The sequence below is a fragment of the Ovis canadensis genome, chromosome X, assembly GCF_042477335.2.
Source record: "Ovis canadensis isolate MfBH-ARS-UI-01 breed Bighorn chromosome X, ARS-UI_OviCan_v2, whole genome shotgun sequence".
NCBI lineage: Eukaryota > Metazoa > Chordata > Mammalia > Artiodactyla > Bovidae > Ovis > Ovis canadensis.
The window spans coordinates 49,316,292-49,388,380 of NC_091727.1; the positions used below are offsets into that span (position 1 = coordinate 49,316,292).

Genomic DNA, 72,089 nt, shown 5'->3' on the forward strand with positions numbered 1-72,089 from the left:
CTGTAAGGACAGGTACTGTCTATCTTAGAACTCTGTCCCACATGCCTAACATAGTACTTGGAATATAGTGTTCATTCATTTTCTCATTCATTCATTCATGAAATATATTTATCAAGCCCTTATTATTTCTCAAGCCCTGCTCTAGAAGGTTGGGGAACAAAACAGACATAAAGCCTCCGCCCTCATGAAGCTTGTATTACAGAGGGACACACAGTGAGTGGCAGGTATTATATTTGGTGTTTATTGGATCTGTGATCCTGAGCCAGAATAGAAACTATATCACTTAGTTTATTCCTTTATTCAACAAATATCTTCTGAACAGGGACTTTTGTATCCTTTCATTTAATCCTCAAAACACTCCTATGAAAGAGATATCATCATGAATCCCATTTCTAGAACACAATAACTGAAGTCAGAATGATTTAGCAACACATCTTAGGTCAAATAACTAGTAAGGAGTCAAGTGCAGGCAATTTGGCCACAAGGCCTGCTAGCTTAATTGCCACAATGTAGCAGGCTACTTTTGACATGTCAGTTCTGGGCCTAAAATGATACGCAAGAACCCCTCAGAGTTGCTGACCCAGAAGGAGACCTTGAGAAAATATAGGCACACAGAAAACTTCCAGTCTAGACCAAGCTTGATATGGCTCTTTTTGCATTCTCCACCTCTCAGAGTGATGGGGTAGACCTCACAATTGGTTTCTATTGGGCAGATGGGGAAAACAGAGAGAGTCAGGGAAAGAGTCACCCAAAGGCATATTGACTGAGAAGAAAGACTCTGGTATTCTTTTATTTAAGGCCCATAGAATAGGACACTGAGGGCTAACTCCAGGAAAGGAGAAGGCAGTAGTAGTTACAGAACAACGACTTATTGTCACTTTAAAACCTCAACTCCTAGGGAAGACCTCCCTTCCATGCCTTTATATGAGCACTGATCTCCAATTCCTCCTTACCTTGGGCCAATATCTGGAAGATAAGAGCCAGAGGAAATGGTTCAGTGGTTCATCTTCTACTACTAACAAGGCAGATGCAAGGAAAAGACTCCAACACTGAAAGTGGGGGTAAGATGCAAGAATAGGTAAAAGGGGGCATAACCCTACCAGATAGGTCTTCCCTGAGGTCTGGGACAGAGCTTTGTCTGCATACCCACCTTCTGCTAAGTGATTCCCAATCCACAGTGTCAGGGAGACAAACAAAGGAAATAGGGGAGGAGTTGGCAGCCCCTGGGTGTGACCTGGGCAGGGCCTATCAATACAAGCCTGTGAGTGGGGTATGTTTGTGGGTAAAATGAAGACAACTTGGCATGGAGATAGAACAGGTCTGGGAAGGGAGGAGATTCAGAGGGTGGTGTGGCAGAGTAAGTGAAGAATCTCTGTCTAGTTTTATTGCCAGAACACAGAGTGATTGTCTATTTCTGAGAGACATGTTCATACTTGGGTGGGTTGGAAGGAGGCAGGACTTATCATTTTCATGGCCTATGCAAGCATATGTGTATGTGTAAAGTGCCAGGGGAAGAGGAGTTGTACCAGCGTATTTGTAAAGTCTGTCTGTATGGATTGCATGTAGGTTTGTGTGTGGTATTCAACAAACATTAGGTATAGACAGTATGTCTGAGAGAGAAAGCAAGGGAAATCCAGAAAGACATCTACATCTATTTCATTGACTATGCTAAAGACTTTGTAAGGATCACAACAAACTGTAACAATTCTTAAAGAGATAGGTATACCAGTTCACCTTACCTATCTCCTGAGAAACCTGTATGCAGATCAAGAAGCAACAGTTAGAACAAGACATGGAAAAATGGACTGGTTTAAAATTGGGAAATGACTATGTCATGGCTGTATATTTTCACCTTGCTTATTATATGCAGAGTACATCACGAAAACTGTTAGGCTGTATGAATCAGAAGCTGATATCAAGATTGCCAGGAGGAATATCAACAACCTCGTATATACAAATGATACCACTCTAGTGGCAAAAAGCAAAGAGGAACTAAAGAGTCTCTTGATGAACGTGAAAGAGGAGAGTAAAAGAAGCTGGCTTAAAACTCAACATTCAAAATACTAAGATCATGGCATCTGGTCCCATCGCTTCATGGCAAATAGAAAGGGAAGAAATGGAAACAATGACAGACTATTTTCTTGGATTCCAAAATCACTGCAGACAGTGACTGCAGCCATGAAATTAAAAGACACTTGCTCCTTGGAAGAAAAACTATGACAAACCTAGACAGTGTATTAAAAAGCAGATACACCACTTTGCTGACAAAGGTCCATAGCTATGGCTTTTCCAGTAATCATGTATGGATGTGAGAGTTGGACCGTAAAGAAGCCTGAGCACTGAAGAATTGATGCTTTTCAATTGTGATGCTGGAGAATACTCTTGAGAGTCCCCTGGGCTGCAAGAGGATCAAACCAGTCAATCCTAAAGGAAATCAACCATGAATATTCACTGGAAGGTCCCTAAAGCTGGGAAAGATTGAGAACAGGAAGAGTGTTTTACAGAAAGTTTTCAATTTGGTCTCAGATTGTAGTGAAGTGAAAGTCGATCAGCCATGTCCGACTCTTTGCGACTCCATGGACTATACAATTCATGGAATTCTCCAGGCCAGAATACTGGAGTGGGTAGCCTATCCCTTCTCCAGCAGATCTTCCTGACCCAGGAATCGAACCCAGGTCTCCCACATTGCAGGCAGATTCTTTACCAGCTGAGCTAACAGGAAAGCCCCTCAGGTTGAAAGATTTATTAACAAAGTAAGCCACTCATTATATGTAACTAAATAATGCCAATATTAGGGAATTATCTAGTTTTACTTTCAATATACTAACATTAAAAGAAAAGAGAAATAGAAACAGCAAAGGCTACCTCACCAAAATGGGTTTTGACTAACATCCAGACTTAAACAGTGCTAGGAAGTCCCTTGACACAGCACATCTGGAGTTCCAATTGGGAAAAAGCCCCAGGCAGGGCATCTGCTCTGTGGGTGCGACTTCAAAAATTGCAGTTTGTGTTCCTCTTATAATTATAATCCCAGGACATAAATTGATATGTCATCAGTCTGTGAGCAAGTTCCAGCTCTGGATTCACGTTAATGTTGTTTGTTTTGTCTTGTAAAACTTGGAATGTTGTTAAGCCCAGGGCATGGAGTACCAGACCCCTTTGAAGAGCTCAACAATCTCAAGATTTGTCTCCTATCTTATCTATGGTATCCCAAGTCTTGCACTCACAGCAGGCAGTTCAGGCACTAACAGTCAGGACCATGTCCAGGCAGGTTAGAAGTAAGATCAGAGACCTGCTCTGCTTTGATTCCTAAGCCTAAATCAGTTCAGTTCAGTTCAGTTGCTCAGTCGTGTCCGACTCTTTCTGACCCCATGAATCGCAGCACGACAGGCCTCCCTGTCCACCACCAACTCCCAGAGTTCACTCAGATTCACGTCCATTGAGTCCGTGTTGCCATCCAGCCATCTCATCCTGGGTCGTCCCCTTCTCCTCCTGCCCCCAATCCCTCCCAGCATCAGAGTCTTTTCCAATGAGTCAACTCTTCGCATGAGGTGGTGAAAGTACTGGAGTTTCAGCTTTAGCATCATTCCTTCCAAAGAAATCCCAGGGTTGATCTCCTTCAGAATGGACTGGTTGGATCTCCTTGCAGTCCAAGGGACTCTCAAGAGTCTTCTCCAACACGACAGTTCAAAAGCATCAACACTTCGGTGCTCAGCTTTCTTCACAGTCCCACTCTCACATCCCTACATGACTACTGGAAAAGCCATAGCCTTGACTAGACGGACCTTAGTCGGCAAAGTAATGTCTCTACTTTCGAATATGTTATCTAGGTTGGTCATAACATTTCTTCCAAGGAGTAAGTGTCTCTTAATTTCATGGCTACAGTCACCATCTGCAGTGATTTTTGAGCCCCCCAAAATAAAGTCTGACACTGTTTCCACTGTTTCCCCATTTATTTCCCATGAAGTGATGGGACCAGATGCCATGATCTTAGTTTTCTGAATGTTGAGCTTTAAGCCAACTTTTTCACTCTCCTCTTTCACTTTCATCAAGAGACTTTTTTAGTTCCTCTTCACTTTCTGCCATAAGGGTGGTGTCATCTACATATCTGAGGTTATTGTCTATTTAATTTATCTAACAAGGAGGAAGTGGCAACAGAGTATGAAATAGTTGGATGGCATCATCAACTCAATGGATATGTGTTTGAGCAAGCTGCGGGAGATAGTGAAGGACAGGGAAGCCTGGCATACTTCAGTCCATGAGGTCACGAAGAGTTGGACATGACTTAGCAACTGAAAAACAATGCAAGAGAAACATGGGTGAAGTGAGCAGTGCGTGCTGTGGATTGTAAAGGTACATTGAAAAGCAAGGTGTTGGAGAGTGCGTGGTGCACTGACTGTGTTAATAATACATGAATTGTGGAATGGTTTAGGTGCATAAGGCCCCTCAGTGACCTTAGCCAGGTTTTTTTGAACCTCAGCTTCTCGACTGAAAAATGTGGATAACCCACACCCTTGCACAGGGTTGTATGAAAAGTCAGTGAGTTAATCCATGGGACATGTCCAGCACATAATACATGCTCAAAAAATGGTTATTGTCATTATTCTGGTTGCAAAGTGAAGTGGCTAACATCTGGGTCAGAGCAGGGGCTCTTTAAATATTTGTCCAGTTGAGGAATGAGTGACTTTGGTTTGGTTTTGCTTGTTTGACACCAAGCACTCAGTTGATAACTAAATTGTGTCTTGAATTGGACTATTATTTTGTCTACGTTCAGAGCCCTGGAGCTGGAGCCCTGGATTTTCAAAGTCCATGATGGGTGAGATGAGGAAGTTAGGTGATTACTGAAGTCAATCAGCCAAGCCTTGACAACAAAATAGGGAAAGAGACAGTGCCAGGAGCTTCCCAGGCACTTAAGGAATTGATTCAAAGAGAGGTGAAGGCAGTGAGGTGTCAAGCGTCAAGGGAATATTGTGAAGAGTAAGAAAAATCTAAATTCTCCACGTCTGGCATGAGTTCTGTTATTCCAAGGCAGCTCTTGTGTTTGAGGGTCAGTTCCTTCCAGTACAAGGTAAAATTGGCTACCTAGGAAGCAGAGGGGCAAAACTGCTTTCAGAGTAGCTACTCATTGCCATGAACTTGACCATATGCCAAGCATAATTCTACAACCTAGGTCTCTATAGTCTGGCCCAAGGCAGGAGTTCATGAAGTGGTCATGGAAAACAGAAACCACATAGTGCCAGAGTCATAACAGTGTTGGGCTATAAATTAGGTTTCCTGACTCCTTATTTGTTTATATACCATCTGTTTTTTTTTTTTTTTTTTTTTTTTCCCTCACTGTTCTTCACACTGTTTCCCCAGGACCTAAAATAGTACCTGGCATGGAGGAGGTAAAACAAATGGTTATGCTAGATCATAGAAGTAAGAGTAGTACTTGTAGGTGTTATTTTTCACTTCTCCCTCTTTTTTGGACATATTTTACTATGATAAAATGTGTATAATATGACACTTGCCAATTTAACCATTTTGAACTGTACACTTCAGTGACATTATTATATTCAGTGTTGTATAACCATTCAGTTCAGTTCAGTTCAGTTCAGTCACTCAGTCGTGTATGACTCCTTGCAACCCCATGAATCGTAGCATGCCAGGCCTCCCTGTCCATCACCAACTCCTGGAGTTCACTCAAACCCATGCCATCGAGTCATCTCATCCTCTGTCATTCCTTTCTCCTCCTGCCTCCAATCCCTCCCAGCATCAGAGTCTTTTCCAAGTCAACTCTTCGCGTGAGGTGGCCAAAGTATTGGAGTTTCAGTCTCAGCGTCAGTCCTTCCAATGAACACCCAGGACTGATTTCCTTTAGAATGGACTGGTTGTTTCTCCTTGCAGTCCAAGGGACTCTCAAGAGTCTTCTCCAACACCACAATTCAAAAGCATCAATTCTTCAGTGCTCAGCTTTCTTCATAGTCCAACTCACATCCATACATGACCACTGGAAAAACCATAGCCTTGACTAGATGGACCTTTGTGGGCAAAGTAATGTCTCTGCTTTTGACCAGCCTAGGTTGGTCATAACTTTCCTTCCAAGGAGTAAGCGTCTTTTAATTTCATGGCTGCAATCACCAGCTGCAGTGATTTTGGAGCCCCAAAAGATAAAGTCTGACACTGTTTCCACTGTTTCCCCATCTATTTCCCATGAAGTGATGGGACCAGATCTCATGATCTTCATTTTCTGAATGTTGAGCTTTAAGCCAACTTTTTCACTCTCCACTTTCCCTTTCATCAAGAGGGTTTTTAGTTCCTCTTCACTTTCTGCCATAAGGGTGATGCCATCTGCATATCTGATGTTATTGATATTTCTCCTGGCAATCTTGATTCCAGCTTGTGCTTCTTGCAACATTAACACCTATCTATTGATATTTCTGAAACTTTTCCATTATCCCAAATAGAAACTGTAACCATTAATTAATAATTCTTTACTCCCCTCCCACCTCTAGCCCTTGGTAGCCTGCAATCTACTTTCTGTTTTTGAATTTTCCTATTCTGGATATTTCATGTATGTGGAAGCATGCAATCAATACTTGTCCTTTAGTTTCTGATTCGTTTCACTCAGCATGTTTTCAAGGTTCATCCATGTATCATTGGCTTGTATCAAATTTCATACCTTTTAATGACTGAATAAGATTCTATTGTATGCGTGTACCCACTTTATCTATTCATTCATTCATGATTACTTGGGTTGTTTCCACCTTTGGCTATTGTGGATAATGCAACAATTAATATTAGCATACAAATGTCTATTTGAGTCTGTTTTCAATTCTTTTGGTTATATACATAGGAGTAGAATTGCTACTGTTGTTATTCAGTGTGTTAGTCATGTCTGATATTTTGCAATCCCATGAACTGCTCTACACCAGGCTTCCTTGTCCTTCACTATCTCCCAGAGTTTGCTCAGACTCATGTCCATTGAGTTGATGATGCCATCCAAGTATCTCATTCTCTTTCACACCCTTCTCCTCCTGCCCTCAATCTTTCCCAGCATCATTCTTCCACAATCACAGAAATCTAACCAAAATGATCAAATGAATCACAGTTTTGTGTAACTTAATGAATCTCTGAGCCATCACATGTAGGGCTACCCAAGACAGGTGGATCACAGTGGAGAGTTCTGACAAAATGTAGTCCACTGGAGAAGGAAATAGCAAACCACTTCAACATTCTTGCCTTGAAAACCCCATGAACAGTATGAAAAGAATTGCTTGGTCTTATGTAATTCAATGTTTAGCTTTTAGAGGAACTAACAAATTGTTTTCTGCAGTGGCTGCACTATTTAACATTCCCACAGCAATATAGGAGGGACCAAATTTCTCCACAATTTGCCAACCTTTAATTTCCATTCTTTTTTTTTTTTAAGCTTTTTGTATTTATTTATTTACTTTAAATTATGGTGAAATACATAAAGCAATGTTTACAGTCTTAGAAAATTTTCAGTGTTCAGTAGTGTTAAATGCATTCACATTGTTGTGCAGACAATCTACTGAACTCTTCATCTTGCAAAACTGAAACTCAATATCCATTAACAATAATTTCTTATTTTCACCTTCCTCCAGTCCCTGGAAATCACCATTCTTCTTTCTGTCTCAGTGAATTTGATTATTCTAGATACCTCATATATATGGAATCATGCACTATTTCTCTTTTTGTGACTGGTTTATTTCATTTAGTGTAGTGTTCTCAAGTTTCATCCATGTTATAGCATATATCAGAATTTCCTTCTTTTTATAAAGCTGAATAATATTCTACTGTGTGCACATTATGCATTTTTAAATGTTTGTCTATACTTTACTTATTTTATTTTCTAAATTGAGATATAGTTGAACTATAATATTATGTTAGTTTCTGGTGAAGGGCATAGTGATTCAAAATTTTTTATATATTAGACTCCATTTATAGTATTTAAAACTTAGGCTGTATTCTTTGTGCTTTACAATATATCCCCGTAGTTTATTTTATGCATAGTAATTTGTACCTCTTAAATCTTTACTTTCATCTTGCTCCTTCCCCTTACCATCTCCCCACTGGTAACCAGTAGTTTGCACTCTATATTTGTAAGTCTACTTCTTTTGGGTTGCATTCACTAGTTTTATTTTTATTTGTTTATTTTTACCATATGTACTTTATTTTAATTTTTAAAAATTTTTATTGGTATAAGCGTTGATTTTCAATGTATTAGTTTCAAGTGTACAGCAAAGAATTGTTATATATATATAAAATATATATATATATACACACACATTAGATTCTTTTTTTTTATTAGACCACTGCAGAGTATTGAGTAGTGTTCCTTGTACTATACAGTAGGTTCTTATTAGTTATCCATTTTATATATAGTAGTGTGCATATGTCAACCCCAGCCTCCCAATTTATCCCTCATCTGCTTGCTCCCTGGTAACCATGTTTGTTTTCTACATCTGTCACTCTATTTCTGTTCTGTAGATAAGTTCATTTGTACCCTTTTCTAGATTCCATATATAGTGATATCATATGATATTTGTCTTTGTCTGACATATTTCACTCAGTATGAGAATATCTAGGTCCATTGTGTCACTATAAATGACATTATTTCCTTCTTTTTATGGGAGAGTAATATTCTATTATATATATATAATGCATATATTATACATTATAATATATATATGTATGTATACATATATTGTATATTATGTATACACCACATCTTCTTTATTGATTTATCTGTTGATGGACATTTTGGTTGTTGCTTCCATATCCTGGTTATTGTAAATAGAGTTGCAATATCTTTTCAAATTATGGTTTTCTTTAGATATATGCCTAGGAACAGGATTGCAAGATCATATGTTAGTTCTATTTTTAGTTTTTAAAAAAGCCTCCATAATGGCTGTACCAAAATACATTCCCACCAACAGTGCAGAAAGGTGCTCTTTTCTCCACACCTTCTCCAGCATTTATAGTTTGTAGATTTTTTAGATGATGGCCATTTTGACAAGTATGAGACGATACCTCATCATAGATTTGATTTACATTCCTCCAATAATGAAAGCTGTTGAGATATCTTCCTGTGCTTTTTAGCCATCTATATGTTCTCTTCGGAGAAATGTCTATTTAGATCTTCCACCCACTTTTTAAATTGTGTTGTTTGATTTTTTTATATTGAGATGCAGGAGCTGTTTTTATATTTTGGAGATTTCTCTTGTTGATTGCTTCATTTGGAAATATTTTCTCCCATTTGAAATGTTGGACATAAGTTTGAGCAAACTTCAGGAGATAGTGAAAGACAGGGAAGTCTGATGTGCTAGAGTCCATAAATTCACAAAGAGTTGGACATGACTTATTGACTGAAGAATAGTCACTGAATAGCAATCAGTCTGTGGGAGAAAATATTTGCAAACAAAATGACTCATAAGAGATTATTATGCAAAATACACGAACAGGTCATACAGAGCAATATCACAAGAAACAAACAATCCAGTCAAAAAATAGGTAGAAGATATAAATAGACATTTCTCCAAAGATGACATACAGATGGCTAAAAAGCACATGAAAAGATGCTCAATATCACTAACTATTAGTGAAATCCAAGTGAAAACTACAAAGAGGTATCACCTGCCAGCAGCCAAAGTGATCAATATAAAAAAGTCTACAAAAAAGAAATGCTGGAGAAGATGTGGAGGAAAAATCCTTCTACACTCTTGGTGGAATGTAAATTGGTACAGCCACTATGGAGGACAGTATGAAGGTTCCTTAAAAAACTAAAAATAGAGCTAACATATGATCCTGCAATCCCACCCCTAAGCATATATCTGGAGAAAACCATACTTTGAAAAGATACATGCTCTCCAATGTTCATAGCACCACTATTTGCATGCAGTAGCGTAAACATGGAAACAACCTATGTGTCCACCAACAGAGGAATGGATAAACAAGATGTGGTACATGTATATGTATATATAATGAAATATTACTCAGCCATAAAAAAATAAGGAAATAATGCCATTTACAATGAATTGACTGTGTGGATCAAAATAAACTGTGAAAAATTCTGAAAGAGATGGGAATACCAGACCACCTGACCTGCCTCTTGAGAAATCTGTATGCAGGTCAGGAAGCAACAGTTAGAACTGGACATGGAACAACAGACTAGTTCCAGCTAGGAAAAGGAGTACGTCAAGGCTGTATATTGTCACCCTGCTTATAGAACTTATATGCAGAGTACATCATGAGAAACGCCGGACTGGAAGAAACACAAGGTGGAATCAAGATTGCTGGAAGAAATATCAATAACCTCAGATATGCAGATGACACCACCCTTATGGCAGAAAGTGAAGAGAAACTAAAAAGCCTCTTGATGAAAGTGAAAGAAGCGAGCAAAAAAGTTGGCTTAAAGCTCAACATTCAGAAAACTAAGATCATGGCATCTGGTCCCATCAATTCATGGGAAATAGATGGGGAAACAGTGGAAACAGTGTCAGACTTTATTTGGGGGGGGCTCCAAAATCACTGCAGACAGTGATTGCAGCCATGAAATTAAAAGACACTTACTCCTTGGAAGAAAAGTTATGACCAACCTAGATAGTATATTCAAAGCAGAGACATTACTTTGCCAACTAAGGTCCGTCTAGTCAAGTCTATGGTTTTTCCTGTGGTCATGTATGGATGTGAGAGTTGAACTGTGAAGAAGGCTGACCACCGAAGAATTGATGCTTTTGAACTGTGTTTTTGGAGAAGACTCTTGACAGTCCCTTGGACTGCAAGGAGATCCAACCAGTCCATTCTGAAGGAGATCAACCCTGGAATTTCTTTGGAAGGAATGATGCTAAAGCTGAAGCTCCAGTACTTTGGCCACCTCATGCAAAGTGTTGACTCATTGGAATAGACTCTGATGCTGGGAGGGATTGGGGGCAGGAGGAGAAGGGGACGACTGAAGATGAGGTGGCTGGATGGCATCACGGACTCGAAGGACATGAGTCTGAGTGAACTCTGGGAGATGGTGAAGAATAGGGAGGCCTGGCGTACTGAGATTCATGGGGTCGCAAAGAGTCAGACACGACTGAGCAACTGAACTGAACTGAAACTGAACAAGATCGAGAAAAACAAATATCATTACGATATTGCTTATATGTGAAATCTTTTAAAAATTGTAAAAACGAACTTATATACAAAATAGAAATAGACTCACAAACATAGAAAAGAAATATGGTTACCAAAAGGGATCATGGGAGAGATACATTGCGAGTTTGGGATTAAAATATACATACTACTATATATAAAATAGATAACCAATAAGGACCTATTGTATAGCACAGGGAAATACACTCAATATCTTAAAATAAGCTGCCAGAGAAGAGAATGTAAGAAGGAATATTTTATACACACACACACACACACACACACACACACACACACACATATATATATATGTTTGAGTAACTTTGCAGTACACCAAGAACTAATACATTATAAATCAACTATATTTTAATAAAGATTAAGAGAAGAAAATGTCTATGCTGGTCTTATGCCCATTTCTTTCTTTCTCTCATTTTTTTTAAAATGAATGATGCAATTTATTAACCCAGCAGCATTTGTTCTAATGTTTCCTGTTTCAGTTCGGTTCGGTTGAGTCGCTCAGTCGTGTCCGACTCTTTGCAACCCCATGAATTGCAGCAAGCCAGGCCTCCCTGTTCTTCACCATCTCCCAGAGTTCACTCAGACTCATGTCCTTCGAGTCCATGATGCCATCCAGCCACCTCATCTTCAGTCGTCCCCTTCTCCTCCTGCCCCAATCCCTCCCAGCATCAGAGTCTATTCCAATGAGTCAACACTTTGCATGAGGTGGCCAGAGTACTGGAGCTTCAGCTTTAGCATCATTCCTTCCAAGTAATCCCAGGGTTGATCTCCTTCAGAATGGACTGGTTGGATCTCCTTGCAGTCCAAGGGACTCTCAAGAGTCTTCTCCAACACCACAGTTCAAAAGCATCAATTCTTCAGTGCTCAGCCTTCTTCACAGTCCAACTCTCATATCCATACATGACCACAGGAAAAACCATAGCCTTGACGAGACGGACCTTAGTCGGCAAAGTAACGTCTCTGCTTTTGAATATACTATCTAGGTTGGTCATAACTTTTCTTCCAAGGAGTAAACGTCTTTTAATTTCATGGCTGCAGTTACTATCTGCAGTGATTTTGGAGCCCCCAAAAATAAAGTCTGACACTGTTTCTACTGTTTCCCCATCTATTTCCCATGAATTGATGGGACCAGATGCCATGATCTTAGTTTTCTGAATGTTGAGCTTTAAGCCAACTTTTTCACTCTCCTCTTTCACTTTCATCAAGAGGCTTTTTAGCTCTTCTTCACTTTCTGCCATAAGGGTGGTGTCATCTGCATATCTGAGGTGATTGATATTTCTCCTGGCAATCTTGATTCCAGCTTGTGTTTCTTTCAGTCTGGCATTTCTCATGATGTACTTTGCATAGAAGTTAAATAAGCAGGGTGACAATATACAGCCTTGACGTACTCCTTTTCCTAGCTGGAACCAGTCTGTTGTTCCTTGTCCAATTCTAACTGTTGCTTCCTGACCTGCATACAGATTTCTCAAGAGGCAGGTCAGGTGGTCTGGTATTCCCATCTCTTTCAGAATCTTCCACAGTTTGTTGTGATCCACACAGTCAAGGGCTTTGGCATAGTCAATAAAGCAGAAATTGACAATTTTCTGGAACTTTTTTGCTTTTTCTATGATCCAGTGGATGTTGGCAATTTGATCTCTGGTTCCTCTGCCTTTTCTAACACCAGCTTGAACATCAGGGAGTTCACAGTTAACATATTGCTGAAGTCTGGTTTGGAGAATTTTGAGCATTACTTTACTAGCATGTGAGATGAGTGCAATTGTGTGGTAGTTTGAGCATTCTTTTGCCTTGCCTTTTTTGGAATTGGAATGAAAACTGACCTTTTCCAGTCCTGTGGCCACTGAGTTTTTTTTTTTTTTTTACTTCAAGTTGTATTAGCTACAAATTTATTTTGTATATCAGTCCCTTGTTGGTCATATTATTTGCATATATTTTCTCCCATTCAATGAGCTGTCTTTTCACTTTGTCAATGGTTTCCTTTGCTATTTAAAAGCTTTTAAGTTTAATTCATTTCCATTTGTTTATTTTTGTGTTTGATTTCTTTGCCATAAGAAATAGATTCAAATAATATTGCTACAATTTTTGTCAAAGAATGTTTTGTGCATGTTTTCTTCTAGAAGTTTTATGGTTTCTGGTCTTACACTTAAGTCCTCAATTAATTTTGCATTTCAGTGATTTTTTAAATGTTTTAATATCCTCTATTTCATTTATCTCTCCTCTGATCTTTATGACTGCTTTCCTTCTACTAACTTTAGGTTTTGTGTGTTTGTCTAGTTCCTTTAGATATAAGGTTAGATTGTTTATTTAAGATATTCTTATTTCCTGAGGGAAGTTTGTATCACTTAATCTTCCCCCGTAGAACTGTTTTTCTTTCATTCCATAGATTTTTGATCATTGTGTTTTCTTTTTCATTTGTTTCCAAGCATTTTTTTTATTTCTAATTTGTATACTGTAGTGATACATTGGTTGCTTAGTGGTACCTTGTTTAGTATCCATGTGTTTGTTGTTGTTGTTTCCATTTTTTTCCTTGTAGTTGATTTCTAGTCTCATAGTGTTGTAGTCAGAAAAGATGCTTGACTACATTCAATTTTCTTAATTTGCCAAGGCTTTTTTGTGGCCTAACATGTAATGTATCCTGGAGATGGTTCCATGCTTCTAAAGAATGTGTATTCTATTGCTTTTTGATGGAATGTTATATACATATATATGTGTATGTATATATATATATATATATGTATATATATATATATATATATATATATACATGCAAAAATAACACTCAGTTTTGGATGTGACTGGTGATTGAAGCAAGGTTCAATGCTGTAAAGAGCAATATTGCATAGGAACCTGGAATGTTAGGTACATGAATCAAGGCAAATTGGAAATGGTCAAACAGGAGATGGCAAGAGTGAATGTCAACATTCTAGGAATCAGTGAACTAAAATGGACTGGAATGGGTGAATTCAAATCAGATGACAATTATATCCACTACTGTGGGCAGGAATCCTTTAGAAGAAGTGGAGTAGCCATCATGGTCAACAAAACAGTCTGAAATGCAGTACTTGGATGCAATCTCAAAAACAACAGAATGATCTCTGTTCATTTCCAAGGCAAACCATTCAATATCACGGTGATCCAAGCCTATGCCCCAACCAGTAATGCTGAAGAAGCTGAAGTTGAATGGTTCTATGAAGACCTACAAGATCTTTCAGAACTAATACCCAAAAAAGATGTGCTTTTCATTATAAGGGACTGGAATGCAAAAGTAGGAAGTCAAGAAACACCTGAAGTAACAGGCAAATTTGGCCTTGGAATACGGAATGAAGCAGGGAAAAGGCTAATAGAGTTTTGTCAAGAGAGCACAGTGGTCATAGCAAACACCCTCTTCGAACAACACAAGAGAAGACTCTACACATGTACATCACCAGATGGTCAACACTGAAATCAGATTGATTATATTCTTTGCAGCCAAAGATGGAAAACCTCTATACAGTCAGCTAAAACAAGACTGGGCTCTGACTGTGGCTCATATAATAAACTCCTTATTGCCAAATTGAGACTTAAACTGAAGAAAGTAAGGAAAACCACTAGACCATTCAGGTATGACCTAAATCAAATCATTTATGATTATACAGTGGAAGTGAGAAATAGATTTAAGGGACTAGATCTAATAAAGTGCCTGGTGAACTATGGATGGAGATTCGTGACATTGTACAGGAGACAGGGATCAAGACCATCTTCATGGAAAAGAAATGCAAAAAAGAAAAATAGCTGTCTGAGGAGGCCTTACAAATAGCTGTGAAAAGAAGAGAAGGGAAAAGCAAAGGAGAAAAAGAAAGATATTCCTGTTTGAATGCAGAGTTCCAAAGAATAGCAAGGAGAAGTAAGTCTTCCTCAGTGATCAATGAAAAGAAATAGAGGAAAACAACAAAATAGGAAAGCCTAGAGATCTCTTCAAGAAAATTAGAGATATCAAGGGAATATTTAATTCAAAGATAGGCTCGATAAAGGACAGAAATGGTATGGACCTAACAGAAGCAGAAGATATTAAGAAGAGGTGTCAAGGATACACAGAAGAAATGTACATAAAAGATTTTCATGACCCAGATAATCACGACAGTGTGATCACTCACCTAGAGCCAGACATCTTGGAATGTGAAGTCAAGTGGGCCTTAGAAAGCATCACTATGAACAAAGCTAGTTGAGATGGTGGAATTCCAGTTGAGCTATTTCAAATCCTGAAAGATGATGCTGTGAAAGTGCTGCTCCCAATATGCCAGCAAATTTGGAAAATTCAGCAGTGGCTACAGGACTGGAAAAGGTCAATATTCATTCCAATCCCAAAGAAAGGCAATGCCAAAGAATGCTCAAACTACTGCACAATTGCACTCATCTCACATGCTAGTAAAGTAATCCTCAAAATTCTCCAAGCCAAGCTTCAGCAATACGTGAATTGTGAACTTTCAGGTGTTTAAGCTGGTTTTAGGAAAGGCAGAGGAACCAGAGATCAAATTGCCAACATCTGCGGGATCATCAATTCAATGGACATGGGTTTTCATGAACTCCAGGAGTTGGTGATGGACAGGGAGGCCTGGTATGCTGCGATTAATGGGATCGCAAAGAGTCGGACACAACTGAGTGACTGAACTGAAACTGATATATATATATATATATATATATATATATATATATATATATATATATATATATATGTGGTTTATATATTTAAGTGGCCCTATATTGGGTGCGGAGAAAGTGATGGGACCCCACTCCAGTATTCTTGCCTGCAAAATTCCATGGATGGAGGAGCCTGGTAGGCTGCAGTTCATGGGATCGAGAAGAGTCAGACATGACTGAGCGACTTCACTTTCACACATTGGAGAAGGAAATGACAACCCACTCCATTGTTCTTGCCTGGAGAATCCCAGGTACGGTGGATCCTGGTGGGCTGCCCTCTATGTGGTCGCACAGAGTCAGACACGACTGAAGTGACTTATCACAGCAGCAGCAGTATGCTGGGTGCATACATATACACAATTATTATATCTTCTTGTATTGATTCCTTGAGCATGATGTCAATTTCCTTTGTCTCTGTTCAAATTATTTTATTTAAAAAATTGGATTTTCTGCATTTTTGTTGTTGACGTGTATGCATTTTTTTAACATCATCTAGATATTAAAACCTTTATATATATATATATATATATATATATATATATAATCTTCAAATGTTTTCTCTCATTGTGTAAATCATCTTTTCAGTTTGTTGATAATGTCTTTTGATACACAGTTGTTTTTTTTGTTTGCTTTTTTTTTTTTTTTAATATTCATGAAGTCCACATTATCCAGGTTTCTCTTTCTTTGCTTTTGGTGTCATATCTCATAAAGCCAATAAGGCAATTCTTCATTAACTAGTCGAATTCATCAGTGAAACTACCTGGTCTAGATTTTCTTTTGTTGGGAGGTTTTGGATTACTGATTTAATCTCTTTACTTATTATAATTCTGTTAAGGATTTTTATTTCTTCTTGACTCACACAATTTGCTTGTTTCTAGGAATTTTCCATTTCATCTAAGTTATCTAATTTGTTGGTGTATAATTTTTCACAATATTCTCTTATAATCCTTTCTATTTCTGTAAAGTTGGTAGTAATGTCCCTGCTGTCATTTCTGTCTTTAGTTTCATGTGGCTTTTCTCTCTTTTTCTTTGTCATTCTAGCTAAAGATTTATCAGTTTGATTGATCTTTTCAAAGAATCAACTTCTGGTTTCAGCAATTTTCCCTTTTGGTTTTCTTTTCTCTGCTTTTCTTGTTTTTAGTCTAATTTTTCTTCTTCTTTTATTCTGCCACCTTTGGGTTTAGTGTGTTCATCTGTTCATCTTTTTATAGTTCCCCAAGTTATAAATTTAGGGTACTGGTTAGAGATATCTCTTCTTTTTAAATGCAGGTATTGACAGCTATAAATTTCCTGCTGAGAACTGTTTTCACCTCATCTCAAAAACTTTGGCATGTTGCATTTTTATTTTAATTTATATTTAAGCATGTCTTAATTTTCCCTGTGATTTATTTTTTGATCCATTGGTCTTTTAAGAATATCATGTTTAATTTCCACATATTTGCATCATTTTCATTTTCATTTTGTTAGTGACTTCTATCTTCATTCCACTGTGGTTGAAGAAGATATTTTGTATAATTTCGTTCTTTTTAAAAATTGAATTATTGGGATTTGTTTTGTGACTTGACATATGATCTGTCCTGGAGAATGCACCACATGCACTTGAGAAGAATGCATTCAGCTGTTGGGTAGAGTGTTCTACATGTATCTGTTAGGTCTAGCTGGTTTACAGTCCTTTTTATGTTTTCTACTTTCTTAGAAAAGGCAGAGGAACCAGAGATCAAATTGCCAACATCTGCTGGATCATGGAAAAAGCAAGAGAGTTCCAGAAAAACATCTATTTCTGCTTTATTGACTATGTCAAAGCCTTTGACTCTGTGGATCACAATAAACTGTGGAAAATTCTGAGATGGGAATACCAGACCACCTGACTTGCCTCTTGAGAAATCTGTGTGCAGGTCAGGAAGCAACAGTTAGAAGAGGACATGGAACAACAGACAGGTTCCAAATAGGAAAAGGAGTACAAAAAGGCTGTATATTGTCACCCTGCTTATTTAACTTCTATGCAGAGCACATCATGAGAAACGCCGGACTGCCGGGAGAAATATCAATAACCACAGATATGCAGATGACACCACCCTTATGGCAGAAAGTGAAGAGGAACTAAGAAGCCTCTTGATGAGAGTGAAAGAGGAGAGTGAAAAACTGTGGAAAATTCTGAAAGAGATGGGAATACCAGACCAGCTGACCTGCCTCTTGAGAAATCTGTATGCAGGTCAGGAAGCAACAGTTAGAACTGGACAAGGAACAACAGACTGGTTCCAAATAGAAAAAGGAGTATGTCAAGGCTGTATACTGTCACCCTGCTTATTTAACTTATATGCAGAGTACATCATGAGAAACGCTGGACTGGAAGAAACACAAGCTGGAATCAAGATTGCCAGGAGAAATATCAATAACCTCAGATATGCAGATGACACCACCATTATGGCAGAAAGTGAAGAGGAACTAAAAAGTCTCTTGATGAAAGTGAAAGAGGAGAGTGAAAATGTTGGCTTAAAGCTCAACATTCAGAAAACGAAGATCATGACATCTGGTCCCATCACTTCATGGGAAATAAATGGGGAAACAGTGGAAACAGTGTCAGACTTTATTTTGGGGGGCTCCAAAATCACTGCAGATGATGACTGCAGCCATGAAATTAAAAGACGCTTACTCCTTGGAAGAAAAGTTATGACCAACCTAGATAGTATATTCAAAAGTAGAGACATTACTTTGCTGACTAAGGTCCGTCCAGTCAAGGCTATGGTTTTTCCATTGGCCGTGTATAGGAAGGCTGAGCACCGAAGAGTTGATGCTTTTGAACTGTGGTGTTGGAGAAGGCTCTTGATAGTCCCTTGGACTGCAAGGAGATCCAACCAGTCCATTTTGAAGGAGATCAACCCTGGGATTTCTTTGGAAAGAATGATGCTAAAGCTGAAACTCCAGTACTTCGGCCACCTCATGCAAAGAGTTGACTCATTGGAAAAGACTTTGATGCTGGGAAGGATTGGGGACAGGAGGAGAAGGGGACGACAGAGGATGAGATGGCTGGATGGCTTCACTGACTCGATGGATGTGAATCTGAGTGAACTCCAGGAGTTGGTGATGGACAGGGAGGCCTGGTGTGCTGCGATTCATGGGGTCACAAAGAGTCAGACACGACTGAGCAACTGAACTGAACTTTCTTATTTATCTTCTGTATAGATATTTTATTTATTATGGAAAGTGGGATATTGAATTTTCCAGTATTTTTTGCAATTATCTATTTCTCCTTCAATTTTGTCAATACTTACATCATTTTTGGGGTACTCACTTGTTTGGTGCATATATATTTCTAATGATTATATATTCTGTTTGCATTGACACTTTATCAGTATATAATTTCCTTTTTGTGTTTTATAACATTTTGACTTAAATTTTATTCTATCTGATATGTATATAGCCACCCAGCTACTTTTGGTTACTGTTTCCATGGGTAATCTTTTTACATTCTTTTATTTTTCAATCTATTTGCATTTTTTGGATACAAAGTGAGTTTCTTGTAGACAGTATGTAGTTAGGTCATATTGTTTAATCACTTTATCAGTCTCTGACTTTTGATTAATCAATTTAATCCATTTACATTTTAAAATATCACTGACAAGTGAAGACTTACTTTACCCTTTTGCTATTTTTATTTTGTATTCTTTTTGTCCCTCATGTTCTTCATTACTGCCTTCTCTTGTATTTATTTATTTTTCCATTTTTGAGTCCCTTATATTTTCCTTATGTGTATATTCTTTAGATTTTTTATGGTTACCATAGGGATTATGTTTAACATATGTATCTGTTAATAGCATATTATGTTTAAAACAGTCTAGTTTGAATTAAAAACTTAACTTCACTAGCATACAAAAACTCTACTACTGTACAGCCCAGTCCTTTTTATGTTATTGTTTCACAAATTATAACTTTATATGTTGTGTGCCCAATAACATTTTATAATTGTTTTTACTCATATGTCTTCTAAATAATGCAGGAAATAAAAATTGAAAACTAAAAATGCAATAGTATTGGCTTTCATGCTTACTTATCTATGGACCTTTATCAGAGATCTATATTTCTTCATACGGTTTCTAGTTACTGTCTAGTGTCCTTTCATTTCAACCAAAAAGACACACTTTAGCATTTCTTGTAGGGCAGACCTAGTGTTAACAAATTGCCTCAGCTATTGTTTATATAGAAATGCCTCAATTTCACCCTTGTTTTTGAATAAGAGCTTTACAGATACAGATACAGAATTCTTGGCTGAGAGGTTTTTTTGGGGTTTTTGTAGTTGTTGTTGTTGTCTTTTATTTTCAGCACTCTAAATATATCATCTCAATATGTTCTGTCCCCAGTGGTTTGTGATGACAAATCAGCTGTTAATCTTCAGAATACCATGTATATGATGAATCACTTTTCTCTTCTATTGCTTTTAAGATTCTTTGCCTTCAACAGTTCAATCGTGTGTCTTTATGTGGATATCTTTTTTAACCAATTAATTTTTTTTAATTGAAGGATAATTGCTTTACACAATTTTGTTGTTTTCTGTCAAACTTCAACATGAATCAGCCTTAGGAATATATATATCCCCTCCTGTTTGAAACTCCCTCCCATCTCCGCCCCCCCCATCCCACCCCTATAGATTGATACAGAGCCCCTGTTTGAGTTTCCTCAGCCATACAGCAAATTCCCGGTTGGCTATCTATTTTACATATGGTAATGTAAGCTTCAATGTTATTCTTACCATTTCTCTCACCCTCTCCTCCCCTCTCCCCATGTCCATAAGTCTATTTAATATGTATCCTTCTCCATTGTTTCCCTGTAAATAAATTCTTTTACCATTTTTCTAGATTCTGTATATATGCATTAGCTTACGATATTTATCTTTCTCGTCCTGACTTACTCCATTCTGTATAATAGACTCTAGGTTCATCCACCTCATTAGGACTGACTCAAAGGTGCTCCTTTTTAAGGCTGAGTAATATTCCACTCTTTATATGTACCTCAACTTCTTTATCCATTCATCTGTTGATGGATGTCTAGGTTGCTTCCATGTTCTAGCTACTGTCTTGATGACTGTAGCTTTGTAGTATAACTTGAAGACAGGAAGGTTGATTCCTCCAGCCCCATTCTTCTTTCTCAAGACTGCTTTGGCTACTCAGGGTCTCTTGTGTTTCCATATGAATTGTGAAATTTTTTGTTCTAGTTCTGTGAAAAATGTCAGTGGTAATTTTATAGGGATCGCATTGAATCTGTAGATTGTGTTTGGTAGTATAGTCATTTTCACAATATTGATTCTTCCTACATGGAATATCTCTCCATCTGTTTATGCCATCTATGATTTCTTTCACCAGTGTCTTATAATTTTCCATAAACAGTTCTTTTGTTTACTTAGGTAAGTTTATTCCTAGATATTTCATTTTTTTTTTTTGCAGCAGTGAATGTGACTGATTCCTTAATATGTATTTCTGATTTTTCATTATTAGTATATAGAAATGCAAGTGATTTCTGTGTATTGATTTTGTATCCTATGACTTTGCTAAATTCACTGATTAGCTCTAGTAATTTTCTGATACTACCTTTAGGGTTTTCTATGTACAGTGTAATGTCATCTGCAAACAGTGAGAGCTTTACTTCTCTTTTGCTGATTTGGATGCCTTTTATTTCTTTTTCTTCTCTGATTGCTGTAGCTAGGACTTCCAGAACTATGTTGAATAATAGTGGTGAGAGTGGACACACTTGTCTTATTCCTGATCTTAGGGAGAATGCTTTCAGTTTTTCACCATTGTGAATAATGTTTGCAATAGGCTTGTCATATGTGGCCTTTACTATGTTGAGGTAGGTTCTTTCTATGCCCATTTTTTGAAGAGTTTTAATAATAAACGGGTGCTGAATTTTGTCAAAGGCTTTTTCTGCATCTTTTGAGATGATCATACGGTTTTTATCTTTCAATTTGTTAACATGGTGTATCACATTGATTGATTTGCATACAATGAAGAATACTTGCATCCCTGGAATAAACCCAAATTGATCATGGTGTATGAGCTTTTTGATGTGTTGCTGAATTCTGTTTGCTAAAATTTTGTTGAGGATTTTTGCCTCTATGTTCATCAATGACATTGGCCTGTAGTTTTCTCTTTTTGTGTTGTCTTTCACTGGTTTTGGTATCAGGGTGATGGTGGCCTCATAGAATAAGTTTCAAAGTGTTCTTTCCTTTGTAATTTTTTGAAAGAGTTTCAGAAAGATAGTCATTAGCTCTTCTCTAAATGTTTGATGGAATTCTTCTGTGAATCCCTCTGGTCCTGAGCTTTTGTTTTTTGGGAGAATCTGGATCACAGCTTCAATTTCAGTATTTGTAATTAGGTGTTTCATAATTTATATTTCTTCTCGGTTCAATATTGGAAGATTGAACTTTACTAAGAACCTGTCCATTTCTTCCAGGTTATCCATTTTATTAACACATAGTTGTTCATAATAGTCTCTTATAATCCTTTGTGTTTCTGCATTGTCTGTTGTAACCTCTCCTTTTTCATTTCTAATTTTGTTGATTTGATTCTTCTCTCTTTATTTTTTTCTTAAGAAGTCTGGCTAAAGGTTTGTCAATTTTGTTTATCTTTTCAAAGAACCAGCTTTCAGTTTTATTAATCTTTACGATTGTTTCTCTCTTTTTTTTCATTTATTTCTGCTATAATTTTATGATTTCTTTCCTTTTACTAATTTTGAGGGTTTTTTGTTCTTCTTTTTCCAGTTGTTTTAGGTGTAAAGTTGGGTTGTCTCTTCGATGTTTTTCTTGTTTCTTGAGGTAGGATTGTATTGCTATAAATTTCCCTCTTAGAACTGCTTTTGGTGCTTCCCATATGTTTTGAGTTGTCGTGTTTCCATTGCCATTTGTTACAAGAATTTTTGCTTTATTTCCCTTTGATTTCATCAATAATCTGTTGTTTATTTAGAAACGTGTTGTTTAATCTCCATGTGTTTGTGTTTCTTACAATTTTTTTGGTTGTAATTGATATCTAGTCTCATAGCTTTGTAGTCAGAGAAGATGCTCGGTATGATTTCAATTTTCTTAAATTTACTGAGGTTTTATTTGTGACCTGAAGGTCAGACAAAGGTCCGTCTAGTCAAGGCTATGGTTTTTCCAATGGTCATGTATGGATATGAGAGTTGGACTATAAATTAAGCTAAGTGCTGAAGAATTGATGCTTTTGAACTGGTGTTGGAGAGGACTCTTGAGAGTCCCTTGGACTTCAAGGAGATCCAGCCAGTCCATCCTAAAGGGGATCAGTCCTGGGTGTTCATTAAAAGGTCTGATATTGAAGCTGAAACTCCAATACTTTGGCTACCTGATGTGAAGAGCTAACTCATTTGAAAAGACCCTGATGCTGGGAAAGATTGAGGGCAGGAAGAGAAGGGGATGACAGAGGATGAGATGGTTGGATGGCATCACCGACTCAATGGACCTGGGTTTGGTTGGACTCCGGGTGTTGGTGAGCAACAGGGAGGCCTGGCATGCTGCGGTTCATGGGGTTGCAAAGAGTCGGACATGACTGAGCTACTGAACTGAACTGATTTGTGACCCAAGATGTGGTCTATCTTAGAGAATGCTCCATGTGCACTTGAAAGGAAAGTATAGTGTTCTGCATTTGGATGGAATATCCTGAAGATATCAATGAGATCCATCTCATCTAATGTATCATTTAAGACTTGTGTTTCCTTATTAGTTTTCTGTTTTGATGATCTGTTCATTAGTGTAAGTGGGGTGTTAAAGTCTCCTACTATGATTGTGTTACTGTCAATTTCCCCTTTTATGTCTGTTACTGTTTGTCTTATGTATTGAGGTGCTCCTATATTGGGTGCATAGATATTTACAATTGTTATGTCTTGGTCTTGGATTGATCCCTTGATTATTATGTAGTGTTCTTCCTTATCTCTTGTAAACTTTTTTATTTTAAGGTCTATTTTATCTGATATGAGGATTGCTACTCCAACTTTCTTTTACTTCTCATTTGCATGGAATATATTTTTCCATCCTCTCCCTTTCAGTCTATATGTGTCTTGAGGTCTGAAGTGGATTTCTTGTAGAGAGCATATATATGGGTCTTGTTTTTATATCCATTCAGCCTGTCTGTGTCTTTTGGTTGGAGCATTTAATGCATTTACATTCAAAGATTTAAAGTAATTATTGATATATATTTTCCTATTGCCATTTTCTTACTTGTTTGGGGTTGATTTTGTGGATCTTTTTTCTTCTCTTGTATTTCTTGACTATATAAGTCCCTTTAACATTTGTTGTAAAGCTGATTTGGTGGTACTGGATTCTCTTTACTTTTGCTTGTCTGAAAAGCTTTTTATTTCTGTATCAATTTTGAATAAGATCCTTGCCAGGTAAAGTAATCTTGCTTGTAGATTTTTCCTTTTCACTGCTGTAAATCAGTTCAGTTCAGTTCAGTTCAGTTGCTCAGTCATGTCCGACTCTTTGCGACCGCATGAATCGCAGCACGCCAGGCCTCCATGTCCATCACCATCTCCCGGAGTTCACTCAGACTCACGTCCATCGAGTCAGTGATGCCATCCAGCCATCTCATCCTCGGTCGTCCCCTTCTCCTCCTGTCCCCAATCTCTCCCAGCATCAGAGTCTTTTCCAATGAGTCAACTCTTCGCATGAGGTGGCCAAAGTACTGGAGTTTCAGCTTTAGCATCATTCCTTCCAAAGAAATCCCAGTGTTGATCTCCTTCAGAATGGACTGGTTGGATCTCCTTGCAGTCCAAGGGATTCTCAAGACTCTTCTCCAACATCGCAGTTCAAACACATCAATTCTTCGGCACTCAGCCTTCTTCACAGTCCAACTCTCACATCCATACATGACCACAGGAAGAACCATAGCCTTGACTAGGCGGGCCTTAGTCGGCAAAGTAATGTCTCTGCTTTTGAATATATTATCTAGGTTGGTCATAACTTTTCTTCCAAGGAGTAAGCGTCTTTTAATTTCATGGCAGCAGTCACCATCTGCAGTGATTTTGGAGCTCCCCAAAAAATAAAGTCTGACACTGTTTCCACTGTTTCCCCATCTAATTCCCATGAAGTGATGGGACCAGATGCCATGATCTTCATTTTCTGAATATTGAGCTTTAAGCCAACTTTTTCACTCTCCTCTTTCACTTTCATCAAGAGGCTTTTTAGCTCCTCTTCACTTTCTGCCATAAGGGTCCTGCCATTCCCCTCTGGCCTGCAGAGTTTCTGTTGAAAGATCAGCTGTTAAGCATATGGGATTTCCCTTGTCTGTTTCTTGTTACTTTTCCCTTGCTGCTTTTAATATTATTTATTTGTGTTTAGTCTTTGTTAGTTTGATTAGTATGTGTCTTGGCATGTTTCTCCTTGAGTTTATCCTGTATGGGACTCTTTGTGCCTCTTGGACTTGATTGACTATTTCCTTTTCATGTTGGGGAAATTTTCAAATATAGTCTCTTCAAAAATATTCTCATACCCTTTCTTTTTCTCTTCTAAGAAACCTCTGTAATTTGAATGTTGTTGTGTTTGATATTGTCCCAGAAGTCTCTGAGACCATCATCAGTTCTTTTCATTCTTTTTACTTCATTCTTCTCTTCAGAAGTCATTTCCAACATTTTGTCTAGCAGCTCACTGATTTGTTCTTCTGCTTCAGATAGTCTGCTACTGATTCCTTCTAGAGTGTTTTCAGTTTCAGTAATTGTGTTGTTTACCTCTGTATGTCTGTTCTTTAGTTGTTCTAGGTCTTAATTGATTCTTGCATTTTTTCCATTTTGTTTTCAAGGTTTTTGATCATCTTTGCTATCATTATTTTTATTTCTTTTTCAGGTAATTTGCCTATTTCCTCTTCATTTATTTGGACTTCTATGTTTCTAGTTTGTTCCTTCACTTGTTTAGTATTTCTCTGCATTTTCAGGGTTTTTTTTTAAACTTGTTGTGTTTGATATCTCTTTTTCCCAGGCTTCAAGGTTGAATTCTTTTTCCTTTTGGTTTCTGTCCTCCTAAGTATGGTCCAATGTTTTGTATAAGCTTTTCATAGGGTGATATTTGTCCGAGTTTTTCTTTGTTTGTTTGTGTGTTTTTCCTCTGATGAGCAAGGCTGAGTGAGGTGGCAATCCTGTCAGCTGATGATTGGGTTTGTATTTTTTGTTTTCTTTGTTGTTTAGATGAGGCATAGTGCACAGTTTGCTACTGGTGGTCAGGTGATGTCAGGTCTTGTTCAAGTGATTTCCTTTGTGTGATTTCTCACTATTTGATACTCCTTAAGGTTAGTTCTCTGGTAGTCTAAGGTCTTGGAGTCAGTGCTCCCACTCCAAAAGCTCAGGGCTTGATCTCTGGAAATTTATAAATACTATTCTTGAAACCCTTCTAAGCTGGTTGAATGGAATAAAAAAGGAAGAGTCCATGTGACGCAGTCTGTATATGCAGTATTGTCCTTTTCTTTTTCTTTATTTCTTTCTTTTTTTTTTTTTTTTTTTTTTTGGACTGTGCTGGGTCCTTTTTGCTGCGTGGGCTTTTCTGTAGTTGCAAGTGGAGGGTACTCTCTTTGAAGTGTGTGGGCTTCTCCTTTTGGTGGCTTTTCTTGTTGTGGAGAATGAACTCTCCAGTGTGCAGGCTTCAGTAGTTGTGGTTCCCAAGTTCTAGAGTACAGGCTCGACAGTTGTGGTGCACAGGCTTAGTTGCTTCATGGCAGGTTGGATCTTCTTGGACCAGGGATCAAACCTGTGTTTTTGCAGGCTGCAGTGCAATGGGTGTGTCATGTGCATGTGCTGGGGGAAGATTCCCCATTCTCGGCTGGGTAAATTCCCCCTTTTGAAGCCTTTCCTTTGTGCCCTAAAATAAGTAGCCTCACTGTGAAAGAAAACTGTGTATATATTTGAATTTACTGTAGTTGGAATTTGTCAAGATTCTTGATTTGTAAACTTATGTCTTTCACTAGATTTGGGAAGTTTTTGAACACTATTTCTTCCAGTATTCTTCTCCTTTGTTTCTCATTTCTCCCTCTAAGACTCCCATAATGTGTGTGTTGGTCACTTGATTTACTTCAGGTCCTTTTGGTTCTGTTCACTTTTCATTATCATTTTTTCTTTCCACTTTATAAATTTCACACTTCATGAATTTCAATTGGCCTACCTTTAATTCACTGACTCTTATTTCTCCCTGATTAAATATGCTATTGAATCCTTCAGTTAAATTGTTTTTCAGTTTCTCTGCTTTTTAACTCCAGAATTTTTATTTAGTTCTTTTTAATAATTTCTTTTTTATTTGTGTCCAAAACATTTTGATTACATTTTCTTCCTGATTCTCTTTAGTTTTTTTCTCCATGTTTTCCTTTAGCATTTTGATCATATTTAATATAGTTGTGTTGAAGTCTTTGTCTAGTAAGTTTCATATCTTAATTTCATTTCTGTTCATCAATTTTATTCTTTGAATAGGCCATACTTTCCCATTGCCTTGTATATCCTGTGATTTTGTTGTTAAAAACTGAACGTTTGATTGTTGTAATATGGTAACTCTGGAAATCTTTCTCAGGGTTTGCTGTGTTGTTGCAGCCTTTGTTGGAAATCTGGAGTAATCCATATATTCAGTGAGTACTCAAAGCTATTTTTGAAAAGATTGTATTCCTTTTCATGAATGGTCTCTGAGGTCTCTATTCCTTTAGCTCTTGTTTGACTTGTGTTTTGACAGAGATTTCCTTGAATGCTAGGAGCTAAAAACAAAATTAAATGCCAATAATAAAAGAAAAGCACCCTCAGGATTCTCCTGGTGGTCCAGTGGTTAAGAATCCATCTTGCAATGCAGGAGATACTGGTTCAAACCCTAGTCCAAGGAGATCCCACATGCCTCGGTAAACTAAGCCTGTGTGCCACAACTATTGAAGCCTATGTGCCTAGAGCCTGTGCTCTGCAGGGCTAAATGTCACCACAATGAGAAGCCCACGCTTGCCAAAACTAAAGAAAGCCCACAAGCAACAACAAAGAGCCAGCACAGCCAATAAATAATCTGCCTTACAATGCAGGAGACACGGGTTCCATCACTGGTCAGGAACTAAAATTCCACATGCCACAAAGAAACTAAGCTTGCATGCCACAAATACTGAGCCTGGGCATGGCACAACTACAGAGTCCATATGCCACACCAAAAGTTCCCACATGACACATGGAAGATCCTGTGTGCTGCAACTAAGACCTAATGCAGCTAAATAAATATTTTTTAAAAGAAGAAGAAAAAATTAAAACAGCCTCTTTCAAAACAAAACAAAACCCTAAACACCTCTCGCAGTCCTTACAGATTGCTTTTGTGCTGGGGCAATCTAACACTTAGTCAGGTTTATGCTAAGCCTGTGGTGAAACGTAGTGTGACCTGAATTCTAAGTTAGGCAAAATAGAGACAATTTCCTTGCATTAGTCCTTCAAGTAGACATCAGAAAACTTAGAACAGACACATATAATACTTTGCAAATAAGGTCTTCTCTGCTCCCTCTAGAACCAGGGACCAGGATCCCACAGTGGGAGCATAAGCTTTTACCACTCAAAGACTGCTGCCAGTGCTTGGCAGCATAGAGTAATATGCGCTCCTCTCCCCCTTTCCCTCTCTTCCCCTCTCGCCCTCCACTTCCCCTTCCCTTACTGAGACTCACTGCCTCCACTACTGCTGTGACACAGCTGCAGATGGAGCCAGCAAACAGCCATAGTTGAGAACCCCAGCTTGGAGAACCACCTCATCAAGAGCTTTAAGAATAAGGGCCGTGATGTGAACAATGTGAAGATACAGAAATGAAATGACTGTTCAACTGCAAAAGAACAAAAGAGATGAACAATTACTGAAAAAACGAAATGTTCCCCAAGAAGAAAATTTAGAAGATTCAGATGTTGATGCTGATTTTAAAGCACACAGTATAATACTAGAAGCTATAATGCAGAATGCCACAAATGATAAATACTCAGTGGCCCAGTTGAGTGCTATACAGGTTGCAAGAAAACTTTTATCCAGTGACAGAAATCCAACAGGTGATGACCTAATAAAACCTTGGATGTTACAATTCTAGTGAAGTGTCTAGAAAGGGATGATAATCCTTCATTACAGTCTGAAGCTGTATAAATGTTAACTAATATAGCATCAGGAACTTCTGCACAGACTCAAACTATCATACAGTTTAATGCTGTACCTCTTTTTCTAAGACTTCTTTCAGCCACATCAAAATGTTTGTGAGCAAGCAGTATGGGCTTTGGGAAATATTGTAGGTGATGATCCTCAGAGTAGAGATTATGTCATGTTCACTGAGAGTTGTCAAAACGCTCTGTCCTTCATCAGTCCCTCCATTCTTATTGCCTTCTTCTGTTTTCTTTTCTTTTTTTTTTTGTTTATTTTAGTCTGGGGTCTGATGCTCATGATCAGCACACAGTTAAGTTCTGCCAGGATGGGGTATTATTTTTTTTTAATTTAAATTTATTTATTTTAATTGGAGGCTAATTACTTTACAATATTGTATTGATTTTGCCATACATCAACATGAATCTACCACGAGTGTACACGTGTTCCCAATCCTGAACCCTCCTCACACCTCCTTCCCCATACCATCTCTCTGGGTCATCCCAGTGCACCAGCCCCAAGCATCCTGTATCCTTCATCAAATCTGGACTGGAGATTGGTTTCTTATATGATATTATAAATGTTTCAATGCCTTTCTCTGAAATCATCCCAGCCTCTCCCTCTCCCACAGAGTTCAAAACTGTTCTATACATCTATGTCTCTTTTGCTCTCTCGCATTCAGGGTTACCATTGAAGAGGTGGCAATATTTGGAAGAACTGTACGAAGTACACGGAAGAACTGTACAAAAAAAGATCTTCACAACCCAGATAATCATGATGATGTGATCACTAATCTAGAGCCAGACATCTGGGAATGTGAAGTCAAGTGGGCCTTAGAAAGCATCACTATGAACAAAGCTAGTGGAGGTGATGGAATTCCAGTTGAGCTGTTTCAAATCGTGAAAGATGATGCTGTGAAAGTGCTACAATCAATATGCCAGCAAATTTGGAAAACTCAGCAGTGACCACAGGACTGGAAAAGGTCAGTTTTCATTTCAATTCCAAAGAAAGACAATGCCAAAGAATGCTCAAACTACCACACAATTGCACTCATCTCACATGCTACTAAAGTAATGCTCAAAATTCTCCAAGCCAGGCTTCAGCAATACGTGAACTGTGAACTCCCTGATGTTCAAGCTTGTTTTAGAAAAGACAGAGGAACCAGAGATCAAATTGCCAACATCCGCTGGATCATGGAAAAAGCAAAAGAGTTCCAGAAAATCATCTTTTCTGCTTTATTGACTATGCCAAAGCCTTTGACTGTGTGGATCACAATAAACTGTGGAAAATTCTGAAAGAGATGGGAATACCAGACCACCTGACCTGCCTCTTGAAAAATCTGTATGCAGGTCAGGAAGCAACAGTGAGAACTGGACACGGAACAATAGACTGGTCCAAATAGAAAAAGGAGTACATCAACGCTGTATATTGTCACCCTGCTTATTTAACTTCTATGCAGAGTACATCATGAGAAATGCTGGACTGGAAGAAACACAAGCTGGAATCAAGATTGCCAGGAGAAATATCAATCACCTCAGATATGCAGATGACATCACCCTTATGGCAGAAAGTGAAGAGGAACTAAAAAGCCTCTTGATGAAAGTGAAAGAGGAGAGCAAAAATGTTGGCTTAAAGCTCAACATTCAGAAAACGAAGATCATGGCATCTGGCCCCATCACTTCATGGGAATTAGATGGGGAAACAGTGGAAAGAGAGGCAGACTTTATTTTTGGGGGCTCCAAAATCACTACAGATGGTGACTGCAGCCATGAAATTAAAAGACACTTACTCCTTGGAAGAAAAGTTATGACCAACCTAGATAGTATATTCAAAAGCATAGACATTACTTTGCCAACTAAGGTCTGTCTAGTCAAGGCTATGGTTTTTCCTGTGGTCATGTATGGATGTGAGAGTTGAACTGTGAAGAAGGCTGAGCGCTGAAGAATTGATGCGTTTGAACTGTGGTGTTGGAGAAGACTCTTGAGAGTCCCTTGGACTGCAAGGAGATCCAACCAGTCCATTCTGAAGGAGATCAACCCTGGAATTTCTTTGGAAGGAGTGATGCTAAAGCTGAAACTCCAGTACTTTGGCCACCTCATGCGAAGAGTTGACTCATTGGAAAAGATTCTGATGCTGGGAGGGGTTGGGGGCAGGAGGAGAAGAGGACAACAGAGATGAGATGGCTGGATGGCATCACTGACTCGATGGACATGAGTCTGAGTGAACTCTGGGAGTTGGTGATGGACAGGGAGGCCTGGCGGGCTGCAATTCATGGGGTCGCAAAGAGTCGGACACGACTGACCAACTGAACTGAACTGAACTGAACTGAACTGATTACCATCTTTCTAAATTCCATATATATGCATTAGCATACTGTATTGATGTTTTTCTTTCTGGCTTACTTCACTCTGTATAACCGGCTCCAGTTTCATCCACCTCATTAGAACTAATTCAAATGTATTTTTTTAATGGCTGAGTAATACTCCATTGTGTATATGTACCACAGCTTTCTTATCCATTTATCTGCTGATGGAAATCTAGGTTGCTTCCATGTCCTGGCTATATAAACAGTGCTACAGTGAACATTGGGGTACATGTGTCTCTTTTAATTCTGGTTTCCTTGGTGTGTATGCCCAGCAGTGGGATTGCTGGGTCATAAGGCAGTTCTATTTCCAGTTTGTTAAGGAATCTACATACTGTTCTCCATAGTGGCTGTACTAGTTTGCATTCCCACCAACAGTGTAAAAGGTTTCCCTTTTCTTCACATCCTCTCCAGCATTTATTGCTTGTACACATTTGGATCACAGGCATTCTGACTGGCGTGAAATGGCACCTCATTGTGGTTTTGATTTCCATTTCTCTGATAATGAGAGATATTGAGCATCTTTTCATGTGTTTGTTGGCAATCTGTATGCCTTCTTTGGAGAAATGTTTATTTCGGGTTTTGTTCCGTTTTTAATTGGGTCGTTTATTTTTCTGGAATTGAGCTGCAGGGGTTGCTTGTATATTTTCAGAGTAGTTGTTTGTCAGTTGCTTCATTTGCTATTATTTTCTCTCATTCTGAAGACTGTCTTTTCACCTTGCTTATAGTTTCCTTTGTTGTGCAGAAATTTTTAATTTTAATTAGGTCCCATTTGTTTATTTTTGCTTTTATTTCCAATATTCTGGGAGGTGGGTCATAGAGGATACTGCTGTGATTTATGTCACAGAGTGTTTGCCTATGTTCTCCTCTAAGAGTTTTATAGTTTCTGGTCTTACATTTAGATCTTTAATCCATTTTGAGTTGATCTTTGTGTATGGTGTTAGAAAGTGTTTTAGTTTCATTCTTTTACAAGTGGTTGACCAGTTTTCCCAGCACCACTTGTTAAAGAGATTGTCTTTAATCCATTTTATCTTTTTGCCTCCTTTGTCAAAGATAAGGTGTCTATAGGTGCATGGGTTTATCTCTGAGCTTTCTATTTTGTTCCATTGATCTATATTTCTGTCTTTGTGCCAGTACCGTACTTTTTTGATGACTGTGGCTTTGTAGTAGAGCTTGAAGTCAGGCAGGTTGATTCCTCCAGTTCCATTCTTCTTTCTCAAGATTGCTTTGGCTATTCAAGGTTTGTTTTTTTTTTTTTTTCCTTACACATTGTGAAATTATTTGTTCTAGCTCTGTGAAAAATACCGTTGGTAGCTTGATAGGGATTGCATTGAATCTGTAGATTGCATTGGGTAGTATACTCATTTTCACTATATTGATTTTTGACATCCATGAACATGGTATAATTTTCCATCTATTAGTGTCCTCTTTGATTTCTTTCACCAGTGTTTTATAGTTTTCTATATATAGGTCTTTAGTTTCTTTAGGTAGATATATTCCTAAGTATTTTTTTCTTTGCATTGCAATGGTGAATGGCATTGTTTCCTTAATTTCTCTTTCTTTTACTTATTATTAGTGTATAGGAATGCAAGGGATTTCTATGTGTTGATTTTATATGCTGCAACTTTACTATATTCATTGATTAGCTCTAGTAATTTTCTGGTGGAGTCTTTATGGTTTTCTATGTAGAGGATCATGTCATCTGCAAACAGTGAGAGTTTTACTTCTTCTTTCCAATTTGGATTCCTTTTATTTCTTTTTCTGTTCTGATTGCTGTGGCTAAAACTTCCAAAACTATGTTGAATAGTAGTGGTGAAAGTGGGCACCCTTGTCTTGTTCCTGACTTTAGGGGAAATGGTTTCAATTTTTCACCATTGAGGATAATGTTTGCTGTGGGTTTGTCATACATAGCTTTTACTATGTTGAGGTATGTTCCTTCTATTCCTGCTTTCTGGAGTTTTTTTGTCATAAATGGATGTTGAATTTTGTCAAAGGCTTTCTCTTCACCTATTGAGATAATCATATGGCTTTTATTTTTCAATTTGTTAATGTGGTGTATTACATTGATTGATTTGCTGATATTGAAGAATCCTTGCATCCCTGGGATAAAGCCCACTTGGTCATGGTGTGTGATCTTTTTATTGTGTTGTTGGATTCTGATTGCTAGGATTTTGTTAAGGACTTTTGCATCTATGTTCATCAGTGATATTGGCCTGTAGTTTTCTTTTGTTGTGGCATCTTTGTCAGGTTTAGGTATTAGGGTGATGGTGGCCTCATAGAATGAGTTTGGAAGTTTACCTTCCTCTGCAATTTTCTGGAAGAGTTTGAGTAGGATAGGTGTTAGCTCTTCTCTAAATTTTTGGTAGAATTCAGCTGTGAAGCCATCTGAACCTGGGCTTTCTTTGCTGGAAGAGTTCTGATTACAGCTTCAATTTCCATGCTTGTGATGGGTCTGTTAACATTTTCTATTTATTCCTGGTTCAGTTTTGGAAAGTTGTTTTCTATGAATTTGTCCATTTCTTCTATGCTGTCTATTTTAGTGGCATATAATTGCTGATAGTAGTCTCTTATGATCCTTTGTATTTCTGTGTTGTCTGTTGTGATCTCTCCATTTTCATTTCTAATTTATTGATTTTGTTTTTCTCCCTTTGTTTCTTGATGAGCCTGGCTAATGGTTTGTCAGTTTTATTTATCCTTTCAAAGAACCAGCTTTTGGCTTTGTTGATTTTTGCTATGGTCTCTTTTGTTTCTTTTGCATTTATTTCTGCCCTAATTTTTAAGATTTCTTTCATTCTACTAACCCTGGGGTTCTCCATTTCTTCCTTTTCTAGTTGCTTTAGGTGTAGCATTAGATTATTTGACTTTTTTTCTTGTTTCTTGAGGTATGCCTGTATTGCTATGAACTTTCCCCTTAGCATTGCTTTTACAATGTCCCACAGGTTTTGGTTTGTTGTGTTTTCATTTTCATTAGTTTCTATGCATACTTTGATTTCTTTTTTGATTTCTTCAGTGATTTGTTGGTTATTCAGCACCATGATATTCAGCTTCCATATGTTGGAATTCTTAATAGTTTTTCTCTTATAATTGAGATCTAACCTTACTGCAGTGTGGTCAGAAAAGATTCTTGGAATGATTTCGATTTTTTTGAATTTACCAAGGCTAGATTTATGGTCCAGGATGTGATCTATCCTGGGGAGGGTTCCATGAGCACTTGAGAAAAAGGTGAAATTCATTATTTTCAGGTGAAATGTCCTATAGATATCAATTAGGTCTAACTGGTCTATTGTATTATTTAAAGTTTGTGTTTCTTTGTTAGTTTTCTGTTTAGTTGATCTATCCATAGGTGTGAGTGGGGTATTAAAGTCTCCCACTATTATTGTGGTATTGTTAATTTCCCCTTTCATACTTGTTAGCATTTGTCTTACATATTACAGTGCCTAGAGGAGCTACCCCGTGTCCGAGGTCAGGGGTGGCAGCTGAGAGGAATTACGCTGTGTCCAAGGTAGGGACATTGGCAGAGAGTGCCAGGCTGCAAAAGCGCAGTAGCAGCTGAGAGGAGCTACCCCCGGCCAAGGCCAGGGGCAGCAGCCAGGAGGAGTGACCCCACGTCCAAGGAGCAGTGGCTGCTCAGGCGCCGGAGGGCCTAGAGAAGCTATTCCATGTTCAAGGTCAGGAGGGTCAGCAGTGAGGAGATATCGCATGTCCAAGGTAAGGAGCAGTGGCTGTGCTTTGTTGGAGCAGCCGTGAAGAGATATCCTATGTCCAAGGTAAGAGAAACCCAAGTAAGACGGTAGGTGTTGCAAAAGGGCAGACACATTGAAACCATAATCACAGAAAACTAGTCAATCTAATCACACTAGGACCACAGCCTTGTCTATCTCAATGAAATTAAGCCATGCTCTGTAGGGCCACCCAAGACAGGTGGGCCTGGTGGAGAGGTCTGACACAATGTGGTCCACTGGAGAAGGGAATGGCAAACCACTTCAGCATTCTTGCCTTGAGAACCCCATGAACAGTATGAAAAGGCAAAATGATGGAATACTGAAAGAGGAACTCCCCAGGTCAATAGGTGCCCAATATGCTACTGGAGATCAGTGGAGAAATAACTCCAGAAAGAATGAAGGGATGGTGCCAAAGCAAAAACACTACCCAGCTGTGGATATGACTGGTGATAGAAGCAAGGTTCAATGCTGTAAAGAGCAATATTGCATAGGAACCTGGAATGTCAGGTCCATGAATCAAGGCAAATTGGAAGTGGTCAAACAGGAGATGGCAAGACTGAGCATCGACATTCTAGGAATCAGCGAACTAAAATGGACTGGAATGGGTGAATTTCACTCAGATGTCCATTATATCTACTACTGCGGGCAGGAATCCCTCAGAAGAAATGGAGTAGCCATCATGGTCAACAAAAGAGTCTGAAATGCAGTACTTGGATGCAGTCTCAAAAATGATAGAATGATCTCTGTTCGTTTCCAAGGCAAACCATTCAATATCACGGTAATCCGAGTCTATGCCCCAACCAGTAATGCTGAAGAAGCTGAAGTTGAACGGTTCTATGAAGACCTACAAGATCTTATAGAACGGACACCCCCAAGAAGATGTCCTTTTCATTATAGGGGACTGGAATGCAAAAGTAGGAAGTCAAGAAACACCTGGAGTAACAGGCAAATTTGGCCTTAGAATGTGGAATGAAGCAGGGCAAAGACTGATAGAGTTTTGCCAAGAAAATGCACTGATCATGGCAAACACCCTCTTCCAACAACACAAGAGAAGACTCTACACATGGACATCACAAGATGGTCAACACCGAAATCAGATTGATTCTATTCTTTGCAGCCAAAGATGGAGAAGCTCTATACAGTCAGCGAAAACAAGACTGGGAGCTGACTGTGGCTCAGATCATGAACTTCTTATTGCCAAATTCAGACTTGAATTGAAGAAGGTAGGGAAAACCGCTAGACCATTCAGGTATGACCTAAATCAAATTCCTTATGATTATACAGTGGAAGTGAGAAATAGATTTAAGGGCCTAGATCTGATAGATAGAGTGCATGATGAAGTATGGAATGAGGTTCATAACATTGTACAGGAGACAGTGATCAAGACCATCCCCATGGAAAAGAAATGCAAAAAAGCAAAATGGCTGTTGGAAGAGGCCTTACAAATCGCTGCAAAAAGAAGAGAAGCGAAAAGCAAAGGAGAAAAGGATAGATACAAGCATCTGAATGCAGAGTTCCAAAGAATAGCAAGGAGAGATAAGAAAGCCTTCTTCAGCGATCAATGCAAAAAAAAAAAAAATACAGGAAAACAATAGAATGGGAAAGACTAGAGATCTCTTCAAGAAAATTAGAGCTACCAAGGGAACATTTCATGCAAGGATGGGCTCTGTAAAGGACAGAAATGGTATGGCCCTAAGAGAAGCAGAAGATATTAAGAAGAGGTGGCAAGAAAACACAGAAGAATTTTACAAAAAAGATCTTCATGACCAAGATAATCACAATGGTGTGATCACTCACCTAGAGTCAGACATCCTAGAATGTGAAGTCAAGTGGGCCTTAGAAAGCATCACTATGAATGAAGCTAGTGGAGGTGATGGAATTCCAGTGGAGCTATTTCAAATCCTGAATGATGATGCTGTGAAAGTGCTGCACTCAATATATCAGCAAATTTGGAAAACTCAGCAGTGCCCTCAGGACTGGAAAAGGTCAGTTTTCATTCCAATCCCAAAGAAAGGCAATGCCAAAGAATGCTCAAACTACTGCACAATTGCACTCATCTCACATGCTAGTAAAGTAATGCTCAAAATTCTCCAAGCCAGGCTTCAGCAATATGTGAACTGTGAGCTTCCAGATGTTCAAGCTGGTTTTAAAAAAGTCAGAGGAACCAGAGATCAAATTGCCAACGTCTGCTGGATCATGGAAAAAGCAAGAGAGTTCCAGGAAAACATCTATTTCTGCTTTATTGACTAAGCCAAAGCTTTTTACTGTGTGGAACACAATAAACTGTGGAAAATTCTGAAAGAGATGGGAATATCAGACCACCAGACCTGCCTCTTAAGAAATCTGTATGCAGGTCGGGAAGCAGCAGTGAGAACGGGACATGGAACAACAGACTGGTTCCAAATAGGAAAATCAAGGCTGTATATTGTCACCCTGCTTATTTAACTTCTATGCAGAGTACATAATGAGAAACACTGGACTGGAAGAAACACAAGCTGGAATCAAGATTGTTGGGAGAAATATCAATAACCTCAGATATGCAGATGACACCACCCATATGGCAGAAAGTAAAGAGGAACTAAAAAGTCTCCTGATGAAAGTGAAAGAGGAGAGTAGAAAAGTTGATTTAAAGCTCAACACTTAGAAAACGAAGATCATGGCATCTGGCCCCATCACTTCATCGAAATAGATGGGGAAACAGTGGAAAGAGAGGCAGACTTTATTTTTGGGGGGCTCCCGAATCACTGCAGATGGTGACTGCAGCCATGAAATTAAAAGACTCTTACTCCTTGGAAGAAAAGTTATGACCAACCTAGATAGCATATTCAAAAGCAGAGACATTACTTTGCCAAAAAAGATCTGTCTAGTCAAGGCTATGGTTTTTCCAGTAGTCATGTATGGATGTGAGAGTTGGACTGTGAAGAAAGCTGAGCACCAAAGAATTGATGGTTTTGAACTGTGATGTTGGAAAAGACTCTTGAGAGTCCCTTGGACTGCAAGGATATTCAACCAGTCCATTGTGAAAGAGATCAGCCCTGAGATTTCTTTGGAGGGAATGATACTGAAGTTGAAACTCCAGTACTTTGGCCATCTCATGTGAAGAGTTGACTCATTGGAAAAGACTGATGTTGGGAGGGATTGGGGGCAGGAGGAGAAGGGGACGACAAAGGATGAGATGGCTGGATGGCATCACTGACTCCATGGACGTGAGTCTGAGTGAACCCTGGGAGTTGGTGATGGACAGGGAGGCCTGGCGTACTGTCATTCATGGGATCGCAAAGAGACGGACACGACTAAGCGACTTAACTGAACTGAACTGAACTGAGTTGCAGTGCTCCTATGTTGGGTGCATATATATTTATATCTTCTTCTTGGATTGATCCTTTGATCATTATGTAGTGTCCTTCTTTGCCTCTTTTCACAGCCTTTGTTTTAAAGTCTATATTATCTGATATGAGTATTGCAACTCCTGCTTTCTTTTGGTCTCTATTTGCATGGAATATCTTTTTCTAGCTCTTCACTTTCAGTCCGTATGTGTCCTTTGTTCTGAGGTGGGTCTCTTGTAGACAACATATATAGGGGACTTGTTTTTGTATCCATTCAGCCAGTCTTTGTCTTTTGGTTGAGGCATTCAACCCATTTATATTTAAGGTAATTATTATTTTAAAAAAATATAAATTTATTTATTTTAATTGAAGGTTAATTACTTTATAATATTGTATTGGTTTTTTGATAAGTATGATCCTGTTGCCATTTACTTTATTGTTTTGCGTTCAAGGTTATACACCCTTTTTGTGTTTCCTGTCTAGAGAAGATCCTTTAGCATTTGTTGGAAAGCTGGTTCGGTGCTGCTGATTTCTCTCAGCTTTTGCTTGTCTGTAAAGCTTTTGATTTCTCCTTCATATTTGAATGAGATCTTTGCTGGGTACAGTAATCTGGGCTGTAGGTTATTTTCTTGCATCCCTTTCAGTATGTCTTGCCATTCCCTCCTGGCCTGAAGTGTTTCTATAGAAAGATCAGCTATTATCCTTATGGGAATCCCCTTGTGTGTTATTTGTTGTTTTTCCCTTGCTGCTTTTAATATTTGTTCTTTGCGTTTGATCTTTGTTAATTTGATTAATATGTGTCTTGGGGTGTTTCACCTTGGATATATCCTGTTTGGGACTCTCTGGGTTTCTTGGACTTGGGTGATTATTTCCTTCCCCATTTTAGGGAAGTTTTCAACTATTATCTCCTCAAGTATTTTCTCATGGTCTTTCTTTTTGTCTTCTTCTTCTGGGACTCCTATGATTCAAGTGTTGGAGGGTTTAATATTGTCCCGGAGGTCTCTGAGATTGTCCTCATTTCTTTTAATTCATTTTTCTTCTTTCCTTTCTGATTCATTAATTTCTACCATTCTATCTTCTACTTCACAGGTCTTATCTTCTGCCTCTGTTATTCTACTATTTGTTGCCTCCAGAGTGCTTTTGATCTCATTTATTGCATTATTCATTATATATTGACTTTTTTATTTCTTCTAGGTCCTTGTTAAAACTTTATTGCATCTTCTCAATCCTTGTCTCCAGGCTATTTATCTGTGATTCCATTTTGATTTCAAGATTTTGGATCATTTTCACTATCATTATTCGGAATTCTTTATCAGGTAGATTCCCTATCTCTTCCTCTTGTGTTGGTTTGGTGGGCATTTATCCTGTTCCTTTACCTGCTGGATATACCTCTGTCTCTTCATCTTGTTAATATTGCTGAGTTTGGGGTGGCCCTTCTGTATTCTGGCAGTTTGTGGAGTTCTCTTTATTGTGGAGTTTCCTCGCTGTGTGTTATGTTGTACAGGTGGCTTGTCAAGGTTTCTTGGTTAGGGAAGCTTGTGTCAGTGTTCTGGTGAGTGGAGCTGGATTTATTCTCTCTGGGGTGCAATGAAGTGTCCAGTAAAGAGTTATGAGATGTCGATGGTTTTGGAGTAACTTTGGGCAGCCTGTATATTGAAACTCAGGGCTGTGTTCCTGTGTTTCTGGAGAATTTGTATGGTATGTCTTGCTTTGGAACTTGTTGGGCCTTGGGTGGTTCTTCGTTTCAGTGCAGGTGTGGAGGCATTTGATGAGCTCCTATCAATTAATGTTCCCTGGAGTCAGGAATTCTCTGGTGTTCTCAGGATTTGGACTTAAGCCTCCTGCTTTTGGTTTTCAGTCTTATTTTTACAGTAGTCTCAAGACTTCTCCTATACAGCTCCAGTGATAAAACATCTAGTTTGAAGATGAAAAGTTTCTCCATGGTGAGGGACATCCAGAGAGATTCACAGAGTTACATGGAGAAGAGAAGAGGGAGGAGGGAGTTAGAGTTGACCCAAATGACATGAGGTGGAATTAAAAGAGGAGAGAGCATGTTAGCCAGTAATGAGTTCCTTATGTGTGCTCCACAGTCTGGACCGCTGAGAGATGTTCACGGAGTTATACAGAGAAGACAAGAGGGAGGAAGGAGACAGAGGTGGCCAGGAGGATAAAAGGAGGGAATCAAAAGGAGAGAGACAGATCCAGTCAGTAATCAGTTCCCTAAGTGTTCTCCACCATCTGGAACACAAAGAGATTCACAGAGTTAGGTAGAGAAGAGAAGGGGGAGGGATGAGACAGATGCGATCTGCTGGAGAAAAAGGAGATTCCAAAGGGGGAGAGAGCAGTCAAGCCAGTAATCTCACTTCCAAGTAAAAATGTGTACTGAAGATTGGGTTCTTAAAGGTATAAAATTGATAACATATACCAAAAAGTAAAGATTAAAAATCTAAAGTAGAGGTTGGATTTTGAAAATTACAATATTAAAGAAAATAAGAAGAAAAAAAAATCACAAAAATTATTTAAATATATATATATATATGAAGTTTGCTGAAAAAAAGTGTGTTTTTTTAAGTAATAGTAGGTTATAAAAATGAAAATTAAAGGAGTAATAGAGGATCTAAAGTTTCTTTAAAAAAGAAAAAAACAATGATTATAAAAATTGTAAAAATATATCTAGGACTTTCTCTGGTGTTGTTGTGGGCAGTGTGGGGTCAGTTCATTTTCGGATAGTTCCTTAGTCCAGCTTATATTTCTAAAGATCTATAGGCCCCTTCTTATGTAGTCAGTACTAACTACAGGGTTTTCATCTATTGCAATGGTCACTTCTAAGGTGGTTCCCTGTTTTAGCTTCTGTTTGCTGGTCTCCAGTGTCTAATTTCCACCCTGACACAAGGGGGGCAGTGGTGGACACTATTTTTAGGCTCACTTTTCCAGTCGTGCTGTAGGGAGGGAGGGACACTGCAAACAAATAACACTGGCATGTGCTCACAGTGTCTCAGACACACTGGGCCTGCCCCCGCTCATGGCGCGTGTGCCCTCTCTGCCTACACAGCTCAGGCTCTAGGTTGCTCCGCCAGGAACCATCCAAGGCCGGCCCTGTGCTGCATGCACCTCCCAGGTCTAATCTGCTCAGGTTCAGGCACTTGGGTTGTCCTCAGAGGTGGAGACTCGGTTTGGCCTGCGTTTTGTACCCTTCCTAGGTCCGAGCAGCTCAGGTGATGAGGTGTTTGGCGAGTGTGGTCGCTGTGACTTTTCACCTCCCCCATCCTTGCCATTCATTTTTCTGGGTGTACAACTGGCGCACCTTCTCAGGTGAATGTTGACTGTCCAGAACCCCAGGGAGTCTTAGTTAGCAAAGAAGCCTGCTTGCAGTTTGGTAGATAATGTCTCTCTGGGGCTGCAGTTGCCCTCTTCTGGCTCTGGCTGCCTGTCACCAGAGGGGGATGGTCTGAAGCCAGCTAGTTCTGTTCAGTCCTTTGTTCTGTGTGTGGGCCTGGCGGTGTCTTAGGTTAGGGCTTTTTGCGTGGTAGCTATCCCACAGTCTGGTTTGCTAGCCCAAGTTAGTTCCTTCAGATTGCCCTCGGGACATTCAGGCCTGGTCCCTACTCTAAGCAATACAGCCTGCCCCTCCCTGCCCAGTCCCCACTTGCTAGTGGCAGATGCAGGCATCTGTGCTGCTTCTCCACTGGGGGAGTTTCCATTGGGCTCCTAATCTGTGGGTTTAAATTATTTATTTATTTTTCCTCCCAGTTATGTTGCCCTCTGTGCTTCCAAGGCTCGCCACAGACTCGGCAGTGAGAGTTTCCTGGTGTTTGGAAACTTCTCTCTTTTTAAGACTCCCTTCTCGGGATGGAGCTCCATCCCTACCTCTTTTGTCTCCTTTTTTGTCTTTTATATTTTTTACTACCTGCTTTTCTGGGTGCCTGATGTCCTCTGCCAGCATTCAGAAGTTGTTTTGTGGAATTTACTAAGTGTTTAAATGTTCTTTTAATGAATTTGTGGGGGAGAAATTGGTCTCACCATCCTATTCCTCTGCCATCTTCTATTGCCTTCTTTTGGAATGTCTTATGGGTTATTTTCAGTCTCTGCAGAAATAAGGACTGACTCCATCACCTATGGAGAGAGTCTGGAGATTTTGCCAGGATTGTGTGTCTTAATATATCATATGGACATAGACACTCTTGTGAATACTGCTTGGGTGCTGTCACATCTTATAGATGGAGTTAAAGAGCAGATACAGATGGTTATTGATTCAAGGGCTGTGGCATTTATTGTGCCCCTTCTGAGCCATCAGAAAATGAAAGTTCAAACAGCAGCACTCAGAGCAGTTGGCAACATAGGGACAGGTGCCAACGAGCAGACCCAGGTTGTTCTCAACTGCAATGTCCTGTCACATTTCCAAATATCTTATCACTTCCAAAGGAGAAGATAAATAAGGAAGCAGTGTGATTCCTTTCCAACATTACAGCAGGCAACCAGCAAAAAGTTCAAGCTGTAATAGATGCTGGATTAATCCTATGATTATTTATCAGCTTGCTAAGGGGGGACTTTGGAACACAAAAGGGAGCTTTGGGGGCAATTAGCAACTTAATAATAAGTGGCAAAAAATATCAAGTTGAGTACAGCACAATACTGCCTTTCTCTAATTTACTTTCAGTAAAAGATTCTCAAGTTTTTCAGGTGGTTTTAGATGGTCTATAATGGCTAGTGATGAAGCAAGCATGATAGCTGAAGTAATAAAGAATGCAGTGGTTTGGAGAAGTTTTACAGCAATATAAAAATGAAGACATATATTTAGCACTTGAAATCATAGATCAGTATTTCTCTGGCAACGATATTGGTGAAAATCCTAGCCTCATTGTGAAGCAACACAAGGAGTTACTTACAACTTTGATCCAACAGCCAACCTTCAAAGAAAAGAATTTATTTTTGAGTTCAATTGAGTGCAGCATGCTTCCCACAATCAATGTGAAGCACCACCAAATGGCTACCAAGTAACAAAAACAACAACTAGAAAAGGCTCCAAAATATACATGCCCCCTTGTTTTGATGCTTCTAAAGCAAGCCATGTCTCAATCACTCTGCAAATGCCAAAAGTCACTAATCAAGTGGACTATAAAGGCATATGATTGCTTAAACTGTTTTAGAATTCTTTAACAACCTCAACTACCCTATTTTCCCTGTTCCCTGGTGCCACATGCTGACAAGTGCAGTAACCAGTTTAAAATATTCTGAGGTGGTAGCTTTGCTATTCCAGAAAATACCAAGGAGAGATTGTAAAAAAGCCTTCCTCTGCGATCAATGAAAAGAAACAGAGGAAGACAATACAAAGGGAAAGACTAGCGATCTCTTCAAGAAAATTAGAGATACCAAGGGAACATTTCATGTAAAAATGGGCACAATAAAGGACAGAAATAGTATGGGCCTAACAGTAGCAGAAAATATTAAGAAGAAGTGGCAAAAATACACAGAAGAACTATACAAAAAAGACCTTTATGACCCAGATAACCACGATGGTATGGGCACTCACCTAGAGCCAGACATCCTGGAATGTGAAGTCAAGTTGGCCTTAGGAAACATCACTATGAACAAAGCTAGTGGAGGTGATGGAATTCCAGTTGAGCTGTTTCAAATCCTGGAAGATTATGCTGTGAAAGTGCTGCACTCAATATGCCGGCAAATTTGGAAAATTCAGCAGTGGCCACAGGACTGGAAAACGTCAATTTTCATTCCAATCCCAAAGAAAAGCAATGTCAAAGAAGGCTCAAACTGCTGCACAATTGTACTCATCTCACACGCTAGTAAAGTAATGCTCAAAATTCTCCAAGCCAGGCTTCAAAAGTATGTGAACCATTAACTTCCAGATGTTCAACCTGGATTTAGAAAAGGCAGAGGAACCAGAGGTCAAATTACCAACATTCATTGGAACATTGAAAAAGAGAGAGTTCCAGAAAAACATCTATTTCTGCTTTATTGACTATGCCAAAGCTTTTGAATGTATGGATAACAACAAACTGAGGAAAATTCTTCAAGAGATGGGAATACCAGACCACCTGACCTGCCTCTTGAGAAATCTGTATGCAGGTCAGGAAGCAACAGTTAGAACTGGACATGGAACAACAGACTGGCTCCAAATCAAGAAAGGAGTACATCAAGACTGTATATTGTCACCCTGCTTATTTAACTTATATGCAGAGTACATCATGAGAAATGCTGTCCTGGAAGAAGCACAAGCTGGAATCAAGATTGCTAGGAGAAATATCAATAACCTCAGGTATGCAGATGGCACCACCCTTATGGCAGAAAGTGAAGAAAAACTAAAGAGCCTCTTAATGAAAGTGAAAGATGAGAGTGGACAAGTTGGCTTAAAACTCAACATTCAGAAAACTAAAATCATGACATCTGATCCCATCACTTCATGGCAAATAGAAGGGGAAACAATGAAAACAGTGACTGACTATTTTTGGGGGCTCCAAAGTCACTGCAGATGGTGACTGCAGCTATGGCATTGAACCATGTATAATATAAGAAACGAATCACCAGTCTAGGTTTGATGCAGGATACAGGATGCTTGGGGCTGGTGCACTGGGATGACCCAGAGGGATGGTATGGGAGGGAGGTGGGAGAGGGGTTCAGGATTGGGAACACATGTACACCCGTGGCAGATTCATGTTCAAGTATGGCAAAACCAATACAATATTGTAAAGTAAAAAAATAAATAAATAAAAGATGTTTGTGTCTTGGAAGAAAAATTATGACCAACATTTGCAGCATATTTTAAAGCAGAGACATTACTTTGCCAACAAAGGTTCATATAGTCAAAGCTTTAGTTTTTCCAGTAGTCATGTATGAATGTGAGAGTTGGATTATAAAGAAAGCTAAGCACTGAAAAATTGATGCTTTTGAGCTGTGGTGTTAGAGAAGACTCTTGGGAGTCCCTTGGATTGCAAGGAGATCCAACCAGTCCATCCTAAAGGAAATCAGTCCTGAATGTTCATTGGAAGGACTGATGCTGAAGCTGAAACTCCAATACTTTGGCCACCTGATGCAAATAACTGACTCATTTGAAAAGGCCCTGATATTGGGAATGATTGGAGGCAGGAGGAGAAGGGGATGACAGAGGATGAGATGGTTGGATAGCATCACTGACTACATGGACATGAGCTTGAGTAAGCTCCAGAATTTGGTGAGGGACAGGGAAGCCTGGTGTGCTGCAGTCCATGGGTGCTGCAGTCCAAAGAGTTTGACACGACTGAGCAACTGAACTGAAGTGAAGTGGTGGCATGTCAGCTGCCCACTTGATATTCCTTTGGGAAATTGTGTGCTATGGATCAAGACGTTTTTGTATGACACATACACACACATGTTGGAAGAATTTAAAGAGGTGCAGTCTGATCTGAAGTCCATCAATGTCCTCCATAAACATATTTCATACTCTTTAAGTGGAATAATAAATTTTAAAGTACAAATCAAATGATTTTCCTTCGTGGAACTGACACAAAAAAGTAACTTAAAAAAAAAAAAACTTGTTTATTGATTAAACTGATAAGTTTGAGAAGCCCTACTTCATCTACCAGTAATTGACACTTTTATTATCTGCCTCACAAGCTAGGGCTCGAGGAATAACTTTAGCTATGGATGGTAATGCTTTTGCTGTTATACCTAATTTTTGAGAACAGTAAGCCCTATTTGACCATTCGCTTCACCCTGTGTGTGCTTACTGTTTTGAAGTACTCAAATGTTGTGCGTGGTATTTTACTTGAGCTGCAACTCTGTTATAGACTTGAATTTCTGTTTACATTGAAAGCAGAAGTCCTTGCATATAAAGGAAAAAAATAAAAAACACAAAGCTCAAAGAAAGAAAATAGCTGCCACAATACCCAGGAAGGGGTGAGGCAAAGGCATGCAAATGCACCACAAACTCTCCTATTTGCAGTTGTCTTTTTCTTGATTTAGTCTTCACTTGATTGCCAGAAATATTTGACTGATTTTCAGAGCTCTGACAAAGCTGGCTCTGACAGTTTCTGCTTATTTTTTGATGTTTCTGTGGAGAAATGAGAGCTTGGAATTGTCTACTCTGTTGTTTTGTTATATGATCTATAATTTTTTAAACAATAGCTTTATTGAGATATAGTCAAGTACTATCAACTTTACCTTTTAAAATGTACAATTCAGTGGGCTTTAGTGTATCACAGAGTTTTGCAATCATCATCATTATCTTTATTTCAAACATTTTCATCACCATAAAAAGTGACTTTATCAGTCCGTTTCCATTCCACCCCTCCTCCAGCTCTAGGCAATGACTAGTCCAATTTCTGTCTCTATGGATTTGTCTTTTCTGAATATTTCATATAAATAGAACCGTGCATTATGTGGTCTTTTGTTACTGACTTCTTTCACTTAGTATAATTTTTACATGGGTCATCCATGCCATAATATGTATCAGTACTCTACTCCTTTTAAAAAAGAATTAACTCTTAATTTTGAGGTAGTGATAGATTCACATGCAGTTATAAGAAATAAGACAGGGGTATCCTCTGCAGTATTTTCCTAGTTACCTACAACTATAGTTCAATATCACAACCAGGATATTGACATTGATACAGTTAAAGTACATAATATTTTCATTATTACAAGGACCCCTCATGTTTTCCTGTTATATTATAGCCGCACTCACCACTCTCCTAATTCCACTCCATTCTTAATTTCTTGTAGCCTCTTATCTGTTTTCCATATATATAATTTGTTTTCATTTCAGGAATGTTAAGTGAATATAATTTTACAATTGTATCTTTGGAGACTGACTTTTTTCACTCAGCATAATTCTTCTGTTGTTGAGGTTCATACATTGGTGTTGCATGTCTTAATAGTCCATTCCCTTTTTATTGCTGAGTTGTATTCCGTGTTATGGATACACCATAGCTTGTTCAACCATTCACCCACTGAAGGACATTTGGTTGGTTTCCAATTTGGGGCTACTATGAACAAAGCCATTATGAACTTTCACACAGGTTTTTGTGTGAACAGAAATTTTCACTTATCTGGATAAATGCCCAAGTGTAATTGTTAGGTCACATGGTAGTTGCATTTTTAATTGCATAAGGAACATGTGTATATCTATGGCAGATTCATGCTGATGTATGGAAAAACCAATACAATATTGTAAAGTAATTAACCTCCAATTAAAATAAGTAAATTTATTTTTTAAAAAGTGCCAAACTTTCAGAGTTGTGCCATTTTGAATTCATACCAGCAATGTATGAATGATTCAGTTTCTTCATCATTATCAGCATTTAGTGCTGTCATTTTTTTTACTTTAGACATTTTTGTGGGTTTATAGTGATATCTCGTTATATAACCTGAGCTTTTTCATAGTGTTCACCTCAATGAAGTTCATGTGAGAGTTCATGTGTGTAAAGTATATAGCATAGATAGGTAATGCCACCTATAGTTATCACAAAAATGTTAATGATATCATCCCCATGCTCAAAATAGTCATTATCTTATGGGAGAAAAAGACATGGGAACACATAATGTCAAACAATATCAATCCAGATGACATTAAATGGAGATGGCATTAATCAGAAATTATGAGATTCCAGACTAGGGATAAAAGATGGTTAAGGAAGATTTCCTAGGAAAGGTGATTTTTAGCTAAATTCTGAAGAACAAGTTAGTTTAGCTAAGCAAAGGGAGGGGTGGCATGGATGCATTTCCGATAGATAGTACATATGGAGTACGGTGTTCAGAAGTTTAATATGGCTATGATATATGAGATTGCAGTGAAGAAAAGTCATAGATGGGGCTGGGGGAAAGCAGTGAGGGATCAAGCAGGGACTTACTACAAAATGGAGTTTAGAATTAATCTCATAGGTACTGGGGAGCCACGAAATCCCCAGAAGTGACATTTGGCCAGATTGGAGACTTTTACGGTGCCCTTCATCTCCTAAGGCTTCTTGCTCAGATTCTTGTTGTCAAGGAGCTGGCTAATTTCTGGGTCTCTGACGGGCTGGCCATGCTCCCTTTTCAATGGTTTCTTACAAAAAGCTCCCTACATAATAGACATATTTATAATTCCTCCCCAACCTGTCACCAAACAAGCCCAAACATGGCCATAAACACATCATTAATCACATCTCAGTTCTTATTAAGACAATAAATATAGGTTTCCATTTTTAACCCCCTCCTCCAGTTTCCCATTTTTCCCCAGGCTTCTTTCAGGATTTCTTGCTTTCTCCTCCTGTTTCTGCCCTAGCAAAATTCAGAAAATCTGTGTTGCCTCATCTGTACCAGGAAGTGTGTTTTCTTTAATGGTCTGGCATTCCCCAAAACTATTTGTAATAATTTGAACTCTTCTCACACTTGTAGATTCTTTATTTTCTTTTAATTTATTTTTTTTTAATTTATTGACTGTTCTGGGTCTTCATTGCTGAACACAGGCTTTTACTAGTTGCGGTGAGCAGAGGCTGCTCTCAAGGCTTTTCCTTGTGGGGGCTTCACTTGTAGAGTACGGGCTCTAGGGCACGCAGGCTTCAGTAGTTGTGGTAGATGGGCTTAGTTGCCTCACAGCATGTGGGATCTTCTAAGACCAGGGATCAAACCCAGGCTTTGGCAGGCAGATTCTTAACCACTGTTGCTGAAGCTGAAGCTTCAATACTTCGGCCACCAAATGTGAAGAGCCGACTCAATGAAAAAGACCGTGATGCTGGGAAAGATTGAAGGCAAAAGGAGAAGGGGGGCAACAGAAGATGAGATAAGTTTAGGTAGCATTGCCAACTCAATGGACATAAAGTTGAACAAACTCCAGGAGACAGTGGAGAACAGAGCAGCCTGGTGTACTGAAGTCTATGGAGTCACAAAGAGTCAGACACAACTTAACGACTGAGCAACAACAACAGTCTTGACCACTGAACCACCTGAGTATTAGAAACACTTGTAGTTTCTAATGGTTTATTCTCTTGTCAACATCATGAGTACTCTGGCAAGTCGCTCAGTCATGTCCGACTCTTTGCGACCCCATGGACTGTAGCCTACCAGGCTCCTCCCTCCATGGGATTCTCCAGGCAAGAGTACTGGAGTGGGTTGCCATTTCCTTCTCCAAGATGAATATTAGCTCTATTTTATTAAAAAGGATGCTGAATTTCAGAAGGATAAAGTCACATACTGAAGCTCACACTGTTTTTAGGGCAAAGTTGGGCCTTAAGCCTATGAGTAGATTAGACACCCCTTCTTCACTTTCTTGGCCAAATCTCTTTGTCCTCTCCCTACTGGTCCTTGCAACCCCCAAAGGACAGGCTTTGGCTTGAAAGTTTCTACTTCTTGTCCAAGGACTCTGACAAAATGATTGAAAGTGAGCAGTCAGAGAGGCATCCAAACAGGTCCAGAAGGAAAGCATGTCATTTCATCACTGTACGCTAGCCCCTAGATCCATGGTGGCACATCAGGGGAAAACCTTTAAAGGCCTCAAAAGTTGAATAGATTCTGGTCCCCTTGCCAATATGTAATTCAAAATAAAAACGATAAGGTGTTGAAATCACTGTACAGAATTCATTAATATCTGGAGTGTTTTAAAATATCAAATAGAAAAGTGTTCTCATTTTAGAGGTCATTTTTTTGTCCACTGGCTTTGAGGGTGACTATTTATTGGCCCATCTGCACTACATGGTAGGTATGAGTTCCTGACGACAGTAGTGTGCAAATATGAGGCCTGTTTGGGCTGACTGCCAAGCTTGCCTTGGTCCTTCTGTCTGTCATGGCCTCTGGGAGGCCCTGTCGTTCCCACCCTGAAGAACTGGATTTTGTAGGAACTGTCTCCTGGACTCAGTTCAGGCTTCTAGACACAAATGGTTGGCTTGATGCAGGAGTTTAGGACAGGTCCGGGGACTGAGGTTCACTCCTTTTTTCTCTGCCTATTTCTGACTATATATATCCCTTTCCCACTTTCTCTTTGCTTTTTTCTTGTCCTCCCTATTTATTCATATCTCTGAGTCTTTCTCCTTCTTTGCCCTAGTCTCTTTATCCTTTTCTTTTATCCTTTCTGTCTCCTTCCTTGTCATTCTGTCTTTCTCTATTTTCCTCATATCCCAATTTTCTTCCTTTGCTTTTTGATCTCTGTATATGTGTGTCTTGGTCTTATCATCTCCATCTTTCTCTTGTTTTCTTTCCCATCCCAGAGCCCACAGGGAGTTTTAAAGAGGATAAGTTGCTATATCTTGGGCTTTCTCTCTAGAGGAGTAAGGGATGGAGACTTAGGGCTAAATTTGAACTTCTCAAGTGTGGATTGGGCCCTCCAAGGAGATAACTAAAGCAGGAGGGAAAACTGGTTTATTCAGTAATAGAATGGAGGCTGGGGTGGGAACTTGGCAAAGACTGTGAGTTCCAATGTGAGTTCCAATGTTCAGTCAGTGTCCTGGCCCTGGAAGTGAGGCCTTGAGGCTACTTTTGGAAGCTTTCAAAATCTCCCAGAAGACTCCTACCCTTTCCAATCAGCCTGGGCTGTCAGAGGATTCATTGATGATAAAAGAGCTGAGGCCTGCCTTCTGTCTTTCCTGAGCTCTGACTAGCCCTGAGAAAACAATAATATCACTGCCCCAGAGTGGGGTGTCATGGAGAGAAGGGGGAGTAGTGGCAACTCATGGTGAGATAGCCATGGAGCACAATGGAGGTGATACAGCACCTCAAACCCCAAGATGCCAAAGTATTCCATCTTGAAGGTATCCTAGAGATCAGCTGGTCTTGCTCCCTCAATATGTATACACGGGGAAGACTGAAAGTGGCACTATTAATATTTCTCTTAAAGGAAGGGAGAAAAAAGAAATCTCTTAGATCCATTTCTGTCACCTCTGCCCTAGCTTACTATCTTTGTCATAGATTGTTGCAATAGCCTAGGTTTTCTGCTTCTAGACTCTCTCTGAGCAATCTAGCCTCCTTATTTGCCAGACAAGCTTATCATAATTTGGGGCTGAGGTGGAATTGCAGGAGTGTGTCACACCTGCTTAAAACCTTCACCAGCTCCCAAGTACCTATTGGATAAAATCCAAAATTCCTTAGCTAGATATATAAGCCTAACCCTGTTTATTAGCCCCCACTTATCCTTCTAAATTATCCTTTTACTTGTTATGCTTCCCTTTGGAATGTTCAAACTCCCTGCCACTTTCCATATTCTCCTAACCTGACATTCTCTCTTTCCCCTCTCCCAACATCCACCTCTTCCCCCCCAAAATTTAACACATTTCTACAGATAGAAATTAAAATAGCCTATTGAATACCTACTTTCTGTCAGGCACTGTGCTGGGTGCTAGAAGTGTACAGTGAATGAAACCAGAGCAGGAGGACACAGGTGGCAAATAGGTAATGAATATAAAGAACACATGGTAGTCCTCTCATTTTATGGATGAGGAAACTGGGTCTCAGAGAGAGAATATGATTTGGCCACAACATACAGCTAGTGCTGAGATCCCAAATGCAAATTTGATCCCAAATGCTAACTTTAACTTTGGTACTATTTCCACTATTTCTACTACCTACCTAGCTGATCCTGCTGCCTTCAAATCATTTCCTTCACCTACCTATCTTAGCTCTCAAAATTATTACCCTGTTAGAAAAGTACTCTTGTGCAGTAGCATTTGCTTCCAAGAATCCCCTATTAACGTGTCAAGACAGCATACCTAGAAGCCTGAGAACACAGCACTTTTCAATTTATGAGCTTCAATGTAGAAGTCACCTAGCAGGAAACAGAGGAAAGTGGGTGCCATATGCTGAATTCTGATGGAAGGCAGAAGAAAGATATAGTAGTCAGAATGAGGGCTTAAATGTATTAGAAGAAAATATAGATTAAAATTTTTATAACCTTGACAGGATAAAACAGAAATAATAAAACAAATATTGATAAGGTTGACAATAGAAAAAATTGCATTGTGAAAAATTAAAGTCAAAAGACAAAGGAAAAACTGCTGACATATTTGTAAGATATTTGACATATAAGGGGATGATATCCTTAAACTATAAAGGAATTTTCTAAATCAATAATAAAAAGAGAACACCTCAGGGGAAATTGAACAAAGGAAATGAATCAATTTATAAAAGAAGAAACATAAATGACTAACTTAACATTAAAGATGCTCAACCTCACTAGTAATTATATAAATGGAAATAAAGATGAAGGGAATGTTTTTGTCTAGCATATTGGCAAAGATTAAATTGACTGATATCCAGTCTTGGTAAGTATGTGAGGATAAAAGTACTCGCATGCACTGCTCATGAAATGAAAGCTAGAACAATCTTTGAAGATTTTTTGGTGACCTGTATAAAAATTTTAAAGTTGCTTACCTTTTGACTCACTGAGGAATAAATGTGGACTAGACTGCAGAGGTATATGCATGAGGTTATTCATTACAATGTTGTTTGATAATACAAAATGAAAACCCAAGTGCCCTTTGATAGCAGAATGCACAAATAAACTATGATACATCATACAAAGAAACACTATGCAACAACTTAAAAATGGTGACATAGATTTATATTAGTTGACATAAAAAGATGCCCATGAAATACTTTTGAGTGGAAAAAAAAGCAAATTATAAATTAGCATATAAAAAGTGTAAATTATGGTTGGTGTGTGTACACCTCCGTCTTTCTCTCTAGCTTTGTGGTTGTTATTGTTCAGTCATGTCCAACTCTTTGTGACCCCATGGTCTGCAGCATGCCAGGCTTCTGTCCTTCACCATCTCCCAGAGTCTGCTCAAATCCATGTCCATTGAGTTAGTGATGCCATCCAACCATCGTGTCCTCTGTTGTCACCTTGTCCTCCTGCCTCCAATCTTTCCCAGTATCAGGGACTTTTCTAATGAGTCAGCTCTTCCCATCAGGTGGCCAAGGTATTGGAGTTTCAGCTTCAGCATCAGTCCTTCCAATGCATATTCAGGGTCGATTTCCTTTAAGATTGACTGGTTGGATCTCCTTGCAGTCCTAGAGACTCTCAAAAGTCTTCTGTAACACCACAGTTCAAAAACATCAATTCTTCAGCATTCAGCCTTCTGTATGGTCCAACTCTCACATCCATACATGACTACTGGAAAAACCATAGCTTTGACTAAACAGACTTTTTTCTATTTCCTTTGTCACAGACACATGAGCCTTCTGACCATTGTACTAGGCACTACAAATTTATATATTAAGAGAAATATTATTTTTAGAAGAAATTCATCTGTACATTGGGCAGAGTCCCCTAGGGTCCAGCTTCGGGCATGGTATGTTAACAGGCACACAGACAAATGATAAATTAGAGTCTATCCAGAGGGACATAAATAGGTTAGAAGGGACACAACTCAGGGAAATTAGGTGAAGGTGCTGGAAACAGAGAGAATAAAAATTCCAGGGAAACTGATTCTGGTTTAAATAAAAGAAACTCTTAAAATGCCCTAGTTCTCTTGTGATTGAGCAGGATGTCTAGCTAGGGATGGGGAGTGAGCTTCTCACCACTGGAGGTATGTAAGAAGAGGGTTAGGGAGTCAGATGGCTTCCAAGTCAGTTCTCTTAGAGTTTCTGAGAATCTCAAACCTGACAAATATTGTGGACCTGAACTACCTGCCTGAGACTGATGGGAAAGGCAAGGGTGGGAGTCCCTGAGAATTAAGCCTAATGGGATTTGCAGTGAGTTAGAGCAAAGATCATGATCAGCCTGGCTTCCCACCTCCTGACCCTTGGAGAGATCTCACCTTACCTTTCCAGGCCTCTCCTCCCCACCAGCCCCTCTTTTTTTTTTTTTTTACAGCATCTAACCAGTGGGAATTGCAGGGCTTCCCACAAGGAGACTGGAACTCCTACAGCTGTTCTCTCCTTGGGGTCAGTTCAGTTCAGTTCAGTCACTGAGTCGTGTCTGACTCTGCGACTCCAAGGACTGCAGTACACCATGCTTCCCTGTCCATCACAAACTCCTGGAGCTTACTCACACACATGTCCATCAAGACCTTGGGGTCAGAGAGTTTAATTGGCTCCATTGTTAGGCTGAATAGATAGGCCGTTACCTAGGTGGTGTGAACCCAAGGGCACTAAGCAGATCCTCTTGTTTTAAGAGACTTCCCCAATGTCTGAGTTTTCACCATTAGTGCTTCGTCCTTTGAATCTTGAATGCTTTCCAAAGTTCCTTTGCAAAAAATGCCAGTAATTCCAGGAAGGGGATCACCTTAAGCTGCCAGGAAAAGGGGAAGAGGGGAAGAGCTTCTGCATTCTGCAGAGAGCCTCCTCTGAGTGTCTAGAGAAGTTTTGTACACTGGGAGGCTAAGCAAAACAGAAGAGGGGAAGAAGATTGAAGAGGAAATTTTTCTATCCACGGGCCCAGTCTACTATGTGGTTAAAGCTTAGAAGAGCTAGACTCAGTAGCTGCTAGGCCTGACTACACATTAGAATCACCCAGAGAACTTTTAAAAATACTGATGCCCAGATTTCACTCAAGCACAGAAGATTCTGACTTAATTGGTCTGTGGTGGGTGCAAGCATATTTATTTTTTGCAAATCTTCCCAAGTGAGTCTAATAAGCAGCCAGGACTATGAACCAAGTTAAGAAGAGCCCTGTCAGATATAATCTAGTGTGGGAGGGAACAAACAGGGTTAGATCTGCCTCCTGGTTCTCAGTAGTATGAAACCATAGGGAAGGGAAAGTACTAGCTCTCTGCTCCCCAGCTATACCCCTTGCCTCAAGGGTGATTAGAGGCAGGTGGGTTAGTTACTTGTATAGGTGACCAAACTTTCTGGCTTTCCTGGGAATTTATTGGTTTTAAAACTGAAAGTCAGACATCCCCAGCAAACTGGAAAAGTTGATTACCCTACACAGGCTGAATGAAAGTATTTAAACCTTAAGTCACTTATTTGACCACAGACTTAAAACCATTACTTTCTGTCCCTCAGTTTTCTTTTCTATGAAATAGGGCTAGCCTTTGAATGCTTATACTGACTCTCTCACTGGCTGTTGTATAATGAATTAGCGTTAGTGAAAGGGCCCAATGATCTGTTAAGCACTCCACACACTACTGGATGAAATGTTATAAATAATAAGCACTACCTGCCAGGTTGTAAAGGTCATAAGATTCTTGCCAGTTAAATCTGTTATGTACATTGTGGTGATGGGCTGGTTCTCATTTATCCTTTTCTTCTCCCTCATGTGTTTCTTTACCTCTTCCTTCAACATTTAAAAAAGTCTAGGATATCAGAGGTGGAAAGTACTTCAGACACCTTTCAGTCCTATCCCACGGTTAAACAGCTGAAGAGAGAGAGACCTAGGAGGTAAAATGACTGATCCAAGATAATCATCCAAAGCCAGAGCTGGGATTCAAACTCAGAACACCATGATGCCCAGTCCCTTTATTCCAGAGTTATGTGACATTGCCCAACAACTTCCTGGACCCCCCCTAAGTCCATATGTCCTTTTTAAGGGCACTGTGTTTAATTTTTCCCACAAACACTGAGTATAAAGAGAAAAAGAAGCTCAAGGGACTATGGGAGTTCAAGAGAGGGGAACCCTCTCAGATAAGATGAGCTGAGACTAGAAGAAAAGTAATAGCTATTCAGGTAAACAGGGGTGTAGAGGGTGAGGGAAGCCAGAAGGGAAAGGGCACTTTAGGCAGTGGGGAAAGCAGACCCAATGGCCCAGAGGAATCAAAATTGTCCAGTGGTTGGTATGACTAGAAAGCATGGTAATCAGTAGCTAGACAGATGAGACTGGTCATATATACCCAGCTAAGGGGTCTTAACTTAGGTTTAGATGTCAGAACACCTCTCTTCAGTTTTAAACTTCGGTCAGGTATTTAACTCTCTTTAACCAATTGTAACTCCAGCATGAATAGAGTGGAATTAATAAAAACAATGTGAGAGTTAGCATTATCCTCAATCTCAGAACAAAACACTCACTTTCCTGGCCCAAGTTGCTGAGTAATGGAATGACACCTAACCCTTACTCACCCCTGGAATACCGGGCTGGGAGGAGGCCCAGCTCCTACGTGGAGGTTCAGCCCCTCAGCCCCACCCTCCCCTGTCTGGGCTGAGTTTAGGCTGAGCCAGGTAGACTCTGGGCCCAGGCTGGCTGGTCTTTAGGCTGTCCCTCAGAGAATATGCTTTCCAGGTTGCTCTGGGACAAGGGGACTAGGGGCCTTGGGTCCCTTTACCCCTAGCAGTTCTTCCCCCTGGAAATAAATACATCACCCAAGATCTCTGCTCTGATTGTTTCAGTCTGTATTGGTGGAGTGTTCCCTATCTGTATTCTGGGCTTCATGTAATGACCTCTTCAATTCAGTTCACTATAGCACAAGGCTCTTTCTTTCTCCCCCATGGAGTTTCCCTGAAGCATGTTCATTCACTGACAGTCTAATGAGGAAGGCAGACAAAAATAATTATAGAGCAGTGGGAGAGTTGGGTGTCCAAAGCATAGTTGTAGCACAGGGAAGGAAGGGAATTTCTGTGGTGGGGGAGGCAGCTTTCCAGGGAAAAATGACATTTGGCTTGAGATGTAAAGGTTGATAGGGGTTGGTCAGGGAGAAAAGGATTATAAAAGTGAGGGAGCAATAGGCTTAAAGGAATAGAGATTTGAACTTACCTGGGGATGATTAGGTGTGGTTCCAGCACAGAGGAAATGCACGATGGTGCTGGAGAGAGCAGAGAATGCAGGAAGGAATGTTGAGATAAGATTGCTCAGCTGCCTCCTAGGCCTTTCCACCCGATGGTTCATGGGTACCTCAAACTCACTGTGTCCAAAATCTTCATCTTTTGCCCCATAAACTGGTCCTCTTCTAAAATTTCTAATCAATGAGTCCTAGTAATTCTACCTCTTCAATCTCTCTGTAACTTATCCCCTTCTCTCTGTTTCTCATACCACCACAAATGCTGAGTACAAAGAGAAAAGGAAATTCAAGGAACTATGGGAGTTCAAGACAGGGGAACACTCTTAGGTAAGATGAGCTGAGGCTAGAAGGAAAGTAACAGCTCTTCAGGTAAACAAAGGTGTAGGGAGTGAGGGAAATCAGCAAGGAAAGGGCATTTTAGGCAATGGGCAAAGCATACCAAAAGCAGACCTAGTTCAGTACTGAAGAATTAATATAACTTTTCCCTTTCTAGAAAGAAAATTATGTGACTGATCATGTCTTTCTTTTAATATGGACCACAAGATTCTTGTAGTTGTTAAGTTGCTAATTCTTTGTGACTCCATGGACTGTAGCCCACCAGGCTCCCCTGTCCATGGGAAATTTTCCAGGCAAGAATACTGGAGCAGGTTGTCATTTCCTTCTCCAAGGGATCTTCCTGGACTAGTATAACATAGTAGTTATGCTACTTGGATACTGGCTAGGATCAATTCAGTTCAGTCTCTCAGTCGTGTCCTACTCTTTGCGACCCCATGAATCGCAGCACACCAGGCCTCCCTGTCCATAGCCAACTCCAGGAGTTCACTCAGACTCACGTCCATCGAGTCAGTGATGCCATCTAGCCATCTCATCCTCTGTCGTCCCCTTCTCCTCCTGCCCCCAATCCCTCCCAGCATCAGAGTCTTTTCCAGTGAGTCATCTCTTTGCATGAGGTGGCCAAAGTTCTGGAGTTTCAGCTTTAGCATCATTCCTTCCAAAGAAACCCCAGGGCTGATCTCCTTCATAATGGATTGTTTGGATCTCCTTGCAGTCCAAGGGACTCTCAAGAGTCTTCTCCAACACCACAGTTCAAAAGCATCAATTCTTCGGTGCTCAGCCTTCTTCACAGTCCAACTCTCACATTCATACATGACTACTGGAAAAACCATAGCCTTGACTAGATGGACCTTAGTCGGGAAAGTAATGTCTCTGCTTTTGAATATGCTATCAAAGTTGGTCATAACTTTTCTTCCAAGGAGTAAGCGTCTTTTAATTTCATGGCTGCAGTCACCATCTACAGTGATCTTGGAGCCCCCCAAAATAAAGTCTGACACTGTTGCACTGTTTCCCCATCTATTTCCCATGAAGTGATGGGACCAGATGCCATGATCTTCATTTTCTGAATGTTGAACTTTAAGCCACCTTTTTCACTCTCCTCTTTCATTTTCATCAAGAGGCTTTTTAGTTCCTCTTCACTTTCTGCCATAAGGGTGGTGTCATCTGCATATCTGAGGTGATTGAAATTTCTCCCAACAATCTTGATTCCAGCTTGTGTTTCTTCCATTCCAGCATTTCTCATGATGTACTCTACATATAAGTTAAATAAGCAGGGTGAGAATATGCAGCCTTGACGTACTCCTTTTCCTATTTGGAACCAGTCTGTTGTTCCATGTCCAGTTCTCACTGTTGCTTCCTGACGTGCATACAGATTTCTCAAGAGGCAGGTCAGGTGGTGTGGTATTCTCATTTCTTTCAGAATTTTCCACAGTTTATTGTGATCCACACAGTCAAAAGCTTTGGCATAGTCAATAAAGCAGAAATAGATGTGTTTCTGGAACTCTCTTGCCTTTTCCATGATCCAGGGGATGTTGGCAATTTGATCTCTGGTTCCTCCGCCTTTTTGAAAACCAGCTTGAACATCAGGAAGTTCACGGTTCACGTATTGCTGAAGCCTGGCTTGGAGAATTTTGAGCATTACTTTACTAGCATGTGAGATGAGCACAAATTCTCAGCTCAACAGTGTCAGCCCTAGTGGCTTCCATACCTGTCTTCTCTTCTTACTAATTTATCCTTCTCTCACCATCAACAGTTAGTTAATTCCATAATTTTGTCTTTCTGATTCTAATGTCTATCATCATGATTTTTAAATTGCATTTATTTATTTATCATTTTTTCTGTGGTAAGTTACCTCAGATCATTTATGGAATATTGAGAGCTGGAAGAATTGACAGATGATTGGCCCACAGGAGATAAAATATGCCAGATCCTCATTATTTTCACCTGCACTATTACAATGGCTTCCAAACTGAGTTCTATATGTTACAGCTCCAGTTTGTCTTCTTCTGGCCTGCAACACTATTCTTTCTGGAAACAAATCCTGATCAAGACATCCGCTTGCTTTAAAATCAACAGCAGTTCCTCATTGCCCTGAGGATAACATTAAAAACCCTTAATGTGAATTGCAAACCACTTTGCAAACTTACCACCTCTCATTTATTGTACTTATTGAATACCAGTTATACTATGTGCTAAATATTGTGCTGGGCACTGGCAATAAATAGTGATCAAAAATAATGTACTGTTCCATATGGTACTGGCACAAAAACAGAAATACAGACCAATGGAACAAGATAGAAAGTCCAGAGATAAACCCATGCACCTATGGGCACCTTATTTTTGACAAAGGAGGCAAGAATATACAATGGAGAAAAGACACTCTCTCAAATAAGTGGTGCTGGGAAACCTGGACAGCTATGTGTAAAATAATCAAATTAGAACACTTCCTAATGCTATATATAAACTCAAAATGGATTAAAGACCTAAATGTAAGACCAAAAACTAAAAGACTCAATGGAAAAGATAGGCAGAACACTCTGTGATATAAATTGCAGTGATTCTCTATGACCCACCTCCTAGAGTAATGGAAATAAAAACAAAAATAAGCAAATGGGACCTAATTAAACCTAAAAGCTTTTCAAGCAAAGAAAACCATAAACAAGGTTAAAGACAACCCTCAGAATGAGAGACAATAATTGCAAATGAAGCAACTGGCAGGGGATCGATCTCCAAAATATATAAGTAGCTCATGTAGCTCAATATCAGCAAAACAACCCAATCAAAAACTGGGCAGAAGACCTAACAAGACATTTCTCGAAAGAAGATATCCAATAAATACATGGGGAAAAATGCTCAACATTGCTTATTATTAGAGAAATACAAATCAAAACTACAGTGAGGTATCACCTCACACCAGTCAGAATGGCCGTCTTCAAAAAATCTACAGACAATAAATGCTGGAAAGGATGTGAGAAAAGAGAACTGTCTTGCACAGCTGGTAAGAATGTAAACTGATACAGCCACTATCAAGAACAGTATGGATATTTCTTCTAAAAAAAAACTAGGAATAAAACTATCGTGTGTGTGTGTGTGTGTGTGTGTGTGTGTGGTTAGTCACTCAGTCATATCCGACTCTGCAACCCCCTGGACTGTAGCCCACCAGACTCCTCTGTCCATGGAATTCTCCAGGGAAAAATACTGGAGTGGGTAGCCATTCCTTTCTCTAGGGGATCTCCCCAACTAAGGGATCAAATCCCAGTCTCCCACATTGCAGGCAGATTCTTTACTGTCTGAGCCACTAGGCAAGCCCAAAACTACCATATGACAGAGCAATTCCACTACTGGGCATATATCCTGAGAAAACCACATTTCTTTTCTTTCTTTTTTTTTTTTTTTTTTTACTTTATTTTACTTTACAATACTGTATTGGTTTTGCCATACATTGACATGAATCCGCCACGGGTGTATACGAGCTCCCAATCCTGAATGCCCCTCCCACCTCCCACCCCATATCATCTCTCTGGATCATCCCCATGCACCAGTCCCAAGCATCCTGTATCCTGTATTGAACATAGACTGGCGCTTTGTTTCTTATATGATAGTATACATAAAACCACATTTCTAAAAGACACGTGTATCCCAATGTTCATTGCAGTACTATATATAATAACAAGACATGGAACCAACCTAGATGTCCATCAACAGATGAATGGATAAAGTTGTGGTACATGTATGGAATATTAATCAGCCATAAAAAGGAACAGATTTGAGTCAGCTCTAGTGAGGTGGATGAACCTAGAGCTTATTATACAGAGCAAAGTAAGTCAGAAAAAAATTGTATATTAACACATATATATGGAATCTAAGCAGTGGTACTGATGAATCTATTTTCAGAGTAGGAAAAGAGACACAGACATAGAGAATAGACTTGTGGACACAGTGAGGGGAGAGGGTGGGACGAATTGAGACAATAGCATTGAAACACATACATCATCTTATGTAAAACAGATTGCTAGTAGGAAGTTTCTGAACAACACAGCTCAGCTCCAATCTCTGTGACAACCTAGAGGAGTGGGATGGACTTGGAGGTGGGAGGGAGTTTCAAAAGGAAGGGAATATATATATATATATATATATATATATATATATATATATGTATATATATATACACACTTTTGGCTGATTCATGTTGTTGTATGGCAGAAACCACCACAACATTGTAAAGCAATTATTCTCCAATTAAAAATAATAAAAAAATATGTACTGGCCCTGCCCTCATAGAACTTACAATCTATTTGGGGAGACAGACATCAACCAGCTCAAGACTCAAATGAATGTATGCTTACAAACTATGGTTAATTCTCTGGAAGAAGGTGGCTAGTTCTCTGAGGATATATGGCAGGAGTCCTAAATTTTAGAAACTTTCACAAGAAGTAGTATTTGAGCTAAAAGAAGAAATATGTTGGTATTAACTAGGTGAATTGTATGTGTGTGTTTGGAGGGGAGTATGTAGCTCCTGCAGAATAAATAGTATGCAAAGATCTTTGTAGGGGATGGATTAGAGGAAGTGTGATACCTTTTAGAAACAGAAAGAAGGCTAATGTAACTGGAGCATAAATAGCAACAGAAAAAGTTGAGAGGTTATAGTGGTAGACATGAGCCAGACCAAAAGGGTTTTTAAAAGTCATGACAAAGATGCTGTTCTTCATCATAAGAACTAAGGTAAGAAGCCACTGAAGGTTTTTAAACTACAGAAGATAGGATCAGATTTGCATACTGAAAAGATTCTCCTGACTGCTTTGTGGAGAATAGATTGGAGGAGAGCCAGAAAGGATGTGGGGAGATCAGTCAAGAACCTGCTGCAGTTGTCCATTTGACTCAAGTGGGACCAGGGTAGTAACAGTGGAGATGGGGAGAAGTGAGCAGATTTGAGATCTATTTATGAGGCCCATTGATAGAAGTTGGTAATGGGCTGAAATGGTAGGGGTAAAGAAGAAAGAGATGTTAAAAATAACTCAGGTTTCTAGAGGAGGACAGATTTGAGAGGGAAGATCAGAAGGGATCCACCTTTTAGAAATGTATTAGAGGAATGTGTGAGCTGAAGTCTCTGCCACATGACCCAGTGCTCCAGCCTTATCAATCTGCTTTCAGATCTCTAAATTTTTGTGATCTCTCTTGCTTTCTTGACTTTATAGATCCTGTTCCTTCTGTCTGATGTACCACTTTAATTACTTCCTCATCTTCATCCCCACTTTTCAGGAGGGAGGAGGGGCTAGAAGAATGTCTCTAAGGTGTGAATGTGCAGGATGTGTGTGCGTGTGTGTGCATATAGAATAACCAAGTGAGTGCAGTAGTTAAAAGTGTGTGTCCTATGTCAGAGCATCAGGGTTTGTATCTTGTCATCTTCAGGTGTCAATGACATTGGGCAAGTTACTTAAATCTCTTCAGTTTCCTTGTCTATAACTCAAAGGTAATAAAAGATGATTTGTAGTTGTTGTGATGATTAAATGAGATATTAATGCATATCTAGCACATAGCAAGGCATCTGATAAATAATAAGCAATTAAGATTGATCATATTTATTGTTGATGGGTGTCGGTGTCTTAATAAGCAATTAAGATTGATCGTATTTATTATTGATGGGTGTCAGTGTCTTTGTGGTGAGGGGTTAGGGTGGGCATGGGCATGGGCAAAGAAAATACCAGCCTGATATAGAAATACAGCTGCATTTAAAGGAAGAGATGAGCTTGGAAATGCAAGGTACAGGGCCTTGCTATGGACAGGGAGAAGGTGCTAATAATCACACTCTTCATAAGTCACCAAGAGAGTACTGACACCTAGGCCAGTATCCCAAATTCTATGACTTTTCTACTCAATCCAATGCTTTCTTTCACTAGAAGGAAAATGGGGGGGAAAAGTGGTTTGTAAATGTCAGGGTATACATTTCAGTAGGGAGATGGTAGAATGTTCAGGATGTGGTCTAAGGGAAGAAATAAGACAGGTGCAGCATATAGGATATATGTACAGTATAGCATATTGGTGCAGCAGCATGTAAAGGAATGGTGGAAATAGGCAGTAGTTAAAAAAAGTTATTACTGTGTATAGTGTCTGTTGAGCTGGATTCCAGTTTCAGCTCATACTCACTGGTTGTGTGGTTTTGTGCAGGGCTCATATCTTCTGAGCCTTTTCACAGTAACGCTGAGAATCTCTTGTCAAAACAAGGAGTAAATGAGATAATAAGATTGACATGTGGGAAAACAGACCATCACCACCACTATCCACATATAGCAATGAGCAACATTGCTAAACACTGAACATGGCACAGAGCAGGTGCTCCAGAAGAGGTTCTTGAAAGAAAATCAATATCTGTATATATGAAGCTATGAAAAAGAACATCTGTATATTCCTGTGTGGATAGACGGGTGGCTGATATACAGGACTCCTTTTCTGAGAACTAAAAGATTTAAGTGTTCCCAGGTTTCTAGCTTCTTTCTCCTACCAAACAATGGCTGGGAAGTTACTGGCCTCTTTTCAGTTCAGTCCCTTGGATGGAATGCCACCCCACACTGAGGGCCATTAGAGAGGGAAGGTGTGTAGAACATAAGGCATGTTCAGGCTCCATTCACTTATCCAAACCAACCAATAGTAATTGAGATCCTACTCTGTGTCAGGTACTATGCTGCATGCTGGGGCTATGATAGTATACAGAACCTAGTTTCTGTCCTCATCAAAATTATGGTCTAATGGGGAGTGTAAGAGTTTTCTATGGCTACTATAACAAATTAGTACAAAATTAATTACTTAAAACAGCACCAGTTTATTCTCTTGCAGTTCTGGAGGTCAGGAATGGTACAGGGAGGGAGGAGGGAGCAGGGTTCAGGATGGGGAACACGTGTATACCTGTGGCGGATTCATGTTGATGTATTACAAAACCAATACAATATTATGAAGTAATTAACCTCCAATTAAAATAAATAAATTTATATTAAAAATAAATAAAAATAAAATAAAATGGGTCAGCAAGACTACATTCCTCTTGAGACTCTGGAGGAGAATCCATTTCCTTGTCTTCTCCAATTTCTTGAGGTTGCCTGCATTCCTTGAGTTGTGATCCCTTCCTCTGTCTTCAAAGCCGGCAATGGCAGGTTGAATCCTTATCAAATCATTCATGATGTCCTCTCATGCCTTTCTCTTCCACTCTTCCATTTACAAGGACCCTTGTGATGACATTGGGCTCACTTGAATAATCCAGGGTAATCTCCTCATCTCAGTGTCAGCTGATTAGCAACCTTAATTCCTCTTTCTCATAAAATATAACATATTCATGGGTTTCCCAGGCAGTGCTAGTGATAAAGAACCCACCTGCCAGTGCAGGAGATGTAAGAAACACAAGTTCAATCCCTGGGTTGGGAAGATCTCCTGGAGGTGAGCATGGCAACCCACTCCAGTATTCTTGCCTGGAGAATCCTATGAACAGAAAAGCCTGGTGGGCTATGGTCCATTGGGTAGCAAAGAGTCAGACACGACTGAAGCAACTTAGCACAAACATAAAATATTCACAGGTGATTAGGATGTGGACATCTTTGGGGGGGGGCATTATTCTGTTATTGTTCCTACTGCAGGGAGAGGTAGACATTTAACAAGTAAATATATAGATAAAATATATTATTGAAGACTATAATCAGTGCTGAAGAAACAAATCGCTGAGATTGAGAATAAAGGATTTTGGGGTGGATGAGGGCAGAGGTCATTCTATTTTAGAAATAATGGACAAAAGAAAGAAATTATATTTAAGCTGAGACCTAAAGTAAAGGAAGGAGCCAACTATGAGCTAGAGGAAGAGTATTCCAGGAAGAGTTTACCAGACAGAAGGAACAGCGTGTGCAAAGACCCCAAAGTGGAAAAAGTAAGACACTGAATGGTAAGTGGAAGTAGCCCAAGTCCAGCCTTTTCTAGAGAGTGGGAGAGCTCAAGTAGGAGCAGAGAACCTCTCAGAAGTAAATTAAATAAAAGCAATGAGGTGAAGGGGTTTCATTACCTCCATCTCCATTCTCCATGTGATCTATGAGGTAAAAGTCACAGGGATGAGAAGCAGACCTCCTAGTCCAGCAGGCCACCCCATGAGCCCTGCTGATTCAACTCCCTTGAAGGTGGGGACAATGAGAATGTGGAGCACCCAAGGGCCAATGTACTTGCATCTCAAGGATGGATCCAGACAAAGGCCTTTGCCTGGGAAGCCAGGATGTTCTCATCTCTACAGCAAGCATTATCAATCAGAATGCCTAGAGCTGGGCAAGTTTCTGGGAGACCAAGAGAGAATCCAGGTCATAATCTTTGACTTCAGGAGTTTTGGCTGGAGATCTGGAATTCATATCCTGGGAGGAATAAGACCTACTCAGTTTCCAGATCAGCTGCTAGACAAGACAGCCCACATTTTTCCTGGGTTTCAGATACTGCCCTGAGCCATAGTAGGTACTTTGTTCAGGTTTACTCTCTGCAGAGAGACTCATGAGCCTGCTTCTGTACCTTTATTCCCCTCCCCAAGAACCACTCAGCTTCTATTTCCAGAAGATGTCCCCAAAGCAATAGAACTGTAGGATCTTCTCTCTTTTTTACTGACTTGTTTGATCCTTATTGCTCTTGATTTTGGAGATCCAGAAGAAAGAACACTGGCCTGGGAGTCAGAAGAGCTAGATTTTTCCTTAAGCAAGTTCATTCACTTCTCTTGGCCTTTATGTTCTCACATATAAAATGCGGACATGTAACCTAGATGATGTTAAAGGTGTGATATTTCAGGATTCTGATTTGCTTTCATCCTTTCACAAGGATGTGAGAGAGGTGGCATTAGGCAGTGATGAAGGACCAAGCCAGTTCTAAGATTCAGTGTTTCTGTGAGCTAAACACAGGGCTCTCTCGCTTCTCCCAAGCACTCTGAAACTCAGAATAATTGACTAGGGGTCTTGGGACATCTGGCAGCACATTTGAGGCTTTGCAGATCTGAGGAAAGTAGAGCCGAACTTTCAAGCCCCTAATCCCAAAACCTTGGAGAGAAGAGGCTGAAAGGTTTGGTGAGTGGTATGTGTGTGAAGGGAAGTGGAGAATAGCTCCTCCTTTTCCCCTGAGGCATTACACCCACCAGCAGCACATCCTCTGGTGCCACTTGAAGGGGGGGGGGGGTGTCCAGGAGCATATGACATGTCTGGTTCTGAGAGGCATGTCCAACCCAGTGGAAGGCAGGCCCTGCATTTTCTTCACTGACAAATATCTGCATAAGAGCTCTCACTGCATGTATACACATGGCTGGGTTGAACATAAGCAAAGTGCCTTGTGGGGAGGAGTGGAAAGAAGGGGAAGCACTCTCAAAATATAGTTAGGGATATTTGAGGCTTGCATTTCTCAGATAAAAGAAGGTTAGAATGTTTTCTGGTCTGAGACTATGGATTAAGGAATAAGAAAAAGTGAATCTACATGTCACTGACTTGGAAATACACATCAGGAAATACACACAGATACATGCAAATAGACATATAAATAGGAAAGTATGGGAACATATAGACAAAACATATATGACCAAACAGAGGCATATCTGGGCCCAGGAAAACCCTGGAACCTACATCTCTACCCCAAAGACACATAGCTATGATAATCCTTTTTCCACATGCAAGCACCTTATGGTTTGCAAAAACACTTCTCATATTCAACATTATATATCTTCTTGACAACAATCCTGGAAGGTATCAATTGCTATTATCTAAGTTTTTACAGATGAGGAAACTGAGGCTTGGGGTTAACCAATTAATTTGCCTAAATTTATCAAACTAGTAAATGGCAAAACAGGCTAAAACCAGGTCTTCTAACTTCAGATTCAGTGCTCTTTTATACTATCTCATGCTGCATTCCAAGTGGCATCTTCTTTCTCTCTTCTATATACATACAAAAAAATCATGCTGCTATGTTGCTGTACATGTGCATATCTCTATATGCTACAGATATACATTCACATTTTCTGAATGAATAAAATGAACGGATGAATAATAATGTCAACTGGCTTAATGCATATATAAATGCATAAAGCCACCAGCAGAAGATGTTGAGCAGCACTGTTGCGGAGGCCTCAGTCAGTAATGAGGGGAAGGGTCTGTTCAAATCCCTGAGCCATCCTTCCCTCTGTTCCTTTTTCATTCACCTATGGGCTCCTTTTTCAGAGCAAAGAATCTTTCCATGATGGGCCAGTGATTTCAATTGGCCCGGGGAGATGAAAATTTTGATTCGCATACCTCAACACTTACGGTTTGGGGACTAGTGGAAAGAACACATTAGTTCTATAATAGATTTCTTCTCTGTCTCTCCCACCAGGCAATGAGCTCTGTGAGAGTGGGGACGTCTTCCATCTTTCATGGCTATATCCCTGAAGCTTAGTACAGTGCCTCCTCCCTCCCCGTGCCATCCCTCTGGGTCATCCCAGTGCACTAGCCCCAAGCATCCTGTATTGAACCTGGACTGGCAATTAGTTTCTTATATGATATTATACATGTTTCAATGCCTTTCTCCCAAATCATCCCACCCTCTCCCTCTCCCACAGAGTCCAAAAGACTGTTCTATACATCTGTGTCTCTTTTGCTGTCTCGCATACAGGGTTATTGTTACCATCTTTCTAAATTCCATATATATACGTTAGTATACTGTATTGGTGTTTTTCTTTCTGGCTTACTTCACCCTGTATAATAGGCTCAAGTTTCATCCACCTCATTAGAACTGATTCAAATGTATTCTTTTTAATGGCTGAGTAATAATCCATTGTGTATATGAACCACAGCTTTCTTATCCATTCATCTGCTGATGGTCATCTAGGTTGCTTCCATGTCCTGGCTATTATAAACAGTGCTGCGATGAACATTGGGGTACACGGGTCTCTTTCAATTCTGGTTTCCTCGGTGTGTATGCCCAGCAGTGGGATTGCTGGGTTATAAGGCAGTTCTATTTTCAATTTTAGTAAAACCTCAGAAGTCTTTTTAGCCACACTGCTGCTAAGACACATCTTTATCATCTTTTCCTCATGAGGTTGATTATTTGGACCCAAGCACAACAAACTGTGGAAAATTCTGAAAGAGATGGGAATACCACACCACCTGACGTGCCTCCTGAGAAATCTATATGCAGGTCAAGTAGCAACAGCTAGAACTGGACATGGAACAGCAGACTGGCTCCAAAGTGGGAAAGGAGTACATCAAGGCTGTATATTGTCATCCTGCTTATTTAACTTATATGCAGAGTACATCATGAGAAACACTGGGCTGGATGAAGCACAAGCTGGAATCATGGTTGCCAGGAGAAATATCAATAACCTCAGATATGCAGATGACACCATCTGCAAATGAAGAAGAACTAAAGAGACTCTTGATGAAAGTGAAAGAGGAGAGTGAAAAAGTTGGCTTAAAACTCAACATTCAGAAAACGAAGATCATGGCATCTGGTCCCATCACTTCATGGCAAATGAATGGAGAAACAGTGGAAACAGTGTCAGACTTTATCTTTTTGGGCTCCAAAATCACTGCAGATGGTGATTGCAGACATGAAATTAAAAGATGCTTGTTCCTTGGAAGAAAAGTTATGACCAACCTAGACACCTTATTGAAAAATAGAGAAATTACTTGACCAACAAAGGTCTGTCTAGTCAAACTTTCATTTTTCCAGTAGTCATGTATGGTTGGGAGAGCTGAACTATAAAGAAAGCTGAGTGCCGAAGAAATGATGCTGCTGAACTGTGGTGTTGGAGAAGACTCTTGAGAGTCCCTTGGACAATAAGGAGATCCAACCAGTCCATCTTAAAGGAAATCAGTCCTGAATATTCATTGGAAGGACTGATGCTGAAGCTGAAACTCCAATACTTTGGCTACCAGTTGTGAAGAACTGACTCATTTGAAAAGACACTGATGCTGGGAAAGATTGAAGACGGGAAGAGAAGGGGACGACAGAGGATGAGATGGTTGGATGGCATGACTGACTCAATGGACATGAGTTTGAGTAAACTCTGGGAGTTGGTGATGGACAGGGAGGCCTGGTGTGCTGCAGTCCATTGGGTCTCAAAGAGTTGGACATGACTGAGGGACTGAACTGGCAACTTTTACAGGGCTTCCCTGGTGGCTCAGATGGTAAAAGAATCTGCCTGCAATGCAAGGGATCCAGGTTCAATCCCTGGGTCGTTAACATCCCCTGGCGAAGGGAATGGCTACATACTCCAGTATTCTTGCCTGGAAAACCCCATGAACAGAGGAGCCTGGCAGGCTGCAGTCCATGGGGTTGCATAGAGTTGGACAAGACTGAGTGTCTAACACACACACACACAACCTTTATATCTGTTATCCTTTTAATCTTTACCATCAGTCAGGCTTGTCGTAAACTTTTTGTATCCTGACTATCCAACCTATCCAAATTTTCTCCCAGATTTTCCTGTTCCTTCTCTTCTTCCTCCTCCTACTCATCTTTCTTTCTTTCCTGCCATTTAATTCAGGCTCATTGAGAAAATCGAATAATATACAAAAAGTGAAAGTCACTCAGTCACGTCCAACTCTTTGCAACCCCATGGACTGTAGCCTGCCAAGCTCTTCATGTTTCCCGCATTGCAGGCAGATTCTTTACCATTTGAGCCACCAGGAAAGCCCAAGAATACTGTAGTGGGTATCCCATCCCTTCTCCAGGGGATCTTCCTGCCCCAGGAATTGAACTGGGGTCTCCTGCATTGCAGGCAGATTCTTTACCAGTTGAGCTACAAGGAAATTCCTAATATAGAAATACATACATTAAGAAGTAAAAATTCTCTGTTTACTCTCCACTCTAATCCAAGTCCCTGTTCCAGAGGTAGCAACCAATATAAATTTGCTATACATCTTTCCCCTTTTCTGGGAACTTACAAATATAACCATATTTGTTGTTGTTCAGTTGCTCAGTTGTGTCAGACTCTTTGTGACCCCATGGACTGCAGCACGCCAGGCTTCCCTGTCCTTCACCATCTCCCAGAGCTTGATCAAACTCATGTCCATTGAGTTGGTGATGTCATCCAACCATCTCATTCTGTCATCCCCTTCTCCTCCTGCCTTCAGTCTTTCCCAGCATCAGTGTCTTTTCCAATGAGTCGGCTCTTTGTATCAGATAGTCAAAGTATTGGAGCTTCAGCATCAGTCTTTCCAATGAATATTCAGGACTGGTTTCCTTTAGGATGGACTGGTTGGATCTCCTTGTTGTCCAAGGGACTCTCAAGAGTCTTATCCAACACCACAGTTCAAAAGCATCAATTTTTCAGTGCTCAGCCTTCCTAATGATCCAGCTCTCACATCCATATATGACTATTGGAAAAACAATAGCTTTGACTATATGGACCTTTGTTGGTAAAGTAATGTCTCTGCTTTTTAATATGCTATCTAGGTTTGTCACAGCTTTTCTTCTAAGGAGCAGATGTCTTTTTAATTTCATGACTGCAGTCCCCATCTGCAGTGATTTTGGATTCCAAGAAACAGTCTGTCACTGTTTCCATTGTTTCCCATCTATTTGAAATGAAGTGATAGGACCAGGTGCCATGATCTTAGTGTTTTTGAATTTTGAGTTTTAAGTCAGCTTTTTCACTCTCCCCTTTCACTTTCATAAAAAGGCTCTTTAGTTCCTCTTTGCTTTCTGCCATAAGGGTGGTATCATCTGCCTATCTGAGGTTATTGATATTTCTCCCAGCAATCTTGATTCCAGCTTGTGCTTCATTCAGCCTGGCATTTTGCATGATGTACTCTGCATATAAGTTAAATCAGCAGGGTGACATATCTAGAAATATACAGATATTTTAATTCATAAATAGTATCATACTATTCATATCATTCTGTAATTTCAGAGTAAATAATAATAATAAAACCTCTTTTCAGAGTAGTTCCTGCTTTTAAATGCTGAATAAAGTCTTGTTGTACAGATGTACCATGTAGATAATCAGTCCCATAGTGATGGATTATTATAAGTATTACAGTAAATGTCCTTATAGATGCCTCTTTGTGAACAATAGTGTTTCCCTAAGATAGAGTGGTAGTAAAGCATGCACACCTCCTCCATACACATAGAGCTGTGAATGAATGGAAAAGGAGTAACAAGATAGGAATAGGAGGCTCTGTTCATTGGTCTTATTTCCTAACAGGAGAACTTGAGGCAATGTAAGGGGAAACTTGGGCCTTTAGAGAATCTGAGTTGATAGGCTTGTACGGCTGGAAATAGAATAGCAGATCTCTCTCTTTAGCTGAGCAATCTATCCTGAGCTTCAAAGATATACTGTGCTCCTTCCTCATGGAACACAAAGTGTGATCCCTTTCTAGGGACAACTACAGACAAGCCTGGAATGGAGGAAAAAAAGAGAAAAAGCAGCAGCTGACAAGAAAAAGCAGGGTGTAGGATGGAGGTCAGATAAGCACTGCATACTCAAGCACTACAAGAGCTAGGGGGAGGCAGAGAGCACAAGGTGGGCAGGAAAGATCAAGGGAGGGCTTTGTGCAGAGACAAGAGCAAGCACACAGGGCTGTGTGTATGCAGTGAGGCTAGCTTAGCTCGAGGAGTAGAGCTTTGCTAAGGAGCTGTGGGAGCAAGAGAAGCCTGCAAAGGTTAGGATGTGTGTATGCTGGGTGGAGGGGGTCATTGGATGTTTCTGAGCACAGGTGATCGCTGCCTTTCTGAAGATCCCCAGGGTGACCATGTGGAGGATAGCCTGGTACTGCAGCCTGAAGTCAGGGAGACTAGGGAGTCAGTGAGGATTCACAAAGGACACTAGCAGTG

The 72,089-nt window shown here is 39.6% G+C and overlaps 1 pseudogene; it reads left to right on the plus strand.

The window, feature by feature from the left end:
• The first annotated feature begins 9,914 nt into the window (after positions 1-9,914).
• On the plus strand, positions 9,915-43,289 carry LOC138930710 (importin subunit alpha-4-like; annotated as a pseudogene).
• The last annotated feature ends 28,800 nt before the right edge of the window (positions 43,290-72,089 follow it).